Raw genomic sequence first — 72,089 nt, forward strand, 5'->3', positions numbered from 1 at the left:
AGTGTGCTTGTTTGTAATTTTCACAGTTTTTCATCATTATGCGGTACTGGGACACATTAAATTGATCAAAAGTGACATTTATAATGTTACAAAACATTTCAGTTACAAATTAAGCTGGATTTTGAAGCTTTTCATTAATCAAAGTATGAAAATGTAATAATAGTAATAAATAATGGTTCATTTAGAATCATTTCTGAATGGTTGTGTCACTCTGAACACTGGAGAAATGATGCTGAAAAGGAATAAAGGACATTTTAAAATATATGATATACAGATGCGTTAATTTGCAAAATGATTATTTGATATTGGAAATTGTGATTACAGTACAGTGTAAAAAATAAAAATCACCATTTGTTCAGCACACTGTTCTTTTTCTGTCATATATACCAAGAATTGTGAATAACTATTGATCTACATAAAAATATATGTCTTGTCAACAATATTCGCTAAAATGTTATGTCTAGATGTTTAACAGAGTTTTCTGGACAAGCATTTTTTGTTGAACAGGAATGTTGATATTTAAATAATTCGTGCATGCGTGACGCGACGATCTATTTATTTATTTGGCAGTGACAGTGTACATTTATTAGCATTTCTGCAAATTCACTAGAATTAGCCAGAAGGCTTTTTTTCATCTGTTGTCCCTGAACAACCTAAAAAACAATACAAAATTATACAATCAATCAAGCATAGTTAAGAAGCACTAAAATAGACATAGTTATGTAGATCTTAATAAACATGTATATGTACAAATTCAACTAAAATCACCAACATTATGTAATAGAGATAAAGATAGTTAAAACACATTTAAATAACAAATCATTAAGATGGCAGGCACAAATGGTAACATGCTTGGCTCATGCTAATAGGAATGATGACACGTCTGATGCTCTATAAACCAGATTTTTAAATGTTTTTTGAACATATTGTAAGAGGTTCTTTCTCTGATGCTGCCAGGGACAGAATTACACTCCTGTGCAGCTGTAACTGAAAAGGCACCCTGAACAAAGGCACTTTTCCGGAGTGGGACAATACAGTCTCCTCGAACTACCCCTTGTGTTGCTCTGTGTGTGGTGTTCCTGATGTTTACAAACTCACTGAGAGGTGGAGATGACAGACCATGAATTTTTCTTCTTCTTCTTTGGTGTTTAACGGCAGTTGGCATCCAACTTTAATGGTGCATTACCGCGGCCGCCCCCTTCTGTACTGGAGTGTGGACTGGATTTGGTTATTTTGTATTCACCTCTCCACCCATTTCTTCTTTTAACTCTTTTAATACCTTAACTATACATATTACACTCTATATCCTATTTGCTAAACCAGTGACCTTTAAGAAATATAATAACTGTGACTTAATGTCTTTTGATGTTTTTCCTAATATATCCTTTAATGTGACCATTGAAACCCCATTTCCCTTAATTTTTCTTTTAACATTTTCCTTTCTTTGTCATATTTTTTTTTACACTCAAGCACCACATGTTCCACAAATTCACTAATATTACAATATTCGCACCTTCCAGATATGTGTTTACCTATCACATGCAAGTACTTGTTTAAACTACAATGTTCAATTCTCATCCGAGTTATAATAATTTCTTCTTTTCGATTTCTTTCAATAGCCCTCCTAACCCCAAACTTCTGTTGAATACTATATAAATGTCTTCCTTTCTTCTCTTCATCCCAACTTTTCCGCCATTTTTCCATCATTTTTTCCCAAATCATTGTTTTAGCTTCTGCTTTACTTATTTGTATGTAAACTTCTACTTGTGTCCTGCTACTGGCTTGCTTTGCTAAATTATCCACCATTTCATTTCCTTCAATCCCTACATGTGCTGGTACCCATGTAAATATGACCTTTATCCCGATCTGGCAAATTTGTGTGTAGCATTCAAGTACCTCATACACTAGGTCATGTCTTGATTGCGATTTAAATGTTTTTAAACTTTTTAGAACAGCTCTGGAATCTGTACATATTACTACCTTATCCGGTCTGGATTCTTCAATCCACTGTAGGGCCAGCCATACACCCACAATTTCTACTGTAAATACCGATAAATTATCCGAAAAATCTGCTTTCTCATTGTCTTTTACCGCATTCTTCTCTCCATTTATCAAAACTGGATATTCCCTCTCTTTTCTTTCTCCACCCATACTTTTTATCATCCCCCATATCTCTCCCACTGGAGTCTTACTCCCTATTGAGCTGCAAAAATAGCGCCAATAGCTCCTCTTAGCATGTCGTATTGTTTTCCTTACCATTGCTTGAGCCCTTTTATACTGAATCAAGTGTTTATAATTATGAGTCCGCCTTAATATCCTAAAGGTCCTATTTCTATGTTTAATAACCCTACTACATTCCTCTGTCCACCAAGGAACTGGTATCTTTTTTCTTTTCCCTGAACTCTTTGGAATAGTTTCATCTGCCACTTCTTTTATAATTTCCTGGAAGCTACTGTATTCACTATCTATATCTATCTAAGTTCCCCTTCTAATCTTTCCTCACATAATTGATTGAATTTTATCCAATTTGCCTTACCAAACATCCATCTTCCTCCTCCTTCTACTACTTTTTTTTCTCCTTATTTGACTTGTGCATAATACAGGAAAATGATCACTTCCCATCATTGAATCTTTCCATACTTCCCAATCACATAATCTTGCAATATCATTTGAAGCAATAGTAAGATCCAGGACTGACTCTTTTCCTGATACCACATCTAACCTAGTTCCTCTTCCATCATAAAGACATACCAACCCTTTCATATCTAACATTTCCTCTATTACCTGTCCATTCTTGTCTGATTTTTCACCCACCCCAAAGTGGACTATGAGCATTGAAGTCCCCACACCACATTACTTTTTGTCTATACTGTCCCTCAACTTCTTCCATTAGCTCCAAATTCAACTTCCTACAAGGATTGTAAAAATGTAATATTACTACACTGTTCTTCCCTATCCATATTTCCACCACCACGAATTCCAACTCTTTTCCCAATCCTAGAATCCTAAATGGAAGCCCCTACTTAAGCACAACCTCCACCAATCCCTTCACTTCTATCTCGCCGTACAGCCACATATCCTTTAATCATAAAATCCAATTCTGGTTTAAGCCAAGTCTCCTGGATACAAATAACCTCTGGTTTCTCTATCAATTCTTCTATAAATTGCTTAAATTCTAACCCTATACTTATCAAGCTTCTAGCATTCTTGACTTGACTAACTGTGATTCAGTGCAAACCAATAATATCAGTAGCCTATAAATAATGTTAAAGGTATTAATACATTTAAAGCCATTGCCATTTTGTTGGGAGAGTGAATTGGTCGGGTATTTAATTGTTTCTGTCATGTGGCATCACATTTGCTGCAGACAGCCAAGTTGCTTGTCGCTGGAAGCTTGCGTGTTGTTTGGACACGGTGATAAACAAACACTCATCAAACCAAGGTTAGAATAGTTTGGGATTTTTCAGTAGTTTTAGTTTCTATTTCTTTTTGACAATTTGTGTTCAAATTCAGTTAGTTTTAATTCGTTTTTAGAGGCAGATTGACTAGTTTTTATATTTTAAAATTATTTAGTTTTAGTTTAGTTTTTATTAGTTTCAGTTTTTTTCTAAATAACGATATTTCTTAGGTGCAAAAACTCAGCCATACATTTTTTGAAACCTGTATTCAGAGGACACATGAACTCTGTCTACCACTACCATCCTCAAATTCAAATACAACACAAGATAGCAGCCTTAAGTACAATATGTGTGCAAGACTGCTTCTGAGGTTAGATAGGGGAAGTTTAGATATTAGGACTCAACATACCAAAATTATGTAGTCAGCAATCATAATTTCAGTCAGTAAAACATCACCATGATTTGAAAAATGTCTTACAGTAAAGTTTTGCAACCCAAATGAAGCATGATTCACTTAATTAAATTCCATTAAGGTTTTCTGTAATGATATAAACTTACGTTTTTTCGCCAGAACCTCTCATTAAGCCCTCGGTTTACCCGCTGAGCAATTGTTCAAGTTTGTGTTCAGTCCATGGTTCAGTCTCAGCAGGCTGTTATGTTCCGAACCCGCTTACTACTCACTGGGTACTGCATTTGAATTAAAACGAACTACTTAATCGTTAGAAAAGTACGTTCTATACAGTATGAATTTGAGAAGTATGAATGGAATTCAGACGTACTACATCCGCCATTTTGTCATGGTCACGTGACCTACCTGCTTTAGTTGCGTCACTTCTGTCCCATTCATGAAATCTCTCGCGGGGCATCATGGGACAGCGCACCGTGTATGGGATGCGCACTTCAGAATCTCGCCGAAAGTAGTAGGTTATCCGGGTACTTTTCACATACTGATTTTCAAATTCTATGAATTTAGACATACTACTCGGCTCGCATAGTGATTTTAGCGTACTGTAAAGGATGGAAGTATGTGGTTTCGGACGCAGCCTGTGTTTGGTTCACGGAATCACGCATGCGCAGTATTATCGATTAACCGCTTTTCAAATTTGATCTTAGTGTCTTAGTGATCTTAGTTTCAGTTAGTTCAAGTTTTTTAAAAAACAAAACGTTATTTTTATATCAGTTAATGACAATTATTTTAAATGTCAGTTTTCGTTTTTTTTCGTTCGTTTTCGTTAACTATAATAACCTGCATCAAACGAAGACAATCAATCGAAACTCCACATTTAAAGCAAGTGTATGAAATCATGTTTATTTGTAACTCATTTATGTACAGCAACAGTTGCGAACTATGAGACGGGCGGAGTCAAATGTGGGCAGATGAGGGCGGGGTCACAGAGTCTCGCCGTCCAGTGAGCCAATCAGCAGCGTTTTTTCACACCTGAGACCCTGAGGAGGGACAAAAGGGACAGACTGCAGACTCTAGTGATGGTCGGATCATGGAGGCTGTTGAATCTTCAGCCCTGCCTGCCACGGGAACCCCCATGCTTGCGTCGACAGGAGCCCAGGAGAGTCTCCAAAGCCAGTTTTACAAAGGCCTGGAAATTACTGCTTCTCTCCCTTCAGCTGTCCTGCGAGGGAAAGACACATAGACAGATATCATGACTGGAAATATAGCTACTGTGAGTTTAGTGAAACATAACTGTCCCTCAAGAGATAGACAGTAATGCACAATCCTGTCTTTAATTTGTGTCAAGATGTTGTATTTTGTTTTTGCTTTCTCGCTCTGAATATTGATTGAGACTCTAAAATAACGTTCAATTGAATTAAATCTATTGTGCTTTTACTTTATTTATTTTATTCAGCTTTATTTTAATAGCATTCATTTATTAATTTTCCTTCAGCTAGGTCCTTTTATTCATCAGGGGTCACCACAGAGGAATGAACCGCCACCAACTTACCAGCATATGTTTTACACAGCGGATGCCCTTCCAGCTGCAACACAATACTGGGAAACACCCATATACTCTATCATTCACATGCATACTACAGCCAATTTAGCTGAATCAATTCCCCTATAGTGCATGTGTTTGGACTTTCGGGGAAACCGGAGCACCCGGAGGAAACCCACACAACATGGGGAGAACATGCAAACCCCACACAGAAATGCCAATGGACCCAGCCAGGGCTCGAACCAGCGAATCTCTTGCCGTAAGGCGACAGTTCTTACCACTGAGCCGCATGCCGTGCTTATTTTAATATTGTTATTTTTTTAAATTTAGGATTACTTAAAAATATATAATTTGATGACTTTTTATTTATTGATTGTATTGTTTATTTATTATCATTATTTACTATAATTTATTTTTAATGTATTTTTATTTTATTGTTTATTCATTATTATTATTATTTATTATAATTATAATATTTTAATAACTGAATTAACCATAAATTCAAACCTGACAATTCTTATTTTTGTTTAATCAGTATTGCAATATTTTTTATTTAATAAATGATTCATCTTTGCATCTTTTTCATATGTATGGACACTCTTAAGCTTTAATCAAAAAACCTCTCTCTACTATGATTGGTGTTTACTGACATGAGGGCGGGATCAACCTGTCAATAATATGCACAAACCACAACATCTAATAAATTCCTCATGGAAAACATCAAGTCCCGCCCCATATTTGTTCTTAGTCAAGTACAGGTTTCACAGTGTGTCCCAAAGCACGTTAGGTGTATTTAGTTACAAATGAACTAGTCACTGTAATAAATTGCCTTTCCTCTGAAAAGCTAAAGTTAAGGATTATTGTTCATTTTTAGGTAATTTAATTGCAGTACTTATACAGTTCTATACAAATCAATACGGATAAGCAGAGTAATTCACTGTCACTGTCAAGTATTATTTAAAACAGTGTTTTGACATTGTGCTTGTATTTCATGCATTTACTGAAATGCCCGCAGTGCTGTCATCAGTATTTACCTCCTTGCTTTTTACTGTCATCTCCTTTCTGATCACCTTTCTTCGGCTGCTCCTTAGGACTCTGAGGTTGCTGGAGAGAAATGCAAGAAAACAAAAGTAAATTTCAAAGAAAAACACTTAAAAATCAAAGTTATTTTGACAATCGCAGCATTGTGGATTATGCATGTGTAACTTTTCATTATGTGCATTGACTGATTTATTTACCTTGGTGGAGGATTTCTTGTCCGCCTTGTTACCTGTTAAATGAACATTCAGGACATTACTTTATGCATGTCTACTTTAATAATTTCTGTCATTTTAAAAAGTTACAATTACATTTTCTTGACTGATAGTTTTGGATGTTACACTGCAATAAAAAAAGCTTTTCTTCCTTTTTTTGTTTTTGTCCTGTTTTTTGTCCTGTTTTCAGTCTAAATAGCTAAAAACTCTTAAATCAAAAAGCAATTTTCTAGACAAGCAAAAAATATTATCTTATTATTATATTATTATATAATTATTATAGTTTTTTTCTTTAAAACAAGAAAAATAATCTGGCAATGGGGTAAGCAAAATAAACTTGTTTTCGCTTTAAATTAATATTATTCTTCTTACTGCACTGGCTGATTATTTAGCTTGTTTTCAGGAAAAACTCACCTAATTTTGACATGTTATTTCTTTTTTTTTTTCTTTTTTTTTTACATTTATTTAAAGATTTGCAATGTCAGAACTGTGGTATAGGTGTCTCACATCATCATATTCAATAATATAGCCATTTATTATACAATCGTCCATCGGCTAGCAAGTCAAGACTTTTGTGAAGGGTAAAATTAACAAAAAATAAACAGATGAATATAAATAGTCTTTTAATTAGACAGGGGACGATAAACGGTTTCAAGGTTTACCACGGTTTGGATAAGACAAGGTTTTAAAATTGCAAAAAAATTTCTGTTATACCGTTTCTAAGGTATATAAAGGTAATATAAAGGTTTTTTAATGTATTTTTTTGTGTGTTAATAATAATAATAATTTTTTATAGCACCTTTCTGGGCACTCAAAGCGATTTACACAATGGGGAATCTCCTCATCCACCACCAATGTGCAGCATCCACCTGAATGATACGACTGCAGCCATTTTGCGCCAGACCGCACACCACACACCAGCTGATTGGTGGAGAGGAGACAGAGTGATGAAGCCAATTATGATATGGGAGGGTTAGGAGGCCATGATGGATAGAGGCCAGTGGGCAGATATGGCCAGAATGCCAGGGTTAAACCCCTACTATTTTTTAAAACCCCACCACAGAGTCAGTAGCACGGTTTAACATCTCATCCGAAAGACGGCGCTCACTGAGCAGTATAGAGTCCCCATCACTATACTGGGGCATTAGGAACCACACAGACCGCAGGTTGGGCGCCCTCTGCTGGCCTCACTAACACCACTTCCGGCAGCAACCTAGCTTTCTCATGTGGTCTCCCATCCAAGTACTGACCGAGCGCAGCCCTGCTTAGCTTCAGTGGGCGACCATGTGAGAGTTGTTGTAATGAAATCTGTGTTTTTGAAACTAATGAAGAGAGCAGAAGTCAATGATTTATTTTAACTATTTACCCTGCATGTTTCTTAAAATAAAATATATTGTGTTCAATTGAGAAAATTTTAAATTTTATTTATTTATTTTAACTCAGGCATGTAAAGTACTTATTTTAAAGCAGCAATCACAATACTGTGTTACCGTGAAACCATGGTATTTTTATCTAAGGTTATCATATCGTCAATATCTTCTACTGGCCACCCGATTCGAATGTCATCACTCGATTTAATGGGCGTTACCAGTGGTTATCAGCTGATAGATATAGGCCAGTAGAGGAGCCTACTGGTAGGCTCAGAAGGCTGTAATCATCCATCCACATGATTAATCAGTTATACTAATAGAGAAGACTTCAGATCCAGATCTATTTTTATTTTACTGTGACGGTTGGGTTTACATATGCTGGATAAACTGGCACTTCATTCCGCTGTGGTGACCCAAGATTAAAAAGGGGACTAAGTCGAAAATAAATAAATAATATTAATATATAAATAATTCTCGTTAACTTCTGGCCGGGTGTCACGGTGGCGCAGTGGGTAGCACAATCGCCTCACAGCAAGAAGGTCGCTGCTTCAAGCCTCGGCTGGCTCAGTTGGCATTTCTGTGTGGAGTTTGCATGTTCTCCCCATGATGGCGTGGGTTTCCTCCGGGTGCTCCGGTTTCCCCCACAAATCCAAAGACATGCGCTATAGGTGAATTGAGTAGGCTAAATTGTCCGTAGTGTATATGTGTGAATGAGTGTGTATGGATGTTTCCCAGTGATAAGTTGCAACTGGAAGAGCATCCGTTACGTAAAACATATGCTGGATAAGTTGGCGGTTCATTCTGCTGTGCCGACCCCAGATTTATAAAAATCCAAAAAGGAAATGAATGAATGAATAACTTCAGGCCGCAGCCGTATGTCATCTAAAGCTGATCAACCATGTGAGTGTACCAGTAGGCACAGAAGCCCCCTACTGACCCATATCTATCAGCTGATAACCACTGATAACGCACAATCAATGGAATGATATCATTCGAATTGGATGCTCATGCCTACTTTCAATATTACACACTCCAAACACTTCCATAGAGGATTCTAGATATGTCAGACATTATCAGACTTCTGACGCAAGTCATTAGTTAGGGCATGTTATTTCTGAAAACGACACAATATTTTTTGCTTGCCTAGAAAACTGCTTTTTGATTTAAGAATTTTTTGATATTTGGACTAGAAACAAAACAAAAAAAGTAAGGACAGCTTTTTTTTTCAGTGTACACTGTCAAATATATCTGTTAATGAAGAGTTTCTGTATTTTTGTGATTCTCAAGTGTTTTCCATTTATTTACGGTTGTGAAATGCATTATGGGATGTTGATCTCTGCTCTGGCGACTTTTAATGTTAAAAATTCAGCTTTACAGTTTAACAAAGTGACTTTTATTAACATCTTGCTAGTTTGAGTAGTAATATGATGTATAAGAAATAATATATAGAGAGAAATAGGCCTGTAAAATAACTGTAAATGTGCGCCCAGTTTATTACAAGGGTTTTGTAGCGTAATACACAACACCAACACAGACAATAAATCACTTTAAACTATTAAAAATATTCATGAAAGTCACTTTTTTCCAACTTTACAAGGGTAAACTCTGTTGAAAGAAAGATCAAGCTCCCATAATGCAATTCAAAAGCATAAATAAACAGGAAAAATAAAAACATGAATCACAAAATACAAAAAACTGCTCATTTGTATTTTTACAGTGCACTTTTCAGTCAATAATCTGCATATTTCATAGCTTTGGTTTCAATACTTACCTTTTGTTCCAGGCATTTTGGCTGCGCTCCAAGGTTTTTTGCGTCCTCTTAGAATAAGCAGTGCCGAGCGGCTGGTGCGGCCCTCATTTATGGCCCCGTCCACTGAATGGGTCCGTTTGCAGGGCCCCTTCGGGAAAGAGCTTCAGGAACAAGCAAAGAGCCCCGTCAGCTGAGCCTCGCCACTGTCCATGCACCGGCCTCTGCTGAGCTCAGGTGAAATCATGGCCGTGCATGAATCTTTTGTACAGTTAATCCTTTATTTTTGCTGAAACTAGATCGATGGTTCACTCCTGCATCCTTTCTTTCAGTGCTTCTCATATTTTATTTGGATTTGTTGTTTGATATTCAGGGCAAAGATGCAGCTCAACAGATGCAAAATATATGGTGCATTTTCACCAAAACAATGTTTTATCTGATTAATTATGATGAAAGGGTTGGGAATATTATAGTCAAATATTTAGATGGGAATATATATATATTCAATTCAATTTACCATTATTTCTATAGCTCCTTTACAATGTAGATTGTGTCAAAGCAGCTTCACATAGAAGATCATAGTAAATTGAAACAGTGTAGTTCAGTTTTCAGTGTTTCAGTTCAGTTTAGCTCAGTTCAGTGTGGTTTAATAATCACTACTGAGAGTCCAAACACTGAAGAGCAAATCCATCGATGCGCAGCTCCATAGATTCCGAAACATGCAAGCTAGTGGTGACAGCGGCGAGGAAATAATTCACCAATTGGCGAAAGTGAAAAAAAAAACTTGAGAGAACCAGGCTCAGATGGGCACGACCATTTCTCCACTGGCCAAACGTTTTGTGCAGAGCTGCAGTCCAAGTGCCGAAGGCTGGAAGCTGGACCTCAGCGAAGACTCGTCTGTCCCTGGAGCGTCACAGGAATCAGTCTCATGCTCTCCACTCCTCCATGACCACCACAGTAGCTGCTCAGGATACGGCCTGGTCCAGGATATGGAAACCTTGGGATCATCTCATCGCTGGTCCCGGATCGAATCAGTGGCACATGGTCTCGGTATGAGTATGCCCAGGTGGAAATAGAGAACAAAGAGAATAATTAGTGTAGCTGCTGTTCATAGTGTATATAAACGAGATGAAGAAACCTGTGTGGAGCACATTCATGTATATGAGTATATATATATATATATATATATATATATATATATATATATATATATATATATATATATATATATATATATATATATTTAGACTTTTCTAACCTGGAACAACATTCATTCATTCATTCATTTTCTTTTTGGCTTAGTCCCTTTATTAATAAGGGGTAGCCACAGCGGAATGAACCGCCAACTTATTCAGCATATGATTTTTTTCCGCAGCGAATGCCCTTTCTGGAACAACAATAAAACTAAATAAAATAAAAACTAATTTATAACTAATTAACATTTTTTAAAATAAAATACCATTTTTAAATTAAATGTCTTTGGACTGTGAGGGAAACCAGAGCACGCAGAGGAAACCCACACAGAAGTGCCAACTGGCCCAGGTGGGACTTGAACCAGTGGCCTTCTTGCTGTGGGGCCACAGTGCTAACCACTGAATCACTTAGCTGCCCAATTAATTAATTCATTCATTTAATAAAATAGTTTTTCAATAATAACATTAAATTTTTTTGGGAAAATTAACATAAAATATAAATAAATGAAATCTGATCATGTCATGTAGCTATAATAAATCTACTATATTCTGATTTAAATAAATAAATAAAAAAGAACAATCTGTATTGCATTCAGAAGAGTTTTCTTTAAACTGTTCTAAAAATACCAGTAATAATAATAATAATAATAATAATAATAATAATAAATAGTCTTATTTATACCAATAATAATGATGATGATGCAGATGATGATAATGCTAATAATAACATTAGTAGTATATATTATATAGTAAATGATATTATTGATGATGATAATAATTATAATTGTGATGATAATAATGATGATAATTTATATTATATAGTAATTGTTATAATTAATAATATATTTTTTAATAATGATGATGATGGTAATAAAAATATTAATTCTAATTAGATTTTTCAGATCGCATCGTACTGAACAACCTCAAGACATTGGTGCTTTATAAGTGCAGCAAACAGTTTGAAAGCATTAAAAGTGTCCAAGAAGATGTCCAAACTTGTCACACACAATGACCCAGAGTCTGTTTAGACTGCATGCCATTGATGAGAAGATGAAGGATGTTTACTGTATGAAGATTAAAATACCAAATAGGCTTAAACAATAACTAAATGCACCACAGAATGTTACATTTATACATACACACGCACAAATTGCATGTAAATGCATAAGTTAAAGTGTTTTGGTCTGCTTTATCCATCTTTTTTTACATCAAAATGTAAGTTTAAGATTGACTTTTCCATGTGTGATATAATTTGTAACTTTTCTCATGACAAACATAACATAGAATTCATAGGCAATTGATTTATTTTATTGGGTAAATATTATATTCACAAATGTAAATTTTCTTCATCATTGCCTAATTTGCAGAGTTTTCTTTGTGACTTAAATTGTTTAATTACTACTTTACAAAATGTTTACAGCAAAAAAAAAAAAAAGTGTAAAAATTGTGAAATTTTATTAGGACTTATTATTTAATTAGATATTTTTGTCTCTCTCTGTACCCTGTTCTTTTATGATCTTATTTTAGTATTATTTTATTTATTTATATATATTTTCCTTGTTTATTATTGTACTTGATGTCATCCATTGTTATGGTTAATATGATTGTACTGCTACTCTAGGCTATATCACTACTCTTGAGTACTTTTAAAAGGTATACTTTTACTCTACTCGCTCCACATTTTTGGGTAAGTAATGTTACTGTTACTTGAGTATGATTTTTTAGAGCCTTTCATCTAAAACATCCAATAATATCTGGTTTGCCTAGATCGTGTGTGCTAGATTGTGTGTGCCTAAAACGTGTGTGGTTCTGCGGGTCTGCAGCTATCTCTGTCATGCTGTTGAACTTGAGCTCTACAGACATTATTTTAATGGTCCTTGCTTACTATTTACTGATTCATATTCTTTATGTACTAAAGCTAGCATAAATGTGAAGAAAACACCGTTTTTACCGCACGTTCGTGTAAACATCAATGATATTTACAGGATGTCCATCTTTAACAACAAACACATCATGAGCCAGTCCTCGTGCACGCGCTGCAGTGACGTCAGTGATATGCAGATCAGCTGCTGTCAGGGCGGGTCGGTCACGTGATCGAGCCAATCCTTCAGACAGCATGAACCGGTGAGAATCTTGCACGGTAGGTGTCCATTAAATATCAAATCATACACTCACACCATTCTTCAATAAAATGAAAACACTCTGAAAGGGTTATTAACTAAATATTGTAGACTCAGGCTGACTGACATGTATTTACTGTGGTTGTTAAGCGGAGTATAACAGCTGTTGTTATTAGCATTCTTGCTAACTGTGGCTAATGCGTCAAAACAATTGATTGAAGAATAAATGACAAGATTATCTTGTGCATTAATATGAATTATTTTGTAGCTGTATATTTACTTTAAACATTTTGTTTAGATTATTGATGCTTCATTGTGCTAGTATATGGGAGAAATAAGAACAGTAAGCCAACATGAACAAGACACTAAACTCAATTAATCCTTTTTGAGACTAATAATGTTTAAAGTCCACGTTCATTGAATTTATTCTTTTTATTCTGATTTATAAAGACAAAAATCAGTAAATTAAGTATTATTGTTTGGTATTGATGTATTTTCCTTAAAATAAATAAATAACTTGTTCTAAAATATAGTGAAATGACAATGTAATAATTGTCATTAATTAATGTTATTAAATAACAATACAAATTAGCTGTTAATATTTAATCAAGTCAAATATTCTTTAATCTTGAACTAATATATAATTTAATATAATTAAAATGTTTTTTTCTGATGTGAGCAATTACATGCAAATGTCAACCTTTTCACCAAAATATAGAAATCGTTTCTAAGTTTTTTTTTTTGTGTAAGCAAGTATTTTACACTACTTTAGAAATACTCAAAAATTTCTCTGTCAAGGTTTTCAAACTATTATATTTAATTTACCAAAGTCACACAAGTGACAATTTCACATCTGTCACATCCATAACGACACTTTTCCCTCATAAATGCAAAAATATTAAATAAAATAAAATCAATCATTTTTGTTTTATAGTGAGCCAACTTCAATCCTTTTGATTAGCATTATTTATTTTGGGTTGTGCAATTTAATACACAGAATTTCTACAAAGTATGTTGTAGACTGTAAACTCAGTCTTTTTGGTCACATCCATAACGCATGTTTATTTTCCTCATTTAAACTACAAAACATGTTTACATATAGATATTCTTCTAATCCCATAACTCTGTGGTTAGTTGTTCTGGAAAATATAAACCGTTTCAATATAATGTTAACATATACTTTCTATGTGAATTTATGTTTAAATTTGTACTGCAAATGTCACATCCATAACGCTGGCATTGCTCATATATATATATATATATATATATATATATATATATATATATATATATATATATATATATATATATATATATATATATATATATATATATATATGATCTAACTCTATGAATTCTTTCCAAATAGAGATATTAAGTAATCTGGTGAAATTGTATTCATATCGTTATATATATATATATATATATATATATATATATATATATATATATATATATATATATATATATATATATATATATATATATTTCTGATATGGGCTGCACGATATATATATATATATATATATATATATATATATATATATATATATATATATATATATATATATATATATATATATATATATATATATATATATATATATATATAAAAAATCCCAAAATAAAAAATATCGTAATGTTACATTTTTCCAATATCGTGCATATATATATAACGATATGAATACAATTTCACCAGATTACTTAATATCTCTATTTGGAAAGAATTCATAGAGTTAGATCAATTGATTCTGCAGTGGAAAGGCATCTCCATAAACTCTGATAAACAATCTATAAACCTTTTGGGGTCCCCTGACATGTTTTCGTAGCTGTCTGTGCTACTTGCAGTTAATTTCTGTATTGCATGTGTTGTGAGTATTTTCATGCATATGTTTAGTCAGAAATTGATGAATTAATGTTTTCTATTTGCATCGCCATAAAATCTAATAAACAATCTATACATTTTTGGGGTCCCCTGACACATTTTCGTCGTGGTCTGTGCTATTTGCAGTGCATTTCTCTATTAGCACATGTTGTGAGTATTTTCATGCATAGCAATTTTTAAATACAACCAAGAAAATATACAACTGAAATAAAGTGTTTAATATATTCCCGTAACAATATTCAAGTACAGTATCTGAATGATAAAAATAAAGATAATTCAATAAAATTAATCATTGTTAAAGTTACAAATGGTACACTTTCATATTCCTGACTGCTTTTAAAATCATTATACACTCACAAGCATCAAAAACACACGCAAATGATACATTATACTACAAACTTAACATTGCATATATGCTGCGATGTGACTATTCGATATAGTGCTATATCAATGCTGAAACGATATATTGTGCAGCCCTAATATATACACTAATATATACTGGCCACTTAATTAGGTACACCTGTTCAACTGCTTGTTAACTCAAATTTCTAATCAGTCAATCACATGGCAGCAACTGAATGCACTTAGGCATGAAGACATGGCCAAGAAGATCTGCTGCAGTGATTTACTGTAAGTCCAAGGTGATTTAAGTGACTCTGAATGTGGCATTGTTGTTGGTGCCAGACAGGTTGGTCTGAGTATTTCAGAAACTGCTGGTCTACTGGGATTTTCATGCACAACCATCCTTAGGGGATTGCAGAGAATGGTTGGAAAAAGAGAAAATATCCAGTGAGCGCCAGTTCTGTGGGCGCAAATGCCTTGTTGATGGCAGAGGTCAGAGGAGAATGGCCAGACTATTTCCAGCGGATAGAAAGGCAACAGCAACTTAAATAACCACTCGATACAACTGAGGTCTGCAGAAGAACATCTCTGAACGCACAACACAATCAACCTTGAGGCGGATGGGCTACAGCAGCAGAAGACCACACCGGGTGCCACTCCTGTCAGCTAAGAACAGGAAACTGAGGCAACAATTCGCACAGGCTCACCAAAATTGGACAATAGAAGATTGGAAAAACATTGCTTGGTCTGATGAGTCTCGATTTCTGTTGCGACATTTGGATGTTAGGATAAGAATTTGGTGTCAACAACATGAAAGCATGGATCCATCCTGCCTTGTATCAGCAGTTCAGGCTGGTGGTGGTAGTATAATGGTGTGGGGGATATTTTCTTGGCACACTTTGGGCTCATTAGTACCAATTGAGCATCATGTCAACACCACAGCCTACCTGAGTATTGTTGCTGACTATGTCCAGCCCTTTATGACCACAGTGTACCCATCTTCTGATGGCTACATCCAGCAGGATAACGCACCATGTCATAAAGCATGAATCATCTCAGACTGGTTTCTTAAACATGACAATGAGTTCACTGTACTCAAATGGCCTCCACAGTCACCAGAGCTCAATCCAATAGAGCACCTTTGGGATGTGGTGGAATGGGAGATTCGCATCATGGATGTGCAGCCAACAAATCTTCAGCAACTGTGTGATGTTATCATGTCAATATGGACCGAAATCTCTAAGCAATATTTCCAGTACCTTGTTGAATCTATGCCACAAAGGATTAAGGCAGTTCTGAAGGCAAAAGGGGGTCCAACCCGGTACTAGTAAGGTGTACCTAATAAAGTGGCCGGTAGTAGTATTAGGTTGCTAGTTATTAGGTTATCAACATTTATTGCTTCAGGGTTATTCTCTTCTTTATGTAATAATAATACAAAATTGTTTTTTTCTAGTAATGACAGAAATTTTGCTTATTTTTCCACAACCGTGTGTTTTTGTTTTCCTGCAGCCCTTGTGTTTCCTGCATCTCTCTGTGTTTGTGGATCTCATGGCTGCTGTTTGGCAGCAGGTGCTGGCAGTGGACGCAAGGTGTGTGCAACGTCTCACTGAAGTCATTGCATACATTTTTTACATCTGTAGTGTCTAATTATATGTCTCTGCCTTTCCCCTCAGGTACAATGCTTACCGCACACCTACGTTCCCCCAGTTCCGCACACAGTACATCCGCCGGCGCAGCCAGCTGCTCCGCGAGAATGCCAAGTGTGGCTTTGAGCCGGGGCTGCGCAGGCAGTATCTGCGTCTGCGCAGTCAGTTGCTCGCCCTGCGTTACGGGCCTCTGTCAGAGCAGAGCAGCTTCAGAGCCAGCAGTGTGCGCAGTTCCCGCACCACACTGGATCGCATGGAGGTTAGGTGCATTCAGAAAAAAAGGGAAGAGGGGTTGAGAAACACAAATTAGGAGTTCCGGGCTGTATTAAGCCCCTACAAAAACACAGCCAGAGGGAAAGATGAAAATATCTGTATAGTTCCAGATATAAATAGCAATCCAGATCCAGGTCATTGTGTCGTGTGAGAGCTGCAGTGCATGTAGATTGCGAGCTCTATTGTGCATGATGGGCTTTTTGTTGCTGTTGTAGTGCTAAACTCTTAAAATCACCCTCCCTTGTCTTGCTTTCCTTCTTGCTTGGTCGTTTTTATCCTCTTTTCTGTTTTTTTCTCAGGACTTTGAGGAGGATCCCAGGGCTCAGGGTGCCAGAGGCCACCGGAGATCAGTAAGCCGTGGTTCATACCAGTTGCAGGCCCAGATGAACAGAGCGGTGTATGATGAAAGGTAAACCCCACAAACACTTGGTGTTTTTCCTGGCTAAAAATAAGGTTGAGGTGGTATCTCGATCATTACGTTTTTTTTGCTGCTTGAAACAGACACATTTTGCGTTATTCTTATTGTGTTAAACATCTTATTTAAAAAGTATAACATTGAGTTTAATTAAATACGAGCAATTCCAGAGTTATGCATGTGACTGTAAAAACAAATTCACATAGAATGTAGCTGTTAAAGGGGTGGTCCACTACAATATCATATTTTAAACTTTTGTTGATGTGTAATGTAGATGTGTGAACATAAACAACATCTCTGAATATAATATGCTCAAAATTCAATGCAAATGGAGACATTGGCTTTTACAGAGTTAGCTTAGCAAAGCCTACAGCTAACGAAGTTTGTGGACTACAAAAAATACATCACAGCTTAGGCATGGGCCAGTATAAGATTCTGACGGTATGATAACCTTGGATAAAAAGATCACGGTATTGTGATTACTGCTCTAAAATATATTCCTTTTAAATGTCAGATAAAAAACAAAAAGTTTTCCTCTTTAAACACAATATAATTTAGCTTTTGAAACATTTGTAATATTTAGGAACAGTAAACAACATGTCAGGCTAAATAATTCAAATAAATCATTGACTTGTGCTGTCTTCATTAGTTTCAAAAACACAGATTTCTTTATAATTTAAAATAACATCATATTTTTTCTGCTAAACGTACTGTTGTCCTAAAAAACAAACAAAAAATGGTATTACAGAATATTTTGGTGGTTTTAAAACCTTGACTTTTCCAAACTGTGGTATACCTTGAAAACGGTTACCATCCCATGCCTATCCCAGCTAGTAGGGCTAACAGGGGCTTCTGGTTACGTGCATACACCATGCACATACACACTGCGCATCGAAGGAGCGTGGCCTGAGGCGCTGTAATGTTATAGCAGAGAAAGCTAAAATGGCGTCCAAATGCTGCTATTTCCACAGAGCTTCTTCTGTTTTTGTATTTGAGCTTCCAAAGAACACGAAAAGGCAAACGTGCTCACAGTTTAATTGTGTAATCCACAGGATTATACAAAATATATAGCTAGCATTTGACAAAGGACAGTTTCCAGAATCTCTCCCAGTTCAGTGCTGGAATTGGCTAAAAACTCCTCCAATCGACGAAGCTTTGTATTGTGAGCCACAACCTGTAAGTAGTTTTATTTGTTAAAATTGATCAATTACATGCACAGTTTCTAGCGTTAATGGTATGTTGTACCGAGGACGTAAACAAGGATATAAACAACAGGAAATGCTGTTTGGCACCGTTAATAATTTAGCTCCAAATTCATATTTATCCGTCAAACCTCTGTAAACACTCACAATCTTTAGCAGCGCTGCAGTGTGTCTCTATGCGGCCGCTTTCCCTGCATTCTACATCTCAAATAATGAACTCGCAAAAGATATGTGAACGTTTCATATTACTTATACACATGCTTATTCTGAATGTATCTGAAAGACACACTCAGGTTTTGTTTTAGAGAGCAGGTATGAGGTTTAACTGTGTGCTCTTCCTTTTCTGTGATTCAGGCAAACTGAAACGGCTGTTTACACAGGGTAAAAGCACGTGCTTGTAGTGGCGTGACGTGATGACAAGGAGCCAATACGTGAATCACAGCGCATTATGTTAGCTGACCAATCAGAGCCTCTTTAGGGGCGAGTCTTTCGGAGGAACTTGGAAATATGACAGTCGTTAGCTGAGTAGTTGTATATAGGTATATATAGGTAAGGTTTTTGGACAAATAACGTGATTTTTCTACAAATGAAGCATAAGCACAAATTGCTTTGCATCTTATTAACACAACCAGACCTTAAAAATACACCGTGGACCACCCCTTTAATATTATATTGATGCATCTGTTTTTATTTTCCAAAACAACTAACCACAGAGTTATGGGATCAGAAAAATATCAATCTGCAAACATATTTTATATTTTAAATGAGGAATTAATCATGCATTATAGATGTGACTAAATATTTTTACAGAGTTTACAGTCTACAACACACTTTGTAGAAATTCTGTAAATTAAACTGCACAACTCAAAAGAAATAATGATAATCAAAAGGATAAAAGTCGGCTCACTATAGAACAAAAATGATTGATTATTTAATTTTACATTTATGAGGAAAAAGCTTGATTATTGATGTGACGTCTCTCCGTTATGGATGTGACTGATGTGAAATTGGCACTTGTGTGACTCAAATATAATTGTTTGAAAACATTGACAGAGATAGAGAGTATTTTTACAGTACTACACAAAAAAATTGAAAGGGTTTTGTTTTTTTGGTGAAAACTCAGTTTTTTACTAATGACCAGTGCATTTTACATGGTTTTATCTTCTGTGCCAGGCCTCCAGGAAGCCTGGTGCCCACCTCAGTGGCAGAAGCCAGTCGGGCCATGGCAGGCGACACCACTCTCAGTGAGAACTACGCATTTGCTGGCATGCACCACATCTTTGACCAGCATGTCGACTCTGCTGGTGAGTGAACTGTTGATGACAATTAGGATTGTGAGCAACTAAAATTGATTGCACTTTATTTTAAGGTTATCATTGTAAAGCCTGATTTATACTTCTGCGTCAAGTGATCAGCGTGACTTTTGATTTAGAATTTATTGAGCCTGATTTATACTTCTGCGCGCTGTTTGTGTTGCTCTGGAACAACGCTTCTGAAACTCTTGCTGGCAGTAGGTGTTTATGTTCCTCTGTGTCGAGTTTCTTCGCGGGTGTTTTGTTTTTTCTGAACTCTACCTTAATGTACAAGTAGCTCAAACTAGCTCATTTTGAGGCAAGAATCGACAAATGTGCAAAAACTTTAATCGTAAGTAGGGACAGACAGAATCTGCAGACATTTTTTGCTATTTCTGCTGAGATTTTGAGAGCATCATAACTAAAAACTTAATATATGAAATAAAAAATAATAGCTTTTTAACTTTTATTTAATGTTTACAATGCATTGTTTCCTCTAGGATTTTTTCCAGCTGTGGCGGCAGGCCTTTTTTTTTTTACACAGATCTACCAACTACCTGTGGTGTTATTTCAATAACAAATGCCATGAGCGCAGTATTAGAAGTCGAGATCACATTTATGTAATAGCCTACGAGCAAGCGAATCTTTTTGCTTGCGCACCGATTTCCTCTAGTCGTGCACAAAACTTCTTGCACGCCCCCTTGAATATAAGCCGTTTCAAAAGTGCGCAGATCTTCTTGTGCGCTCTTAAATAAACGCTGCTGAAGTGCGATTTAGTGCGTTTATGTAACAAGGATGTCTCCAGCATTTATTAGATTTGCTAGGAATATTTATGAATGTCTCCAATAGACCTACAGAGCGACATTAATGCGTCCTGAAGTAAAGTGAAACGGCTATACGTCGTGTTTGCTGGGTCTCACGCATCACGCACCTGTCAGTCAGTCAGCACGTAACCTTAAAGGGTTAAACAAATGACGCACAGCACTACTGCGGTTACAGAAAAGTTTGCGCTGTTATAATTTACTTACCCTTTAATACATTTTGGTGCGATAACCAGCTATTAAAAAAATTAAATGTTTTGATTTTGAATGAGAAGCTGTAATGTAGCCGTGGTGGGATGAATTTAGGCGTGGCGCCCCGCCATGGAAGAATGAATGTAGCGGAAACCATGCAATGCAAATCCAATTAGATTAATTTTATTTGGTAAACAAAGCAAGTCTCTCATGTAATATATCTTGTAAAAGACAGAAAATATTACTTTACAAACTGTATTGTAAATAAATCATATAAACATTTTCAAATTAGTCAATACTTATGCTGACATTAATTGAAAAACTGAATAAATACAATTTTACACACATTTACACATGTAAATAAACAGTATCAATGATGGGCTAAAAATCTGCGGAATTCTGCACGCGCAGATTCCATGTGGGCCTAATCATAAGGTAAACACAAAATCCATCCAGATCGACTTCACACTTGTAAACATTCGCTCTATCGGGCTTGAGACCAAGCGAAGGCTGCGCCGGAGCATACACATGCGCTCTCACCCCCGCCCACACTCGTCAGCGCTACCAAGCCGACCAATCACAGAGCTTGTGCTACGTGTTATTGCGAAGTGTAGTTACATTTTTGAAAGGTGTGCGTCAGCGTCACAGACGGTCATGGCGAGGGCTATGCAACCGAGCATACACATGCGCTTAACGCAGAAGTATAAATCAGCCATTACATGTAACAATTCATTTGGCTACTGAGTAAGATTAAGTAATGAATTACATGTACGTACTGTATGGTTAGAGTTACAATGCAGGTTAGGTTTAGTTTAGGTAAAGTGTCAAGTGCATACAGTGCAGAGAGAGTGTTTCTAAAAGTGATTTGCCAAACCCACTCACCTGTAGAAATTAAGGGTGTAACGGAACAAGGTTGGTCCATGATCCACACAGATCACAACCTATGGTTCGTAACGCATATGACCCACGGATTAATAATTTTTTCTTTTGCTTTTAGATTCATCCAGCATTTGTAACAATCGCAGAGAGATTTCCTCCTGCATCATTCAAATCACATGCACAAAAGCATTTTGGCTTTGTGGTGTTGTGGTGGCACCTAAATGCTTTCTTAAGTTAGTGTTTTCTGTCACTACTTGTTTAGCCTGCATAAATGCATTCAGTGTAAAGCTGCACAATTAATCATTAAAAGATCGAGATCTCAAATCCAACACCCACGCAACAAAAATTAAATGATGATTATTTGCATATGTTTATTAATCCTTCAATGAGCTGCATTTAAATATGCGTTAGATCCTGAGATCCTGAGACACTTTTGTTAGTTACAAACTATCAAATAACTGGGACAATAGTTTAAAGTTCAGATATAAACAATGATGCTTATGGTAAAGATTAAAATGACCATTTAATGCAACTTGACACTGTTGAAAGTTGTAGCAATTACATTGGTTACCCAATAGGTGGTGACAAACAGCCATCGAAAATGTGTCACTGATTAGTTCTTAAAAAATGAAACATCAAGTAATGAAACGTGAAGTTTTATTAGCGAATTATTATTGAATCATTAATTGAAAATGGGACAAAAAATGTGTTGAAAAAGGTCACAATGTTAGATTTATACATTTAGCATTATCAGCAACAGTAGCAAAAATTCACAGTATTGAAAAATTATACACAGAAATTGTACTTTTTGTTTTGTTTTTATCCGGCCGGTTATTTCTTGATTTTATTTTAATTAAAATTACAGGTTCTTAGTTATGTTTGTTAAAACCAAAAATTAATGCAATAATGTGTTTGTATAAATGGAAAGCAAATGACATTTGTCTCCTCCCTTTTTTTGCTGATCCGAAAAATAATCTGATCCGTGACTAAAAAAACCATAGTGTAACCTGAACCGTGAGATTTTTGATCCATTACACCTAGAGAGATGTCGCAATCTCTTTTTTTACCATTATTCAATTCAATTCATCTTTATTTCTATTGCGCTTTTACAATGTAGATTGTGTCAAAGAAACTTAACATTGAAGATCATAGTAAAAACAGTGTCAGTCCAGTTTTCAGAGTTTAAGTTCAGTGTAGTTCAGTTCAGTGTGGTTTAATTATCACTGCTGAAAGTCCAAACACTGAAGAGCACATCCATCAGTGTGCAGCTTTACAAGTCCCAACCTATGCAAGCTAGTGGCGACAGCTGCGAGGAAAAAAACTTCACCAATTGGCAAAAGTGAAGGATTAAAAAACCTTGAGAGAAACCAGGCTCAGTTGGGCATGACCATTTCTCCTTATGTCTTAGGTATTGGGCGTGGCTAACAAACTTAGCCACGCCCACTGTTTTCACATGTAATATTTGCTTTTTCAAGAAACTCACAATATGAAACAAAAAGCTTCCGATTCATGTGGACTTTAACACATTTGACTTATTTATCTCCTCAGTTCCCCGTTTGCAGTTTGCCAATGACGACAAACACCTCCTCGCCTGCTGTTCATTGGATGGGACATTGTCAATCATGACTCTGTCTCCGCCTCCTCCAACTGTAAAAGTGACTCTGAAGGGCCACGCTGGGCCCGTGACCGACTTCGCTTGGTCGCTGAGCAATGATATCATTGTGTCCACTTCAAAAGATGGCACTCTGCGAATCTGGAACACCGAAGACGGACGATGCATCCGGGAGGTGGTCGACCCCGAGGGCAGTGAGCTGCTGTGCTGCACTTTTCAGCCCATGAACAACAACCTGACTGTGGTGAGTCCACATGAAACACTGCGGTAACAAATACCATCAGCCTTTGCAGTAATGCTATTAGAGTGTGAAATTAGCTTGTGCTGCAAGCCAAAAAAAGTGTACTTTGTGTGGAGAATTGAGTAATGCTGCTTATCTGCCAGCTTCACCGTGGCGGTGAGAGACCTGTGAATGCATATCTGAATGACATTTGATATGAAACGTTACAGGAAAATCTGCATGCACAAAGAAATTAATTTGATGATAACATTTATACATTATTCATCCTTTCTGGTTTTTGTCATTACAAATATTTGGATTTCTGTGCTATTATTCAAAGCTTATGTTACACTTATGTTATGTTACACAACAACGTTCAAGTTAAAGAGGTCAACTACTGACATCTATATACTGACATATATAAGGACTGCACGATTAATTAAAAAAACATTGTGCTCTCGATAGGGCTGGACGAAAAAATCGGTATCAATATTTATTGACCGAACACCATTGTTGATATCGATAAACAAAACATTCAGTATGTAGATTCAGTATGAAGGCTATAGTTTGTGAAAATGTGGCTGCTGAGCGCGCACCTTGGAAGCAATGCCAGTAAGCTTAGGGATTTATGCTTGTCTGTTCCAATGAACCGGTTATATGTTCACTGTACACTTACTGCACACTTTTAGAGAATACAAATCTTAATAAATAAATACTATATAATGCAATGTAGACCTTAAGCATCCTTAAAAATATAATAAAATTAAATATATGTATAAAAAAAAACGAATAACTACATTTCTCAAATTTTTTTTAGAGATGACACAACATTAAAAAAGGAATGCTATAAATGTACAGTTTTGACGTTAGACTAGGGCTGGACGATACTTTAAAAAATGATCATGATGTCATGTTTCATATCATTTGATATTGATAATTATTGAATATTTTTAACAATACATTACAGGAATATTAGTTTTTTTTTAAACCACTTTATTTAAAAAGAGTTTTAATAGTCAAAACTAAGATTTTTAAGCAAAATATCTCATCTCTTTATAATAAAATAAACATCAGTGTTAAAGAGATTCTTAAACTTGATAAATAAAATGTTACAAAGTGTGTGCAATGGTAAAATTAGATCAACATCTGTAAGGTGTCACTAATAATCATACAGTAAACCTCAAACTTTGTAAACAAAACAAATTATGATAATCAAATCTGAGCTTTCAAGTAAAACAACTAACCATCATTATTCAAATACATACTGCAACATTAAAAATTGTGAAGTTGAATGACTACATTACCCCCATGCTAAAAAATCTTTTATATGGGATACTAGTGGCTGGGATGCACAAGAAAAGAAACCAAAAAGCCACTCTGGCGACATCCTTACATCCTTTTTTTATTTACAATCCTTACTGCTGTTATACGGCACTCATTTTCACATGTGTTGTTATTCTGACCTGAAGTGACAAGCGCGTGCAGGTGGATTGTTTGCTGTTTACAATGGGCGAATCATATGTGTTAATCGTATGTGTTAGTTCAGATGTTTTACAACTAGGTGCGGCTGGAAAATGCGCATGATTCACTTGCGCACCAAGTCGTGCGCCTCCATTGGAAATGACAAACTTACACCCTAAGCTTATTGGCATTGCTTCCAAGGCGTGCGCTCAGCAGACACATTTTAATAAAACTATAGCCTTTATTCCAAAACTACATACCGAATCTTTTTTTTATCAATATTGACAATGGTGTTCGGTCAATAAATATTGATACCGATTTTATCGCCCAGCCTTACATTAAACCCATGTATATGATACATTGAAATTTGTCTTTTAATATACATTTAATATAACTTATATTAAATTTTCATTTCTCAGTTCATGACCCTTTCGAAGATAAAAAAAACCCATTAAAGGTCTGTTCAGTGCAATTAGCTAAAGAAATCAAATATACAGTTTGCATTGGTAACCTTCTCTGCTGTGCTTAATCAAAAACAAACATTTCTGAGTGCATTTTTAACCAAGACCAAGAGAAGAGAGAGCTGTGAGTGTGAATGTCTTTCCGTCCCCAGGTTGGCAACAGTAAACAGCACCTGCAGGTGGTGAACATCTCCACTGGGAAGAAAGTGAAAGGAGGCTCCAGCAAACTCACCGGCCGAGTGCTTTCTCTCTCGTTTGATGCTCCGGGGAGAATCCTGTGGGCTGGTGATGACAGGGGAAGCATTTTCTCCTTCCTCTTTGACATGGCAACAGGTACAGAGATGTGACTGATTTCAAATCCCTGTGAAAATAAAGTGTTTCTTAGATGCTCTAGATCTCTCTACTAACAACTGTAGTTTGAGAACTTCAATAAAAGATTGAGGTCGGTTTTATACTTGCACATTCATTCAGTGACAACTTGTAACATTCTCCCTATATTGTCTACCATGGTACTTTGAATATTCGGTCTGAATCACATGTAAGAGGGACTTAAATTAACACTATTTATTTGAACGTGAACATTGTTGTGCTTTGATAGTCATTGGCTGCTAATATAATTTCAGAAAAGTATTCATTGCAAGTTCAAAATAGTGAAATCATCATTATTTTGAATTTGCAATGAATACTTTTCTGAAATTATATAATTAAAGAGAAAGTGGTGAATGTAAAACCAGCTTTACCTCCAACAACTTGTTACTGAGAAGAATAGCTAATGTAGTTTTTAGGATGAACATAAACAATATTTTTTAAACGTATGTCAATAATACGTGTGTGTGTGCGTGTGTGTGTGCACGTGTGTGTGTGTGTGCGTGTGTGTGTGCGCGTGTGTGTGTGTGTGTGTGTGTGCGTGCGTGTGTGCGTGTGTGTGTGTGTGTTAGGCCAGTTTGTTGTTATTGTTTCTGACATTTACAGAATGCGGCCGGTAAATTACTTAAATATATAAATGTGCAAATTGACTACTTGCAAAATAGGCAATTAATCACAACCAGAATTAAAAGTATGCACATATGTTTAAATAATTACAATCATTTCAAAACCACTTTTTAAAATGTTTGAGAACACAAAAAGTGTGGCAGAGCCCCCATATAGAAATCAAAAATATGGTAATATATGCAAATCACATATTTAACATGCAAGTTCATGTTTTGATTTCACATATATAAAAATATATACAGTTGAAGTCAGAATTATTAGATTTTTTTTTCTTTTTTAAATATTTCCCAAATGATGTTTAACAGAGCAAGGAAGTTTTCACAGTATGTCTGATAATATTTTTTCTTCTGGAGAAAGTCTTTTTTTTTCTTTTTTCGGCAAGAATAAAAGCAGTTTTAAATTTATGAACCATTTTAAGGTCAAAATTATTAGCCCCCTTAAGCTATTTTTTTTCGATAGTCTACAGAACAAACCATAGTTATACATTAACTTGGCTGATTACCCTAACCCCCCTAGTTAACCTAATTAACCTAGTTAAGCCTTTAAATGTCACTTTAAGCTGTATAGAAGTGTCTTGAAAAATATCTAGTCAAATATTATTTACGGTCATCATGGCAAAGATAAAATAAATCAGTGATTAGAAATGAGTTATTAAAACTATTGTTTAGAAATCTTCTCTCCGTTAAACAGAAACTGGGGAAAAAATAAAAAGGGGGCTAATAATGCTGACTTCAACTGTATATATGTTCAACTAATCCCAATGCTTTCTAAACCATTTTTTGAATAACTAAGTTCACAAAAAGCTTGGCAGAGCCCCCATATAAAAATCTAATATGGTAATATATGCAAATCACATATATTATATGCAAATAACACACACACACACACACACACACACACACACACACACACACACACAAACATATATATATATATAGATAGCAGTTTCTGTGATCATTTTCAAACATTAGAATAATAAATATGCACATACATGTTCAAAATAATCACAATAATTACTAAAACATTGTATACAAAAAGCTTGCCGGAGAACCCATATAGAAATTGCATATATGGTAGTACATGCAAATCAGATATTTAACATGCAAGTTCATGTTTGGATGTCGTACATGTACATATGCACTTACAAATTCATTTTCAATCATTAGAATTATAAATATGCACAAACATGTTATATCACCTATAATTTAACATACAGTATATGTTTATATTTGATTGTATATTAGATTTCTGTGTGGGCCCCAAAAACAAAGGATGAATTGCCATAAAGGATATCTGTAAGCTGGTGTGCTCCAAAACTGTAACAAAATTCTCGTTTAGAAAATCTAAAACTGATAGAAACATCTAAAGCTTGTAGTTTGTCACTTCCGCCTAAATGGATCATCAAATTATTTCACCCCCACCTCATACATCATCAAATATCATCAAATTTGAATTTATCATCAAATCTTGACCAATCAAATGCTCTCAAGTATCTGACATGCCCCGCCCCCTTCAAGATGCTTCTCATTGGCTTTTCATTTGACGCGCTTGAGCTCAACCACTCTCACTGGCAGAGCTGTGATAAAACCAAAACGCTATTGGCTGTGTTTTAAAAAGGGGAGGAGCTACTCTGTCCGACCCTCTCTTCATTTTTCACTTGAGATGACCTGAAACATCAAACAAAAAAATGCACATTTCAAACCACTTCACAGTACCTTTAATGTTGCATTTTACGATCGTAGGAAAGCTGACCAAAGCTAAGAGGCTGGTGGTGAATGAGGGCAGCTCTATCTCCAGTATCTCCGCTCGTTCCTGGATCAGTCGAGAGGCTCGGGATCCATCACTGCTCGTCAATGCTTGTGTTAACAAACTACTGCTCTACAGGTAAAACTCTCCAGATTATCTCATTCTATCGGCTGAGGGGATTGTTGATCAGTGTAAATCTGCTTTTGACAGGGTTGTGGATAATGAAGGGACTCTACAGCTGAAGAGGAGTTTCCCCATTCAACACGGATCCCAGCCTCTGCACAGCATCTTCTGTCCTCTCATGTCCTTTAGGCAGGGAGCCTGTGTTGGTAAGAGTGTAAAAAGATTGACATCTTCATTCATAAACCTGCATGAACTATGAACTCGCGATATTCATATATTTATTGAAGCTTTGATGATAAAATGGTAGATTCAAATCCAGATATACAGTTGAGGTCAGAATTATTAGCTGTTTTTAAAATGTTAATTATATTATATTTTGTTTAACAGAGATATTTTTCAACACGTTTCTAAACAAAATAGTTTTAATAACTCATTTCTGATAACTGATTTCATTTATCTTTGGCATGATGGCAGTACATAATATTTGACCAGTGGTGGAACGAGTTCTGAAAAATCATACTCAAGTAAAAGAACCATTACTTGCCCAAAAATGTAGTGTGAGTAGAGTAAAGGTATCTGTTGTAAATATTACTCAATTCAATTCAATTCACCTTTATTTGTATAGCGCTTATACAATGTAGATTGTGTCAAAGCAGCTTCACATAAAAGGTCACAGTAAATAGGAACAGTGTAGTTCAAAGTAGGAGTAAAGTACTCAAAGTAGGAGTAAAAAGTAGCCCTTTTAAAAGTACTCAAGAGTGGTTATTATTACACTGTGAAAGTCTGTGTGTAAACGTAACATTCTGTAGTACATTTAGTTATTATTTAAGGCCATGTCAGCCATCATACAATACACATCTGTCATTTTCTCATCAGTGATGTGCAGTCTAAACAGTCTTTGGGTCATTGCGTGTGATTTTAGACACTTGAAGCTGCATTTATCAGAATCAGAAAGAGCTTTATTGCCATGGATGTTCACACATACGAGGAATTTGTTTTCGTGACAGAGCTTTTACAGTGCAACAGAATGACATTGACAGGACAAAAACCACATAATAAATATATAAAAAAAAACAGTGGTGAATGCAAATACACTAATTGAAAAGTGTATGTACAGGTCTATTACTATATAGAACTTTATATATGCAGCTGTTATGTGCAAATTGGCACGTAAAGTGTGTTGTTGAATAAGTGTATATGTGTATAAGAAGTGTATAGCAAGTAGTGATGTTTGTTTCACAATTACTAGCATCAAGGGCCCTATCATACACCTGGCGCAATAAGGCGTAAGATGTGTTTCTAGAGGCGTTTCTATTTTCAGACCAACACAACCTTAATTTTCCCGTCTTTAGCCATGTTGTTTAAATGGCAAATCCATTTGCGCCGCTTTGTGGACTGGTCTAGGAAAGAGGTGTGTTAAGGCGGATTGTTGGCGCAATAGACCAGCTGAAAGCAGGTCTAAAGTCCAGCGCAGAGCACGTTAGTTGTGCACCTCGCTTACACATTGCTTAAAACACGCAGAATGTACAGCAATACACAAATATCTTTACAAACGGAAAAGAATTAAAGGATTAAAATTTTACAAAAATTATTATTTTCTACATAAATATAAAAACCACTACTTCCATACTTTCATCTCAGGGGTCTTTTTTCAGTTTATTCACGACAACTTGCTTTTGTATAATGATATTATTATTATTAGTAGTACTATTTATTAAATGCATATTTATATTTGTTAAATTACGAACAAGCTTAGATTTGTCCACCTGTCATGTTTTGGACCATATGGGGCAACAACATGTGTGTTTGGATATAACTCAGTTTTTGACCACACTTCATTACTATTGTTTGTGTATTCGATTGCTGGAAATTAGAACTGAATTTAGAAATAGTTTCGAAACAAATCTTTGCGCTTACCAAACAAAATTAATTATGTATAGGCTAATGGATGTCTTGAGTGGAGTGAATACAACACTGTTTCCTTATCCACAAAAGAGAGAAAGTGAAAGTAAAGGCCAATTGGAGGAGGCTCATTCTTTATCCTCGCACTGTAGATGCTGTTTAACTGTTTTCTCGCTAGTGAAGCGTTCAGTTTTTCCACTTACAAAGTCCACCATGTAACTAGCAAATGCGCCATGGCATGACACAACTGACTCTTAAAGGGAATGGGAGATGAGACTCTGATTGGTTTATGCTCAAAACCCACCCATATATCATTAAGAGAATAAGCACAACCCTGTTAGACCATGCGCAGCGGTGTATTTTCCTGTCCTTAAATAGCAAAAGTGGATTCGGACGCGACCTTATTGCTTTTGCACCATGCACTTTAGATGTTGTGCCTAGATCGTTAAAATAGAGCCCCAAGTGTTCATGAGATGGATTGCCTGAGGGAAGAAACTGTTTCTGTGTCGGGCTGTTCTGGTACACAGTGCTCTGTAGTGTCGACCAGAAGGTAAAAGTTCAAAGAGGCAGTGTGCTGGGTGTGAGGGGTGAGAGGGATTTTGGCAGCTCTTCTGCTCGCTCTGGATAAGTACAGTATGAAGCGTCCATGTCATTCATAATATCATTGGACAGGAATTACAGAACTGATTTTTCTACTTTAGCCAATCCCCATAGACAAGAAAAAATAGTTACTGTGGATTGAAGGAAAACAGTGGAGTAAAAGTACAGATACAGCACTAAAACTGTACTCAAGTGACGTAGAAGTAGATATTTTTAAAACTACTCTGTGAATTACAATTCCTAAGAAAAACTACTCAATCACAGTAATTTGAGTCTTTGTAATTTGTTACTTTACACCATTGTATTTGACTAGATATTTTTTAAGATACTAGTATTCAGCTTAATGCAATTTTGCAATTTAACCTCTTAAGGCCCAAGGTGTTTTTTAACATGCATTTTTTATTTCTCTTTGCTATTTGCTATTTGGGCTTATTAGAACCTAATTAGAATAAAAACCTAAGTATCATCTTTTGATATGATGTAATTTTAGAGAAAAATGATGTCCATATATGTGGACTCGTGGTCTGAATTTACATAAAACACTTTTTCCTGAATTTTTTTAATGCATATTTAACAGAATTTTTTTTTAACTTGCTTTGACTATCAGAGAGTAAAAACAGTTAAAAATAGTGTTTGGGACATTTTATATGCTGCAAAACAGTTGCAGGATGACATTGTATGTCTGTAACAAAATATAAAACGTTCAAAGTACTTTAAATAGCCACTTAAGAGCTAAAATTTGCTGTCCACGTATGTGGATACTCAAGCCCTAGGAGATTAAAGACTTAACTTAGTTAATTAGGCAAGTTTGGGTAATTAGACAAGTAGTATAACAATAGTTTGTTCCATAGCCAATTGAAAAAAAGGATGCTAAAAATATTATTGACATAAAATTTTTAAAAGTGCTTTTATTCCAGCCTAAATAAAACAAATTAGACTTTCTCCAGAAGAAATTTTTTTTATTGGAATTACTTAGGAAATTTCTGTGCTCCATTAAATATCAGTTGAGAAATATTTGAAAAAGAATAAATATTTCACAGGAGGGCTAATGATTTTGCATTTAACTGTATGAATGAAGTATTTGGATGGTTATTAGCAGACAATAAACTGCATTTTTGGTGTTTATCTGAAAAATAAAGGTTTAAAATATGAGGAGAAAGAAAAGCTATGCTGTGCCACACTGTCCATCAGTGATCAGCACGCTGCTTTCACACCTTCCAGCCATTGTCACTGCGTGATCTGAAGCAGCTTTCACACCAGATTCAGAAAACTCATTAAATTCAATGCACATGGCCAGTGCGTTTCTGCACCAACCAAAGTACAAGAAAACTGTAGGCTAGTGGACGCCACAGTCAAACTTCAAAATAGCTCAATATTCTATTTTGTGGATATTACACTTATGTACACGCATACTTATCTAAGCAAAGTCAGCTCAGATAACAAACAGACATGAAATTTGATCACACTTTACAATTAGGTTTTATTAGTAAATGCTGGTTAATGCATTTACTAACATGAACTAATAATTAACTATTTGCACTCACCGGCCATTTTATTAGGTACACCCTTCTAGTACCGGGTTTGACCCCCTTTTGCCTTCAGAACTGCCTTAATCCTTCATGACATAGGTTCAAGTATTGGAAATATTCCTCAGAGATTTCAGTCCATATTGACATGATAGCATCACGCAGTTGCTGCAGATTTGTCAGCTGTACTTCCATGATGTGAATTGCACGTCCCACCACATCCCAAAGGTGCTCTATTGGATTGAGCTCTGGTGACTGTGGAGGCCATTTAAGTACAGTGAACTCATTGTCATGTTCAAGAAACCAGTCTGAGATGATTTGTGCTTTATGACATGGAGCGTTATCCTGCTAGAAGTAGCCATCAGAAGATGAGTACAGGATGGACATGGTCAGCAACAATACTCAGGAAGTCTGTGGCGTTGACACAATACTCAATTGGTACTAATGGCCCCAAGAAAATATCCCCCACACCATTACACCACCACCAGCCTGAATTGTTGATACAAGGTAGGATGGATCCATGTTTTCATGTTTTTGATGCCAAATTCTGACCCTACCATCTGAATATCGCAGCAGAAATCGAGACTCATCAGACCAAGCAACATTTCTCCAATCTTCTATTGTCCAATTTTGGTGAGCCTGTGTAAATTGTAGCCTCAGTTTCCTGTTCTTAGCTGACAGAAGTGGCACCGGATGTGGTTTTCTGCTGCTTTAGCCCATCCGCCTCAATGTTGGACGTGTTGTGCATTCATAGATGCTCTTCTGCAGACCTCAGTTGTAACGAGTGGTTATTTGAGTTACTGTTGCCTTTCTATCAGCTCGAACCGGTCTGGCCATTCTCCTCTGACCTCTGGCATCAACAAGGCATTTGCGCCGACAGAACTGCCGCTCGCTGGATATTTCCTCTTTTTCAGACCACTCTCTGTGAACCCTAGAGATGGTTGTGCCTGAAAATCCCAGTAGATCAGCAGTTTCTGAAATACTCAGACCAGCCCGTCTGGCACCAACAACCATGCCACAATCAGTCACTTAAATCCTCTTTCTTCCCCATTCTGATGCTCTGTGTGAACTGCAGCAGATCGTCTTGACCTTTTCTATATGCCTAAATGCATTGAGTTGTTGCCATGTGATTGGCTGATTAGAAATTTGCATTAACGAGCAGTTGGACAGGTGTACCTAATAAAGTGTCCGTTGAGTGTGTGTACAGCATTTGTTAATCATAGGTCAGCATTTACTAATGCATTATTAAAATTTTAATTCATTCTAGTTAACATTAGTTAATGCACTTTGAGTTAACATGAACTAACAATGAAAGACTTGATTTACATGAACTATCTGTGGTTTTGTAACACGCCTATGGTAACTCATTCCTCCTTTTCCCTCTCACACAGTCACTGGCAGCGAGGATGCATGCGTTTACTTTTTCGACGTGGAGCGCAACACTAAGGCCATCGTAAACAAGCTGCAGGGTCACAGCGGGCCCGTTCTGGACGTGAGCTTCAACTGCGACGAAAGCCTGCTGGCCTCTTCTGATGCCTCCGGGATGGTGATAATCTGGAGACGAGAGCAGAAGTAAACACGACAAATAAAGCTTTCGCTAACAGTAACTTCCATGCAGGCTGGCTTCAATCACGTGCAATGAAACTCCTACTGTAAACGTGCGACGACCGTTTAAATCATGTGGACCATGAAAGAAACATTGAGGTAAAGCTGGTTGTATGTTCACTCATTCACACTTTCTCTTTTAACAATATAATTGAAAAGCTTTTTCTAAATTCTAGTCGCGTTAGAAGCTAATGACTATCATAATACAACATTGTTTACATTCAAATAAATAGTGCTAATGTTTTGAAGTCGTATTTACATGGCATTTCAGACCGAATATTCAAAGTAGCGTAATAAACAATATAGAGACTGCCACAAGTTGTCACTGGACGAATATGCGAATATATAACCCAACTTTACCTCAATGAAAGAAACCCGTGTTGTCTTATTTCTTTGTTTTAGGGCTGATATTTTTATTGTTGGTTAAGATGTGATGCTCGACTGAGACTGTGTGCGCTACTGTGCTTTGTGGTTATAAATGTGTAACTTAAAAGAGAGGAGATGTTAATAATATAATACTTTATTCACCGTCGTGTGTCTTTTAAGTAAGTGTGTGAGAATGAGATTGTTGGAGACTGAAGTTTTGTTCGCTTGCACAATAACACTACTGTATTTATGCCTTGTTGAACTTAATAAATGTAATCACACTAGCTTAACTTTGGTCTTTCTGCATGTTCCTTGGATTTCACATCAGAAGAGTTTTTGCATTGTGTGTATACAGTATACAAGGTTTTTAAACTAAAGTATAACTTAACTATTAACTTTGGATATTATAGATATTGCCAGGGTTTATGTGGATCTTAAAGGTATTACTTCACACACCGTTCACATTTTAAGGCTTTAAAATGTTTTTAAATCAGAGCAGAAAGTCTTAAATTGATAGTTATGGTAATAAATGCTAAACTCCCATTTAGCGAAAATTACATATTAACCAAGTTAATTTTCCTGAGACCATTGGCAGATGTTTGTTATAGTTTTTATTAATCTGGGTTTGCCACAGCAGAATGAACCACCAACTTATCCAGCATATGTTTTTTTTTTTACAGTGGATCCCCTTCCAGCTGCAACCCATCACTGGGAAAGTTTTACATTTCCTTTGGGTCAATTTAAAAAAAAAAAAATTTAAATATAAAGAATATTGTATGTACATACACTCACCGGCCACTTTATTAGGTACACCTGTCCAACTGCTCGTTAACGCAAATTTCTAATAAGCCAATCACATGGCAGCAACTCAATGCATTCAGACATGGTCAAGACAATCTGCTGCAGTTCAAACTGAGCATCAGAATGGGAAAGAAAGATGGTTTAAGTGACTTTGAATGTGGCATGGTTGTTGGTGCCAGACAGGCTGGTCCGAGTACTTCAGAAACTGCGGATCAGCTGGGATTTTCACACAAACATCTCTAGGGTTTACAAAGAATGCAAATGCCTTGTTGATGTCAGAGGAGAATGGCCAGACTGATTCGAGCTGATAGAAAGGCAACAGCAACTCAAATAACCACTCGTTACAACCGAGATGTGCATCCCTGAACACACAACATGTCCAACCTTGAGGCGGATGGGTACCAAATGAGGATCGTGTGAACACCACAGCCTACCTGAGTATTGTTGCTGACCATGTCCATCACTTTATGACCACAGTGTACTCATCTTCTGATGGCTACATCCAGCAGGATAACACACCATGTCATAAAGCATGAATCATCTCAGACTGGTTTCTTGAACATGACAATGAGTTCACTGTACTCAAATGGCCTCCACAGTCACCATATCTCAATTCAATAGAGCACCTTTTGGATGTGGTGGAATGAGAGATTCGCATCATGTATGTGCAGCTGACAAATCTGCAGCAACTGTGTGATGCTATCATGTCAATATAGGCCAAAATATCTTAATTAAAGCAGTTCTGAATGCAAAAGGTGGTCCAACCTGGTACTAGTAAGGTGTACCTAATAAAGTGGCCGGTGAGTGTATTTGTACATAGATCATTGTATTTACATGTTTTAGTGTTTTGGAGGAGCACAATTATTCAAACTTTTTTTTTTTCTAAAATAAATAAGTAAATGCTCCTAATAAATCTACCTTTAGAGATCATATTTATATGTTGCATTGTTTTCAAAGTCTTTAATTTACCTTAACAAAACCAGCAAATTGGTTAAAATGTTTTTTTTATATTTTCATACACACTTTATTGGCTGTAAAAACTGCTTTATTATAAATAAGTTTTTTTAAATAATAATATATTTATTAATCTATCCAAGATTTGGTGATGCTTGTATTTCGTAGACTTGTTTGAATGGAAACGCTTTTATTTTGCAACACTTTCCCCGATGTGCTTTTATTTTAAAAGTAACATGTGGGAAGAACTACTTCCGGTTCTACAGTGGGTAAGAAAAAGATAATATCAAACAGTAGAATAAACGAGTATTACATATTTGACATGAATATTTATACGTACAACATATATGTGAAAAAAATGTGGAGCCTTGAATTTTGATTAGTCGTTAATCATAAATAGTAAAAGGTAAACAGCTTGCAAACAACATGAGCCCACAACATAGAACATCATCCAACGTTGAGTCTAACAGAATGAATAAATCGGCTTTCTGGGTTTATTTTCTATCTCTTTATAAGGTTTAATTTTAAAGATATCATGCGAAGTGTTAAATTAGTCAACTTTATGATGCTAATAGTCAAACAGTCCGCTCTTTTTAGAGGTGTGGTAACGTTACATCTGATAAACTGAACCTCTGACGTGAATGTGCATTATTTAAAAACTTGAAGAGGATTTTTACTTGTATAACTCTTAATATATTTAGTATATTATCAATGTATAATTTTTAATTTATTACAACGTTTAACAAATTGATTGTTAATTGTTATCAAGCAGTTGAGGTCTTCAAAGGACTCTGTAATGTACTGAGGTAAGTCAAAATTGGTTTTATATTCACACATTCGGACTTTCCCCTTAATAATGTAATTTCAGAAAGGTATTATTTGCAAATTCTAAATAGGGAAATCATATTAGCAGCCAATGACTATCAAAGTACAACATTGTTCACAGTCAAATTAATAGTACTGCTAATGTTGTTTTGAAGTCATCCTTGTATGCGGGTCTCAGATCGTGGTAAAGTTAGTTTTACGTTTGACATTCTTTAGACATTCGGTTTAAACCAGTTAAATTCTTTGCTCCTGCTATTGTTTGAGTCAAAACTATGTAAAATGGACATAAATATGTGCCCTTTATGTTGCACAAAGCTTAATTTAAAAAAAACATATATATATATATATATATATATATTAACCATATGAAATGTTACAACAAAACTAGTACCAAAATGTTCAGAAAAAAACATCCTGGTTATTGCACAAAAGTCTGTTTTTTAAATTTGCATTTAATTTGTTTTATAATATTAAAAAAAAACTTTTAATGTAAAAAAAAAGTAATAATCATTTAAACTCTGACACTGTTTGAGATAAAGAAGTCATTCATTCATTCATTTTCTTTTCCCTTTATTTATCTGCGGTCGCCACAGTGGAATAAACCGCCAACTTATCCAGCACGTTTTTACGAAGCGGATACCCATCTCTGGGAAACATCCACACACACACATATTCACACTCATACACTATGGACAATTTAGCCTACCCAATTCACCTGTACCGCATATCTTTGGACTGTGGGGGAAACCGGAGCACCCGGAGGAAACCCACGCGAACGCAGGGAGAACATGCAAACTCCACACCGAACCGCCAACTGACCCAGCCGAGGCTCGAACCAGCGACCTTCTTGCTGTGAGGCGACAGCACTACCTACTGCACCACTGCGTCGCCCATAAAGAAATCAAAGCAACTCTAAAATGTTCTAAATGTTATTCTCTGTCATGCACAAGCTTTGTTTTTTACAGTTATGCCTTTGTTGTTTTTATATACACTACAGTACTGAGTCCATAACTGTAATAACCAGGTTTTGTGTTGTGCCTCATAAAGAATAATGTTTTGACAATTTCACAGTTGATTTGATTCCTTAATCACAAATAGTGTCAGAGTTTAATTCATTCGAGCATTTACAGTGTATACGAAATACTGAAAATATGGAGTCAGTACTGTATATAATACAACAAAGACATAACTGTAAAAAACAGGTCTTGTGCATCATAGAGAATAATATTTACAAAATTTAAGAGTTGATTTGATTCCTTTATCTCAAATGGTGTCAGAGTTTCATTTAAGCGTATCCGATATACTGGAAATAGGGAGTCAGTAGTGTATATAAAAACAACAAAGGCATAACTGTAAAAACAAAGCTTGTGCATCATAGAGAATAATATTTACTACATTTTAGAGTTGATTTGATTTTTTTTTATCTCAAATAGTGTCAGAGTTTTAAGTGTATACGATATACTGGAAATATGGAGTCAGTAGTGTATATAAAAACAACAAAGGCATTACTGTAAAAAACAGGTCTTGTGCATCATAGATAATAATATTTAGACAATATTAGGGTTGATTTGATTCCTTTATTTCAAATGGTGTCAGAGTTTAAATGATTATTACAATGTAGTTACATTAAAAGTATTATATTATATTAAAAGTAACTCTTGTGCAATAACCAGGATGTTTTTCTGAACTTTTGGTACTAGTTGGTGTATAATTAGATATGGTTCATTTTATTTAGTTTTTTATATTGACAAATTAAGCCTTGTGCAACATAAAAGGCACATATTTATGTCCATTTGACATAGTTTTGACTCAAATAATAGCAGGAGCAAAGAATTTAATTGGTTTGAAACCAAATGTCTTATGAATGTCAACTGCAAAACAAACTTTAATTCAGACCGAACATTCCAAGTACCATGCTATACAATATAGGGAGCATGTTACAAGTTGTCACTGAACAAATGTGCAAATATAAAACTAACCTTACCTCAATGAAAGAAACTCGTGTTGTCTTGTAATCTTTGTTTAAGAGCTGATATTTTTTTATTGTTGGTTAAGATGTGATGCTCGACTGAGACTACTGCGCTGCTGTGCTTTGTGGTCTATATATATATTTAAGTTTATTTATATATCAAATTTCTATAAAATTTTACTTGTAATTAATGCTAACTACTGTCAAAACTGCTATCAATCTTTTCAGAGTAGTTAGTGTTAATTGCAAGTAATATTTGACAAAATTTGGGTTTCTCTGGTTGGTTTAGATACATTAAGACACGTTAAGCATTTTAGAGTGTGCCATAATGTCTAATGTGTGGGACATTCTACCAGAAATGTACAATTTCACTCATAAAAAATGTGACAGGGCCTGACTTAAGCTTGTCATCCTCAAAACAATCATACAAAAACATGCAAAACCATACAATTCAGTGGTAAAATGCATTCTTGATCACTGTCAGCTTCTTCCTCCATCAAATTATGTCACTTCCTTTAAGTCATAACGTTAAAGGTGTATTGCAAGCATAATGCAAATGTGACAGGACTGACAGAAACATGGGGACAATTGTAAATGTATTTGTATTATATATTTGTAGTATTTATTGGTAGAATTTATTTATAATCTCATGTTTTTAATCAACTGATGTGAATGATAACAACTTAAACTTGCAATTTCTGAAGTTTTTTTCTGTTTTTAGCATACCAAAACTATTAAAGCTGTAGGTTCATTTGAGACGATGACAATGACAGGGTTTGTAAAGTTGTAAAGTGTTTTTAATGAAGGCAATAAAATTCTGAGAGCCAAATAAATGACATACTCCTTTACATAACAACTCCTAGAAATCAACCATCTGTCCATTTTAGAAATTTCTGGGTTGAAATGCTTTTTATTCACTGTATTTATGTTTTTATTTCAGGGACAGATCATGTATGTTTCTGGTAGAATGTCCCGTATGACACATTGGTTTATTACATTGGTATTTCTTATTAAGCTTTTAAGGTCTTATATTATGTTACACTTTGCTGAATGGCACCGTGTTGATATTTGCATATGTTCTGTTTTCCAGCGTGAAGAGACTGTAAGTCAGCGGGACCCGAACATGCCTTTCCTCCACGGCTTCAGGAGGATTGTTTACGAGTATCAGCCACTGGTGGACGCGGTGCTGTGTGTGCTGGGGACCGACGGAGAAAACCAGCATAGGTCAGTAGCTCACATAGACCAGAGGTGCTCAACCCTGCTCCTGGAGATCTACCTCCATGGCGAGTTCAGCTCCAACCCTGATCAAACACAACCAAACAAATTGAAGCTGCCGTCACACTGGACTTTTCTCCACATAGACTTCCATTCATACACACTGGAATGCGTCATACCGGAAACATAAGCTCATGTGACAAGATTCGTAGATTGCTGCGTTGGAAAGTTCAAGCTTGGTGAACTCTGACCTGCAAATTCGCATCACATGATTGCGTGAGACCAATCGAAGATCCAAACATGACTTCTCTGGACAGAAATTTAAAACATGGAGCAATCGCTTGCTTTTTTAAATGTCTAATCATCTTGTTTAATCCCCCCCTTTGCGCAGCGCCATACAACAGAATTTTGCACACAGAAACTCTAATGTGACCGTAGCTTAAGTAGGATGTGAAGGAGCACATGATAATTAAGTACAGGTGTGTTTGATCGAGGTTGCAGCTTAAATCTGCAGGAAAGTAGATCTCCAGGAACAGGGTTGAGCACCCAGAAATCATAGACCAGGGGTGTCAAACTCCTGGAGGGCTAGTTCCAACCCGAATTAAATACACCTGATCGTACTATTTGAGTCCTTCAGGCTTGTTTAAAACCTACAGGAAAAGCTGCGGTCACACTAGAGTTTGAGCTTGCGAAATTTTGTCGTGCGGCGCTGCGAAAAGGGGCGGGATTAAACAAGATGATTAGACATTTAAAAAAGCGAGCGATTTGCTCCATGTTTTAAATTTCTGTACAGAGAGGTCCTGTTTTGATCCTCGATTGGTCTCACGCAAGTGATGCAATTACACAGGTCAGAGTTCACCAAGCTTGAACTTTCCAACGCAGCGATCTGCGAAACTTGACGCAATCGCGTGCATATGAATGGAAGTTTATGGGGAGAAAAGTCTAGTGCAGTGGTGGGCAAACTTTTTTGGCCCGAGGGCCACATCAAGTTTTGCAAACCAAGTGAAGGGCCACATGTCAAATCCTTCAAAAATAACTTTTATTTATAGTGGCGCTGTGGCAGTATGCATAGAACATGTAATATGGGACAGACACTGTCACATTTACACAGAACAGATTTTTTTAAATAGTTAGTATTGAGTCAAATTTACAAATCAAATGAATTTGCACTGCTATTTATATTTACTTATCAATCATCATAAAACAATAAAATAATCCCTTAAAATATAATAATAATAATAATGTTATAATTTTTACAGTGGAGAATAGAAAAGATATTGTCTGAATAAAATCTCATATTAACACATTAAAAATAATTCTTAAAGTTTACAATTCAGTCAAATTGACAATAATCTAATTTGCACTGCTTTTAGAATATACAGATCAATCATCATAAAACTTGATAAAACCACAAATCTTTGATAAAAGAACTTTTGAAAGTGGATGTATGCATGGAAAATATATTCGATGACAAAAATGAACACATTTAACCAGCAATTATTATATAGTTTGAGTCAAATTAACCACAATCTCATTTGAGCTTGTATTAATATGCTCATATCAACCATTATAAAACTATGAGATAAAACGGAAGACGAATCTTATTTTTTGTTATTCCAAGTCATGTTATTATGAGTGTGTTAATGTGAACAATGAGCCTGAAAATAAAGTTATATTAATATCAGCAGCAACACCCTCGCTAAATACCCAGCTGATTCAGTCGTTGCCTAACGACATAAAAAAAGAGCAGAAACACACGCTCCTTTTTTCTTGTCAACAAAAAGGCAGTGCGGTGCACCTCGCGTTTTTGGAATGGACTGTAAATGCGCGTTCGTTGTGATCGGCCCCTTAGGTTGTAGTCTTTAAAAACAGCAATACTTCCTTGGCATATTAGACCTGCCCCTTTCTGTCATTTTCAGTCATCAACGGTCGAGTGCATTTTAATATTCGACAGTGTGTTCTAATTCTACTGGTTGCACACAGCGAGACCCACTGCGCCATCGTGTCGCCCACGTTTTAATTTAAGTTCATTATAATGAGGCTAGTCATCGGACAACAGTGGTTTGTCCGGTTTGTCCAGCTATACCTTTCTTTTCACCCTGATGATCCCTCGGTTCCAGCTCGCATTTCAGCCTGCCTGTCAGACATTTCACACTGGATGAAAGATCATCATCTTCAGCTTAACCTCGCGGAAACGGAAATGCTTGAAGTTTCTGCCAACCTGACTCTACACCATAACTTTTCAATCCAGATGGATGGGGCAACCATTACTGCATCCAAAATGGTAAAAAGCCTTGGAGTAACGATTGATGACCAACTAAACTTCTCCGACCACATTTCTAGAACTGCTTGATCTTGCAGATTCGCACTCTATAACATCAGAAAGGTCCGACCCTTCCTATCTGAACATGCAGCTCAACTCATTGTTCAAGCTCTTGTTCTCTCCAAACTGGACTATTGCAACTCTCTACTAGCCGGGCTTCCAGCTAATTCTATCAAACCTCTTCAGCTGCTTCAGAACGCAGCAGCACGAGTGGTCTTTGATGAACCCAAAAGAGCACATGTCACTCCGCTACTCACCCGTTTGCACTGGCTGCCAGTTGCTGCTCGCATCAAATTCAAAGCTCTGATGTTTGCTTACAAAGCGACCTCTGGCTTTGCTCCTTTGTATCTGCTCTCACTTCTGCAGATGTATGCACCCTCCAGAAACTTGCGTTCTGTGAATGAACGTCGCCTTGTTGTTCCATCCCTAAGAGGGAAGAAATCACTTTCCCGAACTCTCGCATTCAATCTGCCCAGTTAGTGGAACTGCCCAGTTCTGCCCAGTTGGTGGAACTCAACTGTTTAGTCTCCACTTTCCTTCCTAATCTTAACTGCCTCTCTGGCTATACCACTAACTGTACTCTCTCAAAAAAAAAAACAAACAAAAAAAAAACATTACTAATGCTTTGCTTCTTAGACTTTACACACCTGAAACTTGTCTATAGCACTTATTCATTGCTGCTCTTGAAGTGTAAATTTTGTGTAAATTGCTTCCTTGTCCTCATTTGTAAGTCGCTTTGGATAAAAGCGTCTGCTAAATGACTAAATGTAAATGTAAATGTTTGTTCTGTAGCCAGTTGAAAAAAATATATATATTTATAAGGGGAATAATAATTTTGACCTTAGTTGTTTTTAGTCATTCTCCAGAAGCAAAATATAAGAAATGCTGTGAAAAAATGTTCTTGCTTAAATATAACTTGTGAAATATTGAATAATAACAAATTATTTACAGGAGGGCTTAAAATTTGACCTTCAACTTTATTAGTTTGTGCAAAAGTTAGCAAAATCGCGTTTGTGCTCTCTAGTACCAATTTTTCAGATTCATGCTAAATCTTTTTTTTTTATATAGAATAGATAAAAATAACAACTGTTGCTTACATAATGCAAAAAAGTCACACAATTTTATGTTACACAGATGAATGGACTTTCATGCTCATAAATGTGATGCATTGTGTACATTTTTCTCCACATTTCTGAATCATGTTTTGTTTTTCTGCATTTCACAGGCAAGATGATGAGGAAAGCGTGTCTGAGGCTCTTTCTGAGCTGCTGGATAGAGAGTCGCAGTCTCCCGTCTTCAAGGAGGGAATCAGTTACTCTCTGTTTCGAGTGGCTGAGTTTGGTTTGGTGAGCGCCGCACGGGTGCTCCTACGATACGGAGCTGATCTCAACTTTGAGGGTGTGTACGGTAGATGCTAAAGTCAGTGATCCTAACTGATGCCAATATCATTCTGAAAATCAAATCTATGTTTTTGTCTTACTGTTTTTAGACCCTGTATCGTACTACAACCCTTTACATGTTGCTGTACTGAGAAACAAACCGGACATGGTGCGAATGTTGATCTCGAATGGAGCTGATATTGACAAGAGGGACAGGGTGAGAATTAATGAATGTTATTAAAGGTGTTTAATGACTAATCATGACCAATCATGCACAAAATTACAGTTTTTATTGACATAATATACTGCGTGTGCACGTACTGTGTATATTTGTTATGAATATAAATGTATTGTATATGTTGTTATGTTATAAATGTATTGTATATTAGGGCTGCACAATGTATCATTTCAGCATTTATATCGCAATGTGTATATCTGCAATAGTCACATCGCCGGATCTGCAATGTTGAGGGATAACAGTTGATCAGCACAACAGTTAAGAATACATACGTTTTGTGGAGTCCTTGCAAAATATAACAATAACAGAGTGAAACTTTATCATTTGTATGTGTTTTAAAGGCATTTCAAGAGAATTTAAAGCATACAGGCACAAAAAGTGCAGCATTTGTAACTTTGATGCAGAATAATTTTACTGAATTATTAAAACAATTTCAAGAGCTCCCACTTAGATATGCTTGGCGTATAAAGCAGGTTTGGCATGCTGTCCCGGGAGAGAACCCTAAGCTCGGAGATATTTGAGCCCAGGGCTCCCGCCCGGTCAATAAGCATATCAGGAGATCCGAGATCAGGTAGGTCTCGAGAGCTCCCCCTTTAGAAAAGGGAGGAAAAGGAGGAGATGGGGTGGAAGGGGGGATTCTTCCAAACGAAGATAGAACAGTAGGGAGAAAATGATCCATTTATAGTAAACTAGGATCACTCTGATTGGATTATTACTGAATACAGATGAGTGGCCAGACGTGCTCAATCACATCACGTGCTCCTCTCGAAATTAGTTTATGAAACTTCACAAAGTCTATACAGTGTTATTTTTATATTATTAATTATTTTGCTTGCAATTTGCTTTTATTATTTTTATACATAATTTACACCTTTACAAAATCACCCCAATCAATCTAAATTCAAGATTTTTTTTCCAAATAGAGCTAATCAAGCCATCTGGTGAAATTGTATTCAGATTGCTATATATATATATATATATAGCTGAAAAACTAAATATCGCAGTGTCAGATTTTCCCAATATCATGCAGCCCTATTATATATATTATAAATATGTTAAAATGTGTATATACTACTATAATTTGTACCTTACAATTTATAAATATTTATATATTTAGACAATATATTGTATAATTAATATATTATCATTTATGAATGTATTATATATTATATAAATATATTCAAATTTATATAATATTAAAATGCAACATTACAATTTATACACATTTATATATTTAAATAATGTTATATAAATATATCAATATTATATTATAATTTATGAATGTGTTATATAAGTATATTAAATGTATATAATATATAATTAATTATCTTTTATGAATGTATTATTTATTATATAAATATATTAAAGTGCATATAATATTAACATGTACATTACAGTTTATAAATACAATTGAGATTATATTGATGTATTTCTATGTTTAAATAATGATAAATTATATAAAAATTATTAAATTATATATCAAATAATATAATTGTAATAATTTTATAATTTTTAAAAATAATTTAATAGCTATAATAAATGGGAATAATCGTGACTAATCGTATACAAAATAAAGGTTTCCGTTAACATAATTTGTGTTTATGGTGTATATTTATACACATGGTTTATATACATTTAGAGCAGGGATGTCAAACTCAATTGCTGGAGGGCCGCAGCCCTGCACAATTTAGTTCCAGTCCTGCTTCAACACACTTACCTATAGGTTTCAAACAAGAATGAAAGACTTAATTAGTTTGATCAGCTGTGTTTAATTAGGGTTGGAGCTAAACTGTGCAGGGCTGCAGCCCTCCAGGAATTGGGTTTGACATCCCTGATGTAGAGAAAATGTTTATTCATATTTACATATAAAATATATTTTTTTAAGAACTAATATATGCAAATATCTTAAAAATCATAAATAGTAATAACAAATTATTATTTAAATATAATATATATTATTTAGATATATAAATATATATACATTTTAATATATAAATATTCAAATAAATTTTGTTAAACGGCACTTTACAAAATAACAAACAAAATTCCTTTATGTTAAATCTCTAACTTACCTGATCAAAAATAAAATAAAAGAAAGTACAATTCACTACCCTAACTACCTAACACAAAAAACACTCCTTACTATCCCAATATATATACTATTTACAAACTATTTACAAAACAGGCAGCCATATTTACAGGACAATCCAAAAATCAATGTCAGCAGGCAACAAAGGTCAAACAAGCCAGTGGAACAAAGTATCATTAACAAAACAAACACTAAAACAAAAAGTACTCACAAATCTCAATATTCAGACTCAACACATTCAAAAACTCTGGCCTATACCACATACAAAAGTTTCAACAAACACAAAGCAAGTGACCAAAAACAAGATGGCTGCCAAGGAAGTAGTGTCATGGCTTTTTAAAACGCTGTAGGCCAATCAGGAACAAGCAAGCTGGAAGTGGCCAATTAGATGTGTTCTAAGCAAAACAGAAAAGACAGATGAGACGAGACAAACATAGGGTTGCAACACTTATGAAGTCAAAATATAAATGATGTACTGTCAGAACTTTAAGCTGAATCATACAAATTACTGGAAGCAAGTAGATTGCAAATCATATTTTAATGCAATGCATTGGTAATCCGACCCTCATCAAACCACATAAGAAAGCATTTAATTCAAATGTATTTTACAAGCTATTACTGTGTGCTTCATTTCTCTATTTTTGTTTGACTATATTATTTAAAGTAGCACAATAGTCGTGTATTGATGAATTCTGTGTGCTTTTCTTTGCATTAGATTCATGAAAGCAGCCCTATTGACTTGGCCAGTGAGGAGGCTGATAAGCTGCCATGTCTCCGTGTGCTTCTGGATTTTGGTGCTGATGTGAATGCAAAAGACAAGAATGGTGTTTTATTTAAGCGATTTAACTCGAAAAAATTTAATGTGTTTATATGTGATTGTTACTCTCTGTTTATCATTTGGCACATGCTTGCTTTTTTAATTTTGCAGGAAAAACGGCACTGCTTCATGCTCTGGCCAGCAGCGATGGACTCACAGTCAAAAACATGGACAACATACAGCTGCTTCTAGAAAGAGGTGCTTCACTTTATTTTCATTTTATTCAGAAATCACATTAATAGATGAGAAGAAAATAGATGAGGAAATCTGCCTGAATGCATGTGAGACAATCTGCCTCCATTCATTTGTGAGAAAATCCATCTGGATGCAATTGTGAGAAAAAGTCCAGGGGTGCGTTTTAGAAAACCATCGTTAACCAACTAAGGTTGCAAGATTCGTCGTTACAAACATAGTTTGTTGATTTGGCATTTCCCAAATCCGTCGTTCCAACAAACATTCGAAAACTGCGTTGCAAACTTGTACACCTGTATCTACACCTCTGGAGCTGTAGTTACAAGCATAATTCCTGGCTGTGTTCTATTCCCCGTTATCCCCTCTAAGCCCTATTAGTTTAGAACATTCTAACATTTAAACCTGGAATGATTAAAAAAACATTGAAGTCATCACTCTTAGGTGTAATTTGCTTTCAAAGCATTTTTACAGTTCAGTTTTAGCGATCTTCATATGGATAATTGAGCTCCCTTCGCACTTTGAAAACAATTATGCCATTTTGAACGCAGCCGTGGCTCATGACGCAAGCTATAGTGACCTATTATTTAAAAGCAGAATTTACATTAAGTCTCCAAAGCTTGTGAAAAAGCTTGTGAAAGCTATATTTTTTGATAGTCTACAGAACAAACCATCATTATACAATAACTTGCCTAATTACCCTAACCTGCCTAGTTAAACTTATTAATCTAGTTAAGCCTTTAAATGTCACTTTAAGTTGTATTGAATTATCTTGAAAAATATCTAGTCAAATATTATTTACTGTCATCATGGCAAAGATAAAATAAATCAGTTATTAGAAATGAATTATGTTTAGAAATGAGTTGAAATAATGTTCTCTCCTTTAAACAGTATTTTGGGGGGGGGGGGGATAAACGGGATCATAAAAATATCTTATTAGGTAGCCTACTATGTTAGGTGTGAAATCTGATATAATGACAATGACACATCATAAAAATAAAACTTCTTTATTTTGGTCTCCAGTCAAGAAAAGATCTAAAATGGTAAAGATTTAGCCAAAGGAAGGTTTTATAACTCTTATTTTTATCCACAATCATACTTTCTCTCAAATTTCACTCCTCGGAGCATCTGACATCATTTACCTCATTTAGGACATGCGTTTGCCTTACCGTAATATATATAATACACGGGTTGTCGTAAAGCTCGTCAATGGCAGGGAAGCGTTTTCTCTCGTTAACTGCAGGGAAAGAGCTAAACGAAATAATCTATAATACCAGCCATACATGTAAAGCAAAAATAATGTCCTTCAATGTAGTCACGTCCAGTGGCCATCAACCTTGAACCAATCTCCATCATTGTAAGCTGCTTGCTTTTCTGTCTGTTCCATTGCTCCATATGTTATATGTTTGCTCCCACTTTATTTTGCAGTCTGAAGCGTGTCAAACGCATTTCCTCTGTGTTATTCACTCGATTTGAACCACAGGATGTCTAATCGCATCTTTGCATCGACTTCACATGTAAATATCTCGCTCTTCATCCGCGTCTGCTTACTGCACAGGCTGCTAAACAATTTCTCCGCCCTCTTCCATGTAATGTAATGATTGCGAGGGCGCAGGTGAGACGTCATTTTTCGAGAGACACTCAAGTACATCACGTGCGCTGCATACTCAATGTCTATAAGTGATGTAAAACAATTAATTGCAAACTGAAATAAATCTAATTTGGTTATTTGATTTGGAATTTAAGCTTTTATGAGATTTTTTTTTTATTTTTTGCAATTATTTTGTGTTTAAATTCAGAATTTTGCAGGATCTTAAAAAATGTCATTATAATGGAAGTCAATGGGGCAAAAACAGCCCCGAACATAACGAAAGTGTAGTCAATTTGAACAATATAAAGGGGTTAATGTACACTAATTCGTCCCATGCAGGTGCAGATGTGAACGCGACCACGCAAGATGGCGAGACCCCCATGTCTTCTCTGACCTTCCTGGTGAAGGAGGCTCTAGACAGCAGTGTGGAGGATGCCAAAGAGATCGGCCACTTCTGTACCCGCGTGGCACATCTTCTGATCAGCCATGGTGCCAATCCCAGCTGCTGCCTTAGTGCCACCGACGGGGAAGCATGGGAACATTCCCTCACCTACACCAGCCTGGAAAACTTCGACCTGCTGTTTCCCCTAACAGTTCTCCTTCTCCAACACAGCGCCTCCTTTGTCTGCTCCCACCACAGTGCCTCCTACTGGACGGGTCAACAGTTGATATTCACCCGACTCGCCGAAGCTCTCCGTGAAGCTGTAGATGCTGCAGAAGTGGCGGATGTTTTAGCGAAAGCCGAAGTGTTGTTGGATTTGGCCAGGATCTGCTCTCCGGTCATCCCTCCTCTTTTTCCGCGCTCTCAACTGCCTGTGCTGGAGCAGGACTCGACCCTTCAGCCCCTGCAGGAGCTCTATGGCAAGCTAGAGGAGCGAGAAAGCCAGCCGATGCCGCTTAGATGCATTTGCAGAAGACGGATCCGCAACTGTCTGCTGCCCTGGCCGTTTGAGGAAAAAGTCAAAGCTCTGCCACTGCCGGACAGATTGAAAGAGCTGCTGCTTCTTGAAAACAGCTGGAAGAATAGAGCCGGATGGGACCGGTTTAAACCTCGACGCTCTACACACTGAGATACAGACCTATGCGTGTGTGTGTTTGTAAATATGGAGCCTTTAATGAGCACTGAATTCATTAAAACTCAGATTAAAGCGACTATTAAAGCTTGTTTCATCTAATCAGTGATCTAAGGGAGAAACTAATATTAAAGGGAGAGTTCACTTTGCTTAAAAATGAAAATTACGCATCAATCAGTCCAGTGTTTCCCAACCCTGTTTCTGAAGGCACACCAACTGAGCGCATTTTTAACCTCCCCTAATCAAAGATGAGCTGAATCAACTCATCAGAGCATAAGAAGAGACTCCAAAACCTGAAGTTAATGGGCCAGATAAAGGAGCTTTAAAATGTGTACTGTTGGTGTTGGGCCTGTCACGATAGGGAATTTTTGTTGTGTGATATATTATCACAGAAATTGTGGTGATAAGCAATATTATTATCATTTTGAGATCATTTTATGCCACTGATTATTTAATGATTATACAGTATAACAAATGACTAGAGGCCATGGTCTTTAGCCTCCTTGTTAGAGCAACCGACTGTCACACAAAGATTCGCCAGTTCGATCCCAGCTCAGAGTTTATTGGGTGCAGTAGAACTGGTTGGTTACATGTGGGGCTTGTCCGGGATAGGAGTGAGGTTTAGCGGGGTGTGTAACGGAGGCCAGCTAGCGAAGTGCTGTGCAGGTAAACCTCATTCCTCTGACATCTAAAGGTGCACTTGCGGTAGATGCTAGAGGTCATGGTTTTTAGCTTCCTTGTTAGAGCAACCGACTGTCACACAAAGATTCCTCGGTTCGATACCAGCTCAGAGTTTATTGGGTGCAGTAGCACTGGTTGGTTACATGTGGGGCTTGTCCGGGATAGGAGTGAGGTTTAGCGGGGTGAGTGTAATGGAGGCCAGCTAGCGAAGTGCTGTGCAGGTAAACCTCATTCCTCTGACCTCTAAAGGTGCACTTGTGGCAGATGCTAGAGGTCATGGTTTTTAGCTTCCTTGTTAGAGCAACCGACTGCCACACAAAGATTCCTCGGTTCGATCCCAGCTCAGAGTTTATTGGGTGCAGTAGGACTGGTTGGTTACATGTGGGGCTCGTCTGGGATGGGAGTGAGGTTTAGCAGGGTGAGTGTAACGGAGGCCAGCTAGCGAAGTGCTGTGCAGGTAAACCTCACTCCTCTGACCTCTAAAGGTGCACTTGCGACAGATGCTATAGGTCATGGATTTAGCCTCCTTGTTAGAGCAACCGACTGCCACACAAAGAATCGCTGGTTCAATCCCAACTCAGAGCGCATTGGGTGCAGTAGGACCAGTGGGTTACAGGTGGGGGCTCTTCCGGGATGGGAGTGAGGTTTAGCGGGGTGAGAGTAATGGAGGCCAGCTACGAAGTGCTATGCAGGTAAACTTCACTCCCCTTACCTCTAAAGGTGCACTGGCGACAGATGCTAGAGGTCATGGTTTTTAGCCTTCTTGTTGAAGCAACCGACTCCCACACAAAGAATCGCCTGTTCGATCCCAGCTCAGAGCAGGTTGGGTGTGGTAGGACTGGTGGGTTGCACGTGGGGGCTCGTCCGGGATGAGAGTGAGATTTAGGCAGGTGAGTGTAACTGAGGCCAGCTAGCTCAGACTTCATTGGGTGCAGTAGGACTGGTGGGTTACAAGTGGGGGATCGTCCGGGATAGGAGTGAGGTTTAGCAGGGTGAGTGTAACGGCTAGCGAAGTGCTATGCAGGTAAACCTCACTCCTCTGACCTCCAAAGGTGCTCTAAAGACAGATGCTTTATTTAGCTTTTGTTTTATTCTTGAGCCCAACAGAAGATAATTAGTAGAATATCTGTGGACAATGACATCTGTAGTAGGAAAAAAATACTGTGGAAATCAATGGTTACAGGTTTCCTACATTCATTCAAATTAATTTGTCATTTATTTACTTGTGAAGCACAAATAAATACAATAGTTGACCACTGTGCTGTATAAAAAGACACAAAGGAGTAGAAAAATATACACTCTACAACAATGCAAGGTTCCACACAATACCTTGTTGTCCCAGCACCAATGGATTAAGTGAACTTAATCATTTTTACAAGTTTAAGTGGATTGAAAATAAAGCAATTAAGTTGTCCCAAATAACTTAACACAATTTGTGTTGGTTCAGCTCATTTTAATTAAGTAGTTTGAACAAACAGCCTATGTCATTTTTCTTTAGTGCTAATATAAAATAATGCTTTCAAATTCTTCTTTTGTGTTCAACAGAAGAAACTCAAACAGGTTTGGAACCAGTTAAGTAAATATTGTCAGGTTTTTCGGGTGAACTGTCCATTTAAATATGTAAATAAGTGTCATGAAATGGTGTTTCTGTGCCAAAATGCAGGGAATCTCACTGTATTATTACACGTCATCAGGTACATTTCTGTTTGTATTGTAGTTTATCTTTCAGTACGAAAAGTGATGATTGTTTACAGATGAATCTTTAATATAACGTTCAGCATCACTGCCGGATGTGCTATTCTTTTGAAACCGTTTTGCATTATTAGTTTGCTGTATGATGTACTTGATGTGCCTTAACAAGATCAACTGTGTAGTAGGGAATATTGAAGAAATGTTTCACTTGGATTGTACAGTGCCAATATGTAATAATAATAATGATTCACCTTGTATGCCTCATGGTTGTGTCATCCTGTTGAAGTCTCAAGCCACACAATGTGAATTAAATCCCTTTGCATTCATTGATTTCATTATGAATGGTGTCTGGATACATGATAAAATATTAAGTTGCTAGTAGAAAATTTGATTCACATGGAAACTTTTTTCATCCTTTATGAAAAAAAATTGGTTAATCTTATTTTGTTAGCCAGGCAGGAGGTCTTGATAGAGTTTTTATTGAAACTATATATATATATATATACACAAACATTTAAGTAAGGGAAATAATATGTCAATTAATATGTAGATTAGGCTGATGTTGAAGTATGGTTGAATATTTTGATTACTTGAAGTTTTTATGTATATCAGTGTTGTAATTTTGCACTCCTGAGTCAAAGGGGTAGCAAAATATTAATGAAAAAACTCAATATCTGCATTATGGCTCGATTTTTCTTGCTGATTTTCTATATTTGGGTCTTTCAGAGCCTTGGTTAGGTGGATCAGGTGTGTTCAATTAGGTTGTGTGACCAATTAGCTTAGAATAGACAGTTTTTTTTGTTTATTTGTTTAATTATTATAGTCTATAAATCAAAAACTGTATATACAAGTATACACATACAGTAGGTTATAAAATATGTAATATGGCCATCAACAAAGTAATGGCATTCTCAACAATGAAATGGAAAAAAGGAAAGAGAAAGAAAGAAAAACAAGAAAGAAACAAACATGGGTGTATTAAACTAGTGTTTCTCGACCACGTTCCTGGAGGACCACCAACACTGCATGTTTTGGATGTCTCCTTTGTCACACCCATTACAGGTCTTTCAGTCTCGGCTAATGAGCTGATGATCTGAATCAGGTGTGTTTGGTTAAGGTGACATGGAAAGCTGGTGGTCCTCCAGAAACGTGGTTGAGAAACACTATTAAACAAAACGCATTTAAAAAGCAAAATCGAGATTTACCAGTCAAGCTTAGATTAAACAAGACTTTTTTTTTTTAATAATGCAAATAAAATACAGAGTTGACGTAAACAATATTTGTATGCAATACACAAAATATTAATTATATTGTCAATGGAAAAAATGTACAAAGAGAATGAAAGAAAAATAAAAAAATGAACATGAGTATGAACTTCAGGGTAAGACGTTTAAGGGCTAATTACAGTATTTAAATAAAGTCATTACAAAATGACAGTTCTACTTGCTGATTTTCAGATATAGAAACTGTATTTAAATAATGACTAAATTCTGAAAAAAAAGGAAAATATTGTTTGGTGTAGGTTAATTTACATTTGTGGATATAGAATTTACAAATAAAATAAAGACAAGAAGACATTTTTCTGTTTTTTATCATGAATAATGTGAAACTATACAATACACACACAAAAAACATTAATAATTTATAAAAGATATACAGAAGGGATATATACATCATCACACATTAAAGAAAAAGATTATATAATTAATAAATAAATGTTCTTATACCTGCTGGGAAATTTTACTTGCACAAACAGAGGTTTGTACCAACTCTTATAGATTTCTTATGTGAAATAGAACATTTAATTAATTCACTTACATTAATTGCTAATAAGATATGTGCTTCTTGAAAAAATATGATTGGATCTTTCATGCTAATTGAATTGTTATCTATTTACTTGCATTTTTTTTACTGTAATCTTTATTACATTATTATTTTTTATGTATTTATTTTTTGGTTCTGATCTTTTCCCTGGTTATCCAATGTGGATATTGTGTAAAAGAACTGTTCTCCTTTACTATATTCGTTATAGTATTATACAGTTATATATTTTTTTTCAGCTTAGTCCCTTTATCAATCTGGGGTCGCCACAGTGGAACGAACCGCCAATTTATCCAGCACATGTTTTACGCAGCGGATGCCCTTCCAGCTGCAACCCATCACTGCGAAATACCCCGTACACACTCATACACATACACTACGGACAATTTAGCCTACCCAATTCACCTGTACCGCGTGTCTTTGGACTTGTAGGAGAAACCGAAGCACCCGGAGGAAACCCACGCGAACACGAGGAAAACATGCAAACTGTCGACACATCACTCACTCCATCCTTCAAGCCCTGCGTCATTAGCAGGAGGCCCCGCCCACGTACTCTAGAAGAAGAAAATGTACAGTCTAAACCAAAACGGAAAGTAAAAACTAACGGAAGCCATCAGTCTGACTGCATTTCACTGAGGTAAGGTCGTGTTATCAGTTAGAACCTGAAATTAATACTCTTTAAAAATACAAATATTTAGCCTAACGTTACATATTTACGCTGGAATGATGTTACGCATTGAAGAGATGTAACTTAGCTTTGCTAGCGTTACTCAGACTGATATAAATCTTTGTTTCGCTTTTTACGAGTTCTTAAATGAATTTGTATAATGTATAACTACGAATATCTTATATATAGTGTATATCTTGTATAATGTAACGTTAAACTACGTAATTTTGAATATGTAACGTAGCAATAGCAATAACGGGGCAACTTACACTGCTTTGTCAACGACAGGCGAGTTGTTAATCTAATTTATTATCATTTGTTTGTTGTAACGCTGCTATAACCTTGTTCCAGTTTAGCAATATTGTTGTTTTGTATGTCCAATGGCTTAAATTCTAAATTCCTAAATGAGTTTTAAACGTTACAGTCTTAAATGTTGCCATTTGGTTTGAAAAGTTGCTAGTCGTATACATGGGCGTTGCTAGGCCTATGTTAGGGGGCCCCCTATATTTCTACTCAGCCCCCCTAAAACTTTTACAATTAGCTCATAAACTACACTAAATTATCGTCTCAGTCCCCTTTAAATTTGATATGAAAACAGTGGAAGAATTCGGCTCCTCCCCATCTTGTGTCTTTCATTTGATCAGCAAACCACAGCTGTGCAGAGTGAGAGAACAAGGTGTGTGTTTATCGATAGATTGTTATAATATCTGATTATTTGCAGTTCTTTGCTATAGATAAACTCGTATCACTTGGATCCCAATGTCATGGAGGAGCAATCGGGTTTCCCATCTACTGTTTCTATGGTGCTCACCTCATAACCACAGCTTTTCCCTTGAAAAAGTAGCTCTTACCGAACAGTTCGCTATTTTAATTTCAAAATTAACTACCAATATAAAACATGTTTTGTGCTAGTGCATGTGGCATTAACTATACCATACAGTCTTGCACAGAAAGTATTATAAACAGTGACAGAACCCCTTAGAGAATGTACTCATTTTACTGTCAGAGTCACTAACAGAGATGGAAACATCATGTATTGTCTTGTATTAAAAAAAATCATATTTATTATTGGGATTCAGATCATAAAATATGTGAATTAGCCTGTAGGTTTAAAAATATATATATTTAAATTTGCCGTTTAATTAGAAAATTGGCAGTTTTATTTATTTAATACATTGAAACAAAACATGTACTTGAATATAGAAAGTGTTTTTTACTATGGTAAATAGGTGTGTTGAGGCTTTTTTTTTTTTTACCTGAGGAGCTGAGCCCCCCTAAAATGAAAATCCTAAAATCACCCCTGCTTGCATATAAAATCGCTGGAAAATAGAACAATGTGTAGTTTTTATTTGGGCCGTCTGTGACTGACACTAGATGTAACCTTTTGAAGGCTATGGAAGGAAATGAGAAGAGACGAAAAGCAGTAACTCCAGAACCCAGAAACCCAGCAGAAACTCTTGAAGTCAGTGATCAATCTGTCGAGTAAGGCTAACTTACAAATATTCTCTAAAAACTGTAAATAAGGACAGATTTACTAACCTTATGTTAGTGCTCATGCGAGTGTAAAATTCTGCCGTGTTTTCTAATGTGAATGTTAAAGAGCATGTGTATACTGCAGCTCATTTTCCATAAATCTATAATGTGGCTTGGGTAGTAAATGTTTTTCTGGAATTTTAAATAAAAGAACACTACTATTGGTATTTAAGTACATCATATTTCACAGTTCATTTAAATAGTGTTAATTGAGGAGAGTTTCTACTGGTGCAGTCTGTTAATAAATGTAATTAATTAATAAACTGCCTTTAGTGAATAATTACATTTCCTGTGCTGATTTTTGTTTTAAGGAATCACATTGCAGACGTATCTCCGAAAGCCAGCTGTGCCTCTGTGAAAAGCACCAGCTCTATGGATCTTCCTTTTAAATTTAGTGGTGGGTCGGTGACCTTCGACCCCAGGTAAGACTAGACACTACTACTATTAAAAAAAAAAAATGAAAACAACAACAGAAATGTACTGTAATGAGACTGGAGATTAGACCTCAGACCAGGATCTAGCAGGGTCTCGGGAAAAATAAGGGTCTCAAATTAAATAAACATTGCACTTTGCATTTTTTCTCCAGATCTCCTTTTAGTTTTGATGTCAAATCTAAATTACATTGTTTTAAGGAATCCAAGCCATGTAAATATGCAATATATAGTATTATAAATGCAACTTAACTGTAAAAACATTGTTATATATTGTTATATATTGTTATATTGGATTTGCTCTTCAATATTTGGACTCTCAGTAGTGATTATTAAACCACACTGAACTGAGCTAAACTGAACTGAACTTAAACACTACAAACTGAACTACACTGTTCCTATTTACTGTGACCTTTTATGTGAAGCTGCTTTGACACAATCTACATTGTATAAGCGCTATACAAATAAAGGTGAATTGAATTGAATTGAATATACAGTTGAAGTCAGAATTATTAGCCCCCCTGTTTATTTTTTTCCCCCAATTTCTGTTTAACGGAGAGAAGATTTTTCTAACACGTTTCTAAACATATTAGTTTTAATAACTATCTTTAATAACTGATTTATTTAATCTTTGCCAGTAAATGACAGTAAATAATATTTGACTAGATATTTTTCTACACACTTCTATACAGCTTAAAGTGACATTTAAAGGCTTAAGTAGGTTAATTAGGTTATAGGCAGGTTAGGGTAATTAAACAAGTTAATGTATAATGATGGTTTGTTCTGTAGACTATCGGAAAAAAATATAGCTTAAAGGGGCTAATAATTTTGACCTTTAAATGGTTTTTAAAAATTAAAATCTACTTTTATTCTAGCCGAAATAAAACAAATAAGACTTTCTCCAGAAGAAACAATATTATCAGACGTACAGTGAAAATTTCCTTGCTCTGTTAAACATAATTTGGGAAATATTTTAAAAAGAAAAACTTCAACTGTATATCTTTTTTTAAGATTGCCCAAACACCCATACACACTCATTTACACATACAGTACAGACAATTTAGCTTATTCAATTCACCTATAGCACATATTTTTGGACTGTGGGGGAAACCCACGCAAACATGGGGAGAATATGCAAACTTCACACAGAAATGCCAACTGACCCAGCCGGGACTAGAACCAGCGACCAAATCAAATTGATATTTTTGTATTTAAATTTAGCAGTCATGCATATATTAAAATATATAAAGTTACAATCCCAAGCCTGTATGGGTGTTGTAATTAGAATATCCTGCATGATACATTTTCTTGGCAATTAGTTTGCTGTTGAAATTCAGTAGTTTACCATAAAAAACAGCATTTGTTTTACATTTCTACAGTATTTTTTACTGCTAACTGCTATTTTTTGCATAAAATTGTACAGATTTTTTTGCCATAAATTTTTTAGGTTATGTAAATTTTAATATAGGGCGACACGGTGGTGCAATGGGTAGCCCTGTTGCCTCACAGCAAGAAGGTCACTGGTTCGAGCCCTGGCTTGGTCAGTTGGCATTTCTGTTTGGAGTTTGCATGTTCTCCGGTTTCCCCCACAGTCAAAAGACATTTGCTCTAGGTGAATTCGGTAAGCTAAATTCTTCGTAGTGTATGTGTTTATGTCCTGGTCCTCCAGATTGGGGGTTGAGTGTTCGGCTAACTCACAACTCACCTCATAAAAAACTAGATGTTGCGAAACACCAATATGGTGTAGCTAAATATCAACTTCGGTATAAATGGCCCTGGGAGAAAGTAAGTAAGTAAATAAGTAAATGTTAATATGGTGTGCTTTGTTTTTTATTCATTCGTTTTTTTCTGGTTTGAGATCTATTTGCAGTCAAACCTGCATACTTTAACACTATCATCAAAGAAATGTTTCTCTTCTGGTGTTTCTTCAGTGCAAAGAGAGATTGTTTCATCCAGGCTGCTAGTCCTGCTCCCTGCCACACTTTAACTGTTGATCTGCTCAAGGAGAAACACAAAACGAGCATGAAGAGGAAGTACGAGAGTTTATTTGAGGGAAATCAATTGCGAAAGAATAAAACATCCCTGAACCAGATCTACACACAACTCTTCATCATAGAGGGAGTAAGTGAAACTGTGAATGAGGAACATGAGATCTTACAGATGGAGAAAGGGTTCAAGACGCTTCAGGAAACCCCAATCAACTGCAATGACATCTTCCAACCTCTTCCAGGCTCTAAGAATTTTACACAAGACAAAGTCAAGACTGTTTTAACGAACGGCATAGCTGGAATTGGAAAAACTGTCTCTGTGCAGAAGTTTATCCTGGACTGGACTGAGGGAAAAGCCAATCGGGATGTGGATTTTTTGTTTGTGCTTTCATTCCGAGAGCTGAACTTGATTAAAGATCTTGAGTACAGTCTTCATAAACTTCTGCAGGACTTTCATCCTGAACTCCAACATCTGGACTCAATCGTTTTCGAACAGTGTAACGTTTTGTTCATCTTTGACGGTTTGGATGAAAGCAGAATCACGCTGATGTTTTCAGATGCTCAGAAAGTTAGTGATGTGAACGAGTCCTCATCACTGAGCGTGTTGATGTCAAACCTCATCCGAGGAGATCTGCTTCCCTCTGCCCTCATCTGGATCACCACCAGACCAGCAGCAGCCAGTCAGATCCCTTCAAAATACGTCAACCGTCTGACAGAAATCCAAGGATTCAGCGAGCCTCAGAAAGAGGAATATTTCAGGAAGCGAATCAGAGACAAGCATCAATCCAGCAGAATCATCTCACACATCAGAAGATCAAGAAGCCTTCACATCATGTGCCACATACCCGTCTTCTGTTGGATTTCAGCAACGGTTCTACAGAACGTCCTGGAAGATGATCTCAATGCAGAAATCCCTCAAACTCTGACTGAAATGTACATCCATTTCCTGCTCATCCAGACTAAAATAAAGAACCAGAAATATACTGAGAACAATCAGAGAGATCCAGAAGAGCTTCTGCAGTCCAGCGAGGATGTGATCTTGAAACTTGCTAAACTGGCCTTCAAACAGCTGATGAATGGCAATGTGACATTTTACGAGGAGGACTTGAGAGAGCACGGCATAGATGTTACAGAGAGCTCAGTGAATTCTGGGATGCTCACTGAGATCTTCAGGTTGGAGTCTGTGATTCATCATCAGAAAGTCTACTGCTTTATACATCTGAGCTTTCAGGAGTTTCTCGCTGCATATTACATCTTTCACTGCTTTGTTAACGACACTTCAGAGGCTCTGAAAGCGTTTGATTTGCTCTCAAATTTCTATAAGGGAGTGGTAGACGCAGCTCTTCAAAGCGAGAATGGACACCTGGATCTTTTCTTGCGGTTTCTGCTGGGTATTTCACTGGAGTCTAATCAGAGACTCCTACAGGGTCTCCTGAGGCATACGGAGAAGAGCTCGAAGAGCATCAGGACAATCGCAGCTTATATTAAAGAGAAAATTAAACATGAGCAAGGTATTCTGGCTGACCGATCAATCAATCTGTTCCTCTGTCTGCTGGAGATGAAGGATCAGACTCTGTCCAGAGAGATTCTGGACTTTCTGAAATCCGACAAACACTCAGAGAATAAACTCTCTCCTGCTCACTGCTCAGCAATCGCCTACATGCTCCAGATGTCAGAGGAGGTGCTGGAGGAGCTGGATCTCAGAAAATACAACACGTCAGATGAGGGACGGCGAAGACTGTTGCCGGCAGTAATGAACTGCAGAAAAGCACTGTGAGTGTCTCTTTAAAAGATACTTCTTTTTTTTCAGAGTTTACATATTATCTGTAAAAAGCATTTAGTTACTTTACTTAAAAGGGTGAGTAAACCTGTTGCCTTAAAAGTGACAAGTTGACTTCAAAAAAGTGAGTAAATCCATTTTAAGTTAGAACTTTTTAAGTTGAATTGGCTTAATTTTATAAATAAGCAGATAGTTCTTTTAATAATTTTATGGCAACGGGTTTACTCACGTTCATAAATAAAGTTGACTAATTTCTTTAAAATGGTTCACTCACTTTTTTTTAAAGTAAAGTCAACTAATTGCAATAAAAGCAAATTTTTAAAACCAACTTTTTAAAAAATGTCAAGTAATCGCTTTAAAAGCAACGGGTTTACTCACTTTATAAAGTGAAGTCAACTATTTGGTAGAAAATCAATGGGTTTGCTTGCAACAAGTTTACTCATTTATTAAAGGTAAACTAATCACATTAAAAGACGACAAGTCTACTTGCTTATTAAAAGTCAACTAATCGCATTAAGTCAACTAAACGCATTAAAAGTCAACAAGTTTACTCATTTATTAAAGGTAAACTAATCACATTAAAAGACGACAAGTCTACTCGCTCAATAAAAGTCAACTAATCGCATCAAGTCAACTAATCGCATTAAAGTCAACAAGTTTACTCATTTATTAAAGGTCAACTAATCACATTAAAAGTCAACTAATCGCATTAAGTCAACTAAACGCATTAAAAGTCAACAAGTTTACTCATTTATTAAAGGTCAACTAATCACATTAAAAGACGACAAGTCTACTCACTTATTAAAAGTCACCTAATCACATTAAAAGTCAACTAATCCCATCAAATGTCAACAAATCTACTCACTTATTAAAAGTCAACTAATCACATTAAAAGTCAATTAATCGCATTAAAAGTCAACAAGTATACTCACTTATTAAAAGTCAACTAATCACATTAAAAGATGACAAGTCTACTCACTTATTAAAAGTCAACTAATCGCATTAAAAGTCAACAAGTATACTCACTTATTAAAAGTCAACTAATCACATTAAAAGATGACAAGTCTACTCACTTATTAAAAGTCAACTAATCGCATTAAAAGTCAACAAGTATACTCACTTATTAAAAATCAACGAATCACTATAAAAACTACTAGTTTACTCACTTTTTTAAGTCAACTAATAACTTTATAAGCAATGGACTTACTCACACCTTTAAAGAAAACTCAACTAATACCTTTAAAAGTAACAGATTTAATTAATAAAAAAACCCCTCAAATAATTGAATTAAAGTCAATTAATTGCATTAAAAGCAACAAATTTACTTGTTTTTAAAGTAAAGTCAAATAATCGATATAAAAGCAACGGGTTTACTCACTTTCTTTTTTATGTAAAATCAAATAATTGCTATTTACAGTGTACAAAATTATTGCGGGTGCATACACTGAAACAGTGTTTATTCTCTTTTAGTCTTGCCGGCTGTAATATCACTGATCAATGTTGTGACATTGTGGCGTCAGCTCTGCAGTCATCAGATTCGTCCCTCATAGAGCTGGATCTGAGTAATAATGATCTGCAGGATGCTGGTGTGAAACGTTTATGTGCTGGATTGAAGAGTCCCAACTGTCAGCTCCAGATACTCAGGTAAGCAAGAGTGACAAAACATTTTCATCCTGTTTTCATAGATCAATTATTCTAGGCTTTAGTGTTGAAACTTAAAAGTCAAACTTAAAAGTTTCTGTCAAATGCTGCATATGCAGTTAGTAGATTTGTTTCTGCACAATAATAAATTCAGTATCGATTTACTGTCTATGTAGATTGTCAGGGTGTATGGTGACGGAGGAAGGCTGTGGTTTTCTGGCTTCAGCTCTCAGTTTAAATACATCACACCTGAAAGAACTGGACCTCAGCTACAATCATCCGGGAGAAGCAGGCGTTGAGATGCTTTCAGCTCTACAGAACAATCCAGACCTCAAACTGGAAAAAATTGAGTATGTTTGTGTTAAGAGCTTTAAAGTCTGCTTGAAAACAAAATTCACAATGTTTATTTTGCTAGCTCACATTGTTTGTCTTAAGGTGAATAATTAATCCGTGCAAGCTTTGGTAATCTTCAGTGCTGGTCCTTCAGTTGATGTCAACCTGAGGGCTTCCATAGCAAATGCATATTAATACCCTCTCTTACCATTTAGTTTGCTATTATGGAATGATCTGCAAAGGAAAACCCCATCCCTTACTCAGTATTCAGTTTACCACGGAAGTATATCAACACACTGAAATAAAAGTCTCTGCAACTTCCAGTTCATGTGGAATTTCAAAGCATGTTTACTATGTATATCACCCTGTTAAATGTTCCTGTTTACATTTGTAATAATCTGTAAAATTTATATAATTTTGTTTAATATAAATCTCAAATAAGTTTTCCTGCTTCATTCAAACATGTCTCTTACTTTTTAGTTTCAGCTATTGTGGAGAGTTCAGGATCACACCAGGATTGAAGAAATGTAGGTTCACCTCTACTTACAAACACACACTCACACACTGTAAAACAGTATTTATATGGCATTCAGGAGCATATTGAGAGTATGTTAACTTTTGACTTCAACTGTATATAATTTATTTAGGCTTTCTATGTTTAGATTAAATATAATCATTTGCTTATATATATAAATAAATATATATATAAATATATCTTGATGACATTTTTAAGTGTGGTTTATAAACTAATTTCGAGAGGATCACGTGCTTATGATCAACACGGCTGGCTCCTCATTAGCTCCGTAATCTGACCCATTAGATGATTACGGAAGCATTATAAATAACCAGAGTTTTTCACTCCAGTTATCCAGTTATCACCCCCCCCCCTCCTCCACCCTAGTTCCTCCCCCTTTTTCCGATAGGGCGACACGGTGGCCCAGTGGCTAGTACTGTTGCCTCACAGCAAGAACACCGCTGGTCCAACCTCCTATCGGGCTGGTTGGTGTTTCTGTGCAGAGTTTACATGTTCTCCCCGTGTTCGTGTGGGTTTCCCCCGGGTCCCCCGGTTTCCTCCCACCGTCCAAAAACATAAACCATAGCCAATCGACTAAACCAAATTATCACCGAAAACAACACTAGTTTACACTTCTCACGCGACGAAAAGCAGGGGAGTCCTCATGACCTACCTGAGCTCGAACTCTGCTCTCGACCTTCTAACGGGAGGGAGCCCCGGGCTCGAGGATATTACGAGCTCAGGGCTCTCTCCTGGGACAGCATGCCAAATACGCTTTATTGATTATCAGCTAAGTGTGAACTCTTGAATTGAAATTCATTTTGAATACCCCCCTTCCTTTTCAAATCCTTTACTATGGAATCTGACATGTCATTGATTTTCCGTATTAACTGCATAAATGCCCTAACAAAATTATGTGTAATTTAGAACATAATATATCATATGGTGTTTCTCAAGGATCTATCCTAAGCTCAAGTTTATTCTTATTAAATATACTTCCCTTGGGGAGTATAATTCAGAAATATGGCATGAATTATCATCTTTATGCTGATGACATACAATTATACATTTCTGTTAAGCCCAGAGACACTGCTGCAATAAAGAATTTGTCAAACTGCATGTCCAGTATTGTACAATAGATGACTGCAAATATTAGGGTTTATAGTGTAAGGTTATTTCGTGTTAGGATTTAGGGTTTAGGGTTAAGTTGCATATAGGTAAGGTGGTAAAAGTGAGTTTCACCCTCATTTGTTTCCAATCTAACTAAAATAAAGCATCAACATGCATTTCTCAACACAGCAGTAATGACTTTATGAACTTTTTCACATGCAAGATTGATGACATCATAAAGTAAAAATAAAGCACAATATAAATTAAGGACCATCAATCTGCCTCCTACAGCATCGTCCAAATTAGAGCACTGTAGACCGTTAATGGATAAACTTCAAATTTTTTCAACAGTAGGTGAGGAAGAACTGTCTAAACTGATAAATTCGTCCAAATCAACAATGTCTTCGCTAGATTCTGAGTTCCTCCCCACATTTAGGATACATTTCTAAAACTTTAAAAATAGCTGTCATTAAGCCTCTTATTAAAAAAACACAGCTTGATCCCAAAGAACTAGTAAATTATAGACCCATTTCAAACCTGCCTTTCTATCAAAGATACTAGAAAAAGTCGCATCTGCTCAACTATGTTCCTTCCTACAAAGTAACATCATTCATTCATTCATTCATTTTCTTTTCGGCTTAGTCCCTTTATTAATCCAGGGTTGCCACAGCGGAATGAACCGCCAACTTATCCAGCACATTTTTCACGCAGCGGATGCCCTTCCAGCCGCAACCCATCTCTGGGAAACATCCATACACACTCATTCACTACGGACAATTTAGCCTATCTAATTCACCTGTCGGGGAAACCGGAGCACCCGGAGAAAACCCACACAAACACAGGCAGTACATGCAAACTCCACACAGAAACGCCAACTGACCCAGCCGAGCCTCGAACCAGCGACCTTCTTGCTGTGAGGCGACAGCACTACCTACTGCGCCACTGTGTCGCCACAAAGTAATAATATTTATGAAAATTTTCAATCTGGATTTAGAGCATTCCAGAGCACCTAAGTTCTTACTGTGGGCAAAAAAACCTGAACGAGAGAGGATTGAAGCAGAATTGTGTTCTTTAGGTTTACAATCTAACAAAGAATTAAAGAACCTGGGTGTTATTTTTGATTTTGATCTAAATTTTCAATCTCATATTAATCAAGTCACAAAAACAAGTTTTAATCATTTGAGAAACATTGCCAGAATTCATTATTTCCTATTTTTTAATGATGCTAAGAAATTAATTCATACTTTTATTTTCTCTCGGCTTGATCACTGCAATGCTGTTTATATTGGTTTACTTAAGAGTTCTATAAGAAAGTTGCAACTGATACAAAATGCAGCAGCTAAAGTTTTAATGAAATTGAAGAAATGAGAACAAATTACACCAGCATTAATAGAATTACACTAGTGCACCAAAGGATAGATTTTAAGATTCTTTTAATAGTTTATAAGGCACGACACAACCTGAAACCTTCTTATATTTCTGACTGCTTATTGAGATACAATTCAAACAGTTTGCTACGCTCTTCAAGCACTGGACTTTTAGAATTTCACTTTGTAAATGAGATGCGATCTGGCAGCACCTCTTTTAGTCACTAGGCTGCAAAAATTTGGAATTGTCTCCCAAATTAAGTTAAAGAATCCCCCATGAATGTTTTTAAAAAGTGTGTTAAGACACGTCTTTTTAAAATTGCATTTGAATATAACAGTATGTGAAGTGTATGTATATTGTGTAGGTGTATGTATACATGTACGGTGTGTGCATGTATATCCATATGTAAAGACTCTTGTGTGTGTGATTGTGTAGATATATGCATGTATGCTTTTATCTGAGTATATATTTGTTTGTTTTGCTTTATTTGTCTATACATTTGTTTATTTGGTTTTATTTTACAATGTTTGTTGCATGTATGTATGTAAGTATGTTTGTGTGATGTTCTTCGCACGTTCGCGTGGGTTTTCTACGGGTTTCCCCACAAGTCCAAAGACATGTGGTATAGGTGCATTGGGTAAGCTAAATTGGCCATAGTGCATGTGTCTGAATGGGTGTGTATGGGTGTTTCCCAGTGATAGGTTGCAGCAGGAAGGGTATCCGCTGTATAAAACATGTGCTGGATAATTTGGCGGTTCATTCTGCTGTGGTGACCCCAGATTAATAAAGGGAAACCTTAAATACATTTAAAAAATTGATAAAATATAAGTATTAAGCTCTATGCCATTATATGAAATGTTATAGCTTTGAAATATTACAATGACTAAACTGTATTTGTTGTTTTCTCTCTTCTTATGTGCAGATTCCTGCTGTCTCAGTCTCGATCCAGACACAGCAAACACTCGCCTCACTCTTTCAGAGGGAAACAGAATGGTGATGCGTGTGGTAGATGAGCAGCCATATCCTGATCATCCGGACAGATTTGAGCACTATGAGCAGGTTCTATGTAAAGAGCCTCTGTCTGATCGCTGCTACTGGGAGGCTGAGTGGAGTCGAGGGGTAAATGCCGCAGTGGCATATAAAGGAATCCGAAAAAAAGGTGGGAGTGACTGCAGATTTGGGTGGAACGAAAAGTCCTGGGGTCTTTTCTGTACTCCTGATCGATACAGTGCTTGGCACGATTATAGGAGTATAGACATACTTGTCCATTCAGACTCCTCAAACAGAATAGCAGTGTATCTGGACAGGCTGGCTGGAATCCTATCTTTCTACAGTGTCTCTGACGAACACACACTTACACACATACACACGTTCAGTGCCAAGTTCACCGAACCACTCTATGCTGGATTTTCCGTTTATGGTTCAGTGTCAATAGCGGGGTTTCCATCCTAATGCGACGCAAATCTTTTCAAATTTCACAAAAAAAGAAATTTCCTCATAGCAAATTAGCTGCGTTTCCATCAAGTTAGAGTGGCTTGGTGTAGTATTGGTAACCTAGCAACCAACAGTCAGTGTTGGGGAGGTTACTTTGGAAAGTAATAGATTCCAGATTACCCTATTTAAAATGTAATAAGTAGTGCACCTTTTCAATTACTTAATAAAAGTAAAGTAACTGATTACATCTGATTAATTTTGATTACTTTTATGTTTCTAATAGATATTTTCAACTCAATAATTTTCAAGCATTTATACCAAGCAGGTGTGACCTTACAGTATCTCTGTTTACTGTTAGAATATCAAAATCTTTCATCACTTGAATTTAGATTATATTAATTTAATTTTAAATGACAGCCACCACAAAACCAGACCTCATAACAAAAAATAGTTTACTGTTGTTACAAAGTGAAGTTTCATAAACTAATTTCGAGAGGAGCACGTGATATGATTGAGCATGTCTGGCCACTCATCTGTAATCAGTAATAATCCAATCAGAGTGATCCTAGTCTACTATAAATGGATCATTTTCTCCCTACTGTTTCTATCTTCGTTTGGAAGAATCCCCCCTTCCACCCCCATCTCCTCCTTTTCCTCCCTTTTCTAAAGGGGGAGCTCTCGAGACCTACCTGATCTCGGATCTCCTGATATGCTTATCGACCGGGCAGGAGCCCTGGGCTCAAATATCTCCGAGCTCAGGGTTCTCTCCCGGGACAGCATGCCAAACCTGCTTTATACGCCAAGCATATCTAAGTGGGAGCTCTTGAAATCAAAATTTTAGTTAGTTGTGCAGTGTGATTTTTGTGGCATTTGACAATACATCTAAGCTATTTTTGCAATTTTCATTTTTAAATCAAAGCAACTTAAATCCAAGTCAATCATATCTTAGTGATCAATAAAACTGTCAATGTGGAGGCACAATGAGGCATAATTGTTCAGTTCAGTTATTTACTGTAAATAATATGCTTTACCTATCAGAAACAAATTATAATATATATATACTGTATGTATATATATATATATATATATATATATATATATATATATATATATATATATATATATATATATATATATATATATATATATATATATATATATATATATATATATATATATATATATATATATATATATAAACCAGGTGTTACACATTTAAAATACTATAGTAATTTATATTAAAGGGAAATATTTAGTTAAAAGCATTACATTGTATATATATTTACAACTCTTCATTAATGAATTACACTACATAATGTAGTATCATTAGTAAATGTCATGAACTAATAGTAATTACCATTGTAATTTTAGCCTTTACTACAGTAAACTATATATATAGACCCATCTTTCCATCAATCAAGTTTCATGTGTCAGCACAATGATTGGTTGGCGACATTATCGACCAAAGTGAGAGGTGGCAGTAACGCACCAAAACGTTTGTTGTCGACCACCGTAAAACAGGAAGAAGAAGAAAGCATCATTCTCACCATCATATTGATTTACTTTCAGTGGCTAGACACCGGCCTCACAGCTCTGTGTATATCGGTGTCATCACAATGTTGGTGTGGTCACTGTGATAAAATCGCTTTGACCAGAGGAGTTTGTTGGTGCCCTGAATTTCACAAATCGATAACTTTGTGAGTCATAATATGTCATTCGAAATGAAAGAGTCTGTTTTTATTTCTGTACACTCACGATAACGACAAACAACAACAATTGCTTTTATAAAATAAAGAAAGGCTAGGTTACATACCTGTGGATGCTTCCTTAGGCTCGACATTGAAGCCTTTGATTGAAGCGGACTGTAGATGAAGTTTGAGTTCTGGAATTTTCAGTATTTTATATTAGGAATGCAAATTGGTCATCTTCTCATTTATTTTTCACTATTGCTGTCAAACCATAGGTGGTAACTCTGAAGTCCAGTCAGATGATTGGGCATTACAATAGCAGACTGCATAAACCATCTTTGTGTGCTAACAACTTTTTACTTTTCTTTCTGATTCTGACCAATCAATACCTTATGTGTTAGCATTACTGAATCCCCTGTGATTCCACCCTCGTCCCTGATTGATACCATCTTCACTATTAATTCTTGTCACAGCAGAGTCATCTCTAAGATTTACAATAACACTTAATTCTCATGTTATTCCTCATGCTCTCACAGTTTGCATTTCATTTGGGCTTAACTTACGGTATAGTGTTCATACAGGGCTGAAAATCCTTGAATTTGAATCTATTATTATCAAGGTTTTAAAAGTGCTTGAAGCTGCTTGAAAATGTAATTGTGTTGCTTTCATAATAGTTTATCTTACTAAAGAGGTAATAATTTACTTTTTAAATAAGATGACTTATTTAGTAAGACAAAATTAGAATATTATACTGTGGAATAAAATAACATATAGCATCTGATATAAAGTGATGAAGTATGTATGCAAATATGTAATTCACCACACTTTTAAAGTGCTGGGAATAAAAAATGCACCTGAAAGTGATTGTAAAGTGCTTACATTTGACTTTAGAAAAAGTCTACCATGCACTTTAGATTTTTAAACATACAGGTGAAGTCAGAATTATCAACCCCCCTGAATTATTAGCCCCCCTGTTTATTTTTCCCCTAATTTCTGTTTAACAGAGAGAGGAATTTTTTTCTAGCACATTTCTAAACATAATAGTTTTAATACCTCATTTCTAATCACTGATTTATTTTATCTTTGTCATGATGACAGTTAATAATATTTGACTAGATATTTTTCAAGACACTTCTATACAGCTTAAAGGGACATTTAAAGGCTTAACTAGGTTAATTAGGTTAACTTGGCAGGTTAGGGTAATTGTGCAAGTTATTGTATGATGATGGTTTGTTGTGTAGACCAGTGTTTCCCAACCCTGTTCCTGGAGGCACACCAGCAGTACATATTTTGGATGTCTCCGTTATCTGACCCATTAACTTCAGGTTTTGGAGTCTCTTCTGATGTTATGATAAGAGGATTCAGGTGTGTTTGATTAGGGAGAGGTTGAAAATGTGGACTGTTGGTGTGCCTTCAGGAACAGGGTTGGGAAACACTGGTGTAGACTATCGAAAAAACAATTGCTCAAAGGGGCTAATAATTATGACCTTAAAATGGCTTTAAAAAAATTAAAAACTGCTTTTATTCTAGCTGAAATAAGACAAATAAGACTTTCTCCAGAAGAAAAAAAAAAAAATCAGACATACTGTGAAAATTTCAAAAAAAGGGGGGGGGGGGGGGGGGGGTAATAACTCTGACTTTAACTGTGTCATCTCTTTGTGCTCAACATGGGATTTTACTGTTGTAGTCCACATAGAGTCCACTGCTCTGAATGTAAACTTGCTAGCATTTTCCCTGATATTAAGCGACCGTTCTGGACCTGTCCTGCGTCATCTCACCTGAGAATCTGTTTTGATTCACTTACAGCTATCTCCTCTATTAACATTGATCCTTCTCTGGTAATTTGTCTGTTTAGAGTTCTGCTGCCATCGGTTCACTGAACTGCTTTTCTTTCACTATTAACAAGGCAAGTGGAAGAGTCCTCACTACTCTTCCCATACTCAGTGGATTTAAACTGGGGGGAATATATAAATACCACCTTTAATTATTAGTTATTCAAGAATTTGGTTGCCCTTTTTAGATCATATTAAATTCTAGTGATTATACACATTAGTAATGTTGTATTAGTAGTACACAAAATATTCCTTAAAAGTATGAATTTTGTCGAACACTTTAACCCTTAAATCTCCCCAACCCTATCCTAGGTTTATTAGTGTTTATTGCTTTCTGTTGTTTTTTTACTGTTGTAAAAGTCTTATAAATAAATATCTTATAAATAAAGAATACGTTTTTGATATGTCATATGTAAATGTGTATATATTAGGTTATGTAAAAAAATATTTTACAGCTTGCGCTTTGAAAATTGACTGACTGCAAAAATCTGACATTTCTTAATGGCAAAAGGATATAAAATTGGATAAAATGCTGTTTAAGAAGTCATGTTTTATCATATAGACATCACTGTGTATACAGATTATTATTGCTTTGATCAGTAGTTTTCTGATTGCTCAATGATGACTCTGCGTTTTATCTGAGGGACGCTAATGGGATTTTACAATACCTTTGACCACCACTAGAGAGAAGCATTTACTTGTGTTAGTGCCTCTGTTAGTGTTTATATCCAGTTTGTTGATATACTGTGTAGAGGAATGAGTGGCTGAGAGATTTTAATGCTCTGTACTTCTGAAAATAGACGCACAGACCACTGAAAGTTTTTAAGACTGCACAAGCAAACATATTGAAGAGTTTGCAGATATGCAGACTTTTCATTTTATAACTACAAACATTCTTTTAAACCAAACAGAATTTCTGGAGACTAATACAAAAGAGGAAAATGTAATGGCTCTTTGTTGTCTGTGTCCTCTATTAGAACTGTGCAGTGTAGCAGCCAAACATGATGAATTATGTGCCCATATGCTCTTGAAATCCTTGTCCTCATTGGCCTTTTGGTTGTGCTCTCTCTCTCTCTCTCTCTCTCTCTCTCTCTCTCTCTCTCTCTCTCTCTCTCTCTCTCGCATTTCAATGCCAATCCATTTCTGTAATTCTTCCTCTACTCTCCGAGAACCCATCCCAGCAGAACTGGAAGGTAATCGATTCACGCTGTCAGTAAAAAGCTCTGCGTCAGAGTCTCACCGCCTGCTATAAAAAGCCTTGCCAGTGCTGTACATCCTCGCAGATCTCTCTCTCCTCAGCAGCAGCACTGCGGAAACCGTCTCTGTTCTCTTCTCTCTTTATTCATCATGAGCTCAATGAATTACAACCCTTATCTCCCATCTGTGCAGCGCAGGCGGGTTGTGGTGCGTAGCGGGACACCCTTCGGTGGAGGAAGCAGTCGCTCTCGTTCTGTCTATTCGACCTATTCATCCCCGTCCCGTGCCTCGGTTCTCTCCTCTGGTGCGGGTCTGCATCTTTCT

At 36.1% G+C, this 72,089-nt stretch overlaps 4 protein-coding genes across 6 annotated transcripts in view; all 4 read left to right on the plus strand.

The window, feature by feature from the left end:
* Positions 1-12,967: 12,967 nt before the first annotated feature.
* On the plus strand, positions 12,968-34,882 carry wdr13 (WD repeat domain 13). Its single transcript, XM_056464104.1, has 10 exons — positions 12,968-13,050; positions 16,767-16,846; positions 16,931-17,162; positions 17,476-17,585; positions 19,967-20,097; positions 23,526-23,833; positions 25,884-26,064; positions 28,467-28,608; positions 28,681-28,799; positions 34,013-34,882. The coding sequence occupies exons 2-10, from the start codon at positions 16,806-16,808 to the stop codon at positions 34,195-34,197; spliced, it is 1,449 nt and encodes a 482-aa protein (XP_056320079.1). The 5' UTR covers positions 12,968-13,050; positions 16,767-16,805; the 3' UTR covers positions 34,198-34,882.
* A 1,676-nt stretch (positions 34,883-36,558) lies between these two features.
* On the plus strand, positions 36,559-52,754 carry asb6 (ankyrin repeat and SOCS box containing 6). Of its 2 annotated transcripts, none has more exons than XM_056464105.1 (7): positions 36,559-36,616; positions 40,232-40,365; positions 43,905-44,077; positions 44,169-44,275; positions 47,101-47,209; positions 47,314-47,400; positions 49,322-52,754. In XM_056464105.1, the coding sequence occupies exons 1-7, from the start codon at positions 36,560-36,562 to the stop codon at positions 50,050-50,052; spliced, it is 1,398 nt and encodes a 465-aa protein (XP_056320080.1). In that variant the 5' UTR covers position 36,559; the 3' UTR covers positions 50,053-52,754. The 2 variants fall into 2 exon arrangements, with proteins under 2 accessions (XP_056320080.1, XP_056320081.1); XM_056464106.1 differs by lacking the exon at positions 36,559-36,616 and adding an exon at positions 36,628-37,153.
* A 2,044-nt stretch (positions 52,755-54,798) lies between these two features.
* si:ch211-255g12.8 (protein NLRC3) lies at positions 54,799-67,976 on the plus strand. Of its 2 annotated transcripts, XM_056464099.1 has the most exons (8): positions 54,799-54,886; positions 56,307-56,398; positions 56,761-56,871; positions 58,812-60,641; positions 62,119-62,292; positions 62,466-62,639; positions 63,103-63,149; positions 66,537-67,976. In XM_056464099.1, the coding sequence occupies exons 2-8, from the start codon at positions 56,310-56,312 to the stop codon at positions 67,064-67,066; spliced, it is 2,955 nt and encodes a 984-aa protein (XP_056320074.1). In that variant the 5' UTR covers positions 54,799-54,886; positions 56,307-56,309; the 3' UTR covers positions 67,067-67,976. The 2 variants fall into 2 exon arrangements, with proteins under 2 accessions (XP_056320074.1, XP_056320075.1); XM_056464100.1 differs by lacking the exon at positions 56,307-56,398.
* A 3,753-nt stretch (positions 67,977-71,729) lies between these two features.
* The window catches only part of neflb (neurofilament light chain b), a 2,781-nt gene continuing 2,421 nt past the window's right edge, over positions 71,730-72,089 (plus strand). Inside the window, exon 1 of the mRNA XM_056464103.1 lies at positions 71,730-72,089. This exon is cut by the window's right edge and continues 852 nt beyond it. Within this exon, the coding sequence (XP_056320078.1) occupies positions 71,916-72,089 (174 nt within the window). The 5' untranslated portion in view covers positions 71,730-71,915.

The sequence above is a fragment of the Danio aesculapii genome, chromosome 8, assembly GCF_903798145.1.
Source record: "Danio aesculapii chromosome 8, fDanAes4.1, whole genome shotgun sequence".
Classification (NCBI taxonomy): domain Eukaryota; kingdom Metazoa; phylum Chordata; class Actinopteri; order Cypriniformes; family Danionidae; genus Danio; species Danio aesculapii.

What these genes read in the sequence shown, in the direction of transcription:
- wdr13 (XM_056464104.1), top strand. Translation starts at nt 16,806, where the DNA reads ATGGCTGCTGTTTGGCAGCAGGTGCTGGCAGTGGACGCAAG. An exon ending in CCACACTGGATCGCATGGAG is followed by an intron (nt 17,163 to 17,475) that starts GTTAGGTGCATT and finishes TTTTTTTCTCAG; the next exon opens with GACTTTGAGGAGGATCCCAG. An exon ending in CCAGCATGTCGACTCTGCTG is followed by an intron (nt 20,098 to 23,525) that starts GTGAGTGAACTG and finishes TTATCTCCTCAG; the next exon opens with TTCCCCGTTTGCAGTTTGCC.
- asb6 (XM_056464105.1), top strand. Translation starts at nt 36,560, where the DNA reads ATGTGCTTTTATTTTAAAAGTAACATGTGGGAAGAACTACTTCCGGTT. An exon ending in ATATTGACAAGAGGGACAGG is followed by an intron (nt 44,276 to 47,100) that starts GTGAGAATTAAT and finishes TCTTTGCATTAG; the next exon opens with ATTCATGAAAGCAGCCCTAT. An exon ending in ACAGCTGCTTCTAGAAAGAG is followed by an intron (nt 47,401 to 49,321) that starts GTGCTTCACTTT and finishes CGTCCCATGCAG; the next exon opens with GTGCAGATGTGAACGCGACC.
- si:ch211-255g12.8 (XM_056464099.1), top strand. Translation starts at nt 56,310, where the DNA reads ATGGAAGGAAATGAGAAGAGACGAAAAGCAGTAACTCCAGAACCCAGA. An exon ending in GTCAGTGATCAATCTGTCGA is followed by an intron (nt 56,399 to 56,760) that starts GTAAGGCTAACT and finishes TTTTGTTTTAAG; the next exon opens with GAATCACATTGCAGACGTAT. An exon ending in ATGAACTGCAGAAAAGCACT is followed by an intron (nt 60,642 to 62,118) that starts GTGAGTGTCTCT and finishes ATTCTCTTTTAG; the next exon opens with TCTTGCCGGCTGTAATATCA.